This window comes from Triticum urartu, chromosome 5A (genome assembly GCF_056163025.1).
Source record: "Triticum urartu cultivar PI428250 chromosome 5A, HENAU_Tu73, whole genome shotgun sequence".
NCBI classification, from domain to species: domain Eukaryota; kingdom Viridiplantae; phylum Streptophyta; class Magnoliopsida; order Poales; family Poaceae; genus Triticum; species Triticum urartu.
Window position 1 is genome coordinate 340,212,383 of NC_141877.1, and position 72,089 is coordinate 340,284,471.

The 72,089-nt window shown below is 43.4% G+C and overlaps 3 protein-coding genes across 4 annotated transcripts; 1 reads left to right on the plus strand and 2 right to left on the minus strand.

Annotated features, from left to right (window-relative positions):
• Positions 1-11,440: 11,440 nt before the first annotated feature.
• LOC125508856 (protein ETHYLENE-INSENSITIVE 2) lies at positions 11,441-19,271 on the plus strand. 2 transcript variants are annotated; one of them, XM_048673652.2, is made up of 7 exons: positions 11,441-11,978; positions 12,582-12,668; positions 12,834-12,947; positions 13,032-13,244; positions 14,519-14,695; positions 14,857-17,445; positions 18,621-19,271. In XM_048673652.2, the coding sequence occupies exons 1-7, from the start codon at positions 11,721-11,723 to the stop codon at positions 18,900-18,902; spliced, it is 3,720 nt and encodes a 1,239-aa protein (XP_048529609.1). In that variant the 5' UTR covers positions 11,441-11,720; the 3' UTR covers positions 18,903-19,271. The 2 variants fall into 2 exon arrangements, with proteins under 2 accessions (XP_048529609.1, XP_087382139.1); XM_087526013.1 differs by lacking the exons at positions 11,441-11,978; positions 12,582-12,668; positions 12,834-12,947; positions 13,032-13,244 and adding an exon at positions 13,292-14,374.
• Positions 19,272-21,165: 1,894 nt separating this feature from the next.
• LOC147971317 (uncharacterized) lies at positions 21,166-22,175 on the minus strand (the record flags this gene model as incomplete). Its single annotated transcript, XM_087523915.1, has 1 exon — positions 21,166-22,175. A coding segment is annotated over one exon (558 nt), but the record flags the coding sequence as incomplete, so codon positions are not given.
• Positions 22,176-22,515: 340 nt separating this feature from the next.
• On the minus strand, positions 22,516-26,342 carry LOC125508857 (protein DCL homolog, chloroplastic). The gene is made up of 3 exons (XM_048673653.2): positions 26,003-26,342; positions 23,404-23,518; positions 22,516-23,003 (listed from the first exon to the last, which is right to left on the minus strand). The coding sequence occupies exons 1-3, from the start codon at positions 26,239-26,241 to the stop codon at positions 22,806-22,808; spliced, it is 552 nt and encodes a 183-aa protein (XP_048529610.1). The 5' UTR covers positions 26,242-26,342; the 3' UTR covers positions 22,516-22,805.
• Between the last annotated feature and the right edge of the window lie 45,747 nt (positions 26,343-72,089).

Below are 72,089 nucleotides of genomic sequence, written 5' to 3' on the forward strand. Positions count from 1 at the left end.
TTACGCTATGACGTTTGATACCACACAAGGTGTTCCTCTGGTATTCGGGAGTTGCATAATCTCATAGTCAAAGGAATTTGTATAAGTCACGAAGAAAGCAATAGAAATAAAACTTAACGACCATTATGCTAAGCTAACGGATGGGTCTTGTCCATCACATCATTCCCTAATGATGTGATCACATTAATCAAATGACAATACATGTCTATGGTTAGGAAACTTAACCATCTTTGATTAACAAGCTAGTCAAGTAGAGGCATACTAGGGACACTCTGTTTTGTCTATGTATTCACACATGTATCAAGTTTCCGGTTAATACAATTCTAGCATGAATAATAAACATTTATCATGATATAAGGAAACACAAATAACAACTTTATTATTGCCTCTAGGGCATATTTCCTTAAGTCTCCCACTTGCACTAGAGTCAATAATATAGATTACATTGTAATGATTCTAACACCCATGGAGTCTTAGTGTTGATCATGTTTTTCTCGTGGAAGACGCTTAGTCAATGAGTCCGCAACATTCAGATCCATATGTATTTTGCAAATCTCTATGTCTCCCTCCTTGACTTGATCGCGGATGGATTTGAAGCGTCTCTTGATGTGTTTGGTTCTCTTGTGAAATATGGATTCCTTCGCTAAGGCAATTGCTCCAGTATTGTCACAAAAGATTTTCATTGGATCCTATGCACTAGGTATTACACCTAGATTGGACATGAACTCCTTCATCCAGACTCCTTCATTTGCTGCTTCCGAAGCAACTATGTACTCCGCTTCACACGTAGATCCCGCCACGACGCTCTGCTTGGAACTGCACCAACTGACAGCTCCACCATTCAATATAAATATGTATCAGGTTTGCGACTTAGAGTCATCCGGATCAGTGTCAAAGCTGGCATCGACGTAACCATTTACGACAAGCTCTTTGTCACCTTCATAAATGAGAAACATATCCTTAGTCCTTTTCAGGTATTTCAGGATGTTCTTGACCGCTGTCCAGTGATCCACTCCAAGATTACTTTGGTACCTTGATACGTCTCCAACGTATCTATAACTTTTTATTGTTCCATGTTATATTATATTCTGTTTTGGACATTATTGGGCTTTATTATACACTTTTATATTATTTTTGGGACTAACCTATTAAGCGGAGGCCCAGCCCAGAATTGATGTTTTTTTGCCTATTTTAGGGCTTCGAAGAAAAGGAATATCAAACGGAGTCCAAATGGAATGAAACCTTCGGGAACGTGATTTTCGAAACGAACATGATCCAGAGGACTTGGACCCTATGTCAAGACATCAACCAGGAGGCCACGAGGTAGGGGGGGCGCGCCTACCCCCAGGCGCGCCCTCCGCCCTCGTGGGCCCCATGTTGCTCCACTGATGTACTCCTTCCTCCTATATATACCTACGTACCCCCAAACTACTAGATATGGAGCTAAAACCCTAATTCCACCGCTGTAACTTTCTGTATCCACGAGATCCCATCTTGGGGCCTGTTCCGGAGCTCCGCCGGAGGGGGCATCGATCACGGAGGGCTTCTACATCAACACCATAGCCTCTCCGATGAAGTGTGAGTAGTTTACTTCAGACCTATGGGTCCATAGTTATTAGCTAGATGGCTTCTTCTCTCTTTTTGGATCTCAATACAAAGTTCTCCCCCTCTCTTGTGGAGATCTATTCGATGTAATCTTCTTTTGCGGTGTGTTTGTTGAGACCGATGAATTGCGGGTTTATGATCAAGTTTATCTATGAACAATATTTGAATCTTCTCTGAATTATTTCATGTATGATTGGTTATCTTTGCAAGTCTCTTCGAATTATCAGTTTGGTTTGGCCTACTAGATTGATCTTTCTTGCAATGGGAGAAGTGCTTAGCTTTGGGTTCAATCTTGCGGTGTCCTTTCCCAGTGACAGTAGGTCAGCAAGGCACGTATTGTATTGTTGCCATCGAGGATAACAAGATGGGGTTTATTTCATATTGCATGAGTTTATCCCTCTACATCATGTCATCTTGCTTAAAGTGTTACTCTGTTCTCTTAAACTTAATACTCTAGATGCATGCTAGATAGCGGTCGATGTGTGGAGTAATAGTAGTAGATGCAGGTAGGAGTCGGTCTACTTGTCTCGGACGTGATGCCTATATACATGATCATACCTAGATATTCTCATAACTATGCTCAATTCTGTCAATTGCTCAACAGTAATTTGTTTACCCACAATGAATGCTTATGCTCTCGAGGGAAGCCACTAGTGAAACCTATGGCCCCCGGGTCTATCTTCCATCATATTAATCTTCCAACACTTAGTTATTTCCTTTGCCATTTATTTTACTTTGCATCTTTTATTTCTCTTTATCATAAAAATACCAAAAATATTATCTTATCATATCTATCAGATCTCACTCTCGTAAGTGACCGTGTAGGGATTGACAACCCCTTATCACGTTGGTTGCGAGGATTTATTTGTTTGTGTAGGTGTGAGGGACTCATGCGTGGCCTCCTACTGGATTGATACCTTGGTTCTCAAAAACTGAGGGAAATACTTACGCTACTTTGCTGCATCACCCTTTCCTCTTCAAGGGAAAACCAACGCAAGTGCTCAAGAGGTAGCATACTTCCCTGCTAAACTTATAGCAAGGCACACATTAGGTCTGGTACACAGCATTGCATACATGATAGAACCTATGGCTGAGGCATAGGGAATGACTTTCATTTTCTCTCTATCTTCTGCAGTGGCCGGGCATTAAGTCTGACTCAACTTCAACCTTGTAACGCAGGCAAGAACCCTTTCTTTGACCGATCCATTTTCAACTTCTTCAAAACTTTATCAAGGTATGTGCTTTGTGAAAGTCCAATTAAGCGTCTTGATCTATCTCTATAGATCTTGATGCCCAATATATAAGCAGCTTCACCGAGGTCTTTCATTGAAAATTTCTTATTCAAGTATCCTTTTATGCTATCCAGTAATTCTGTATTATTTCCAATCAACAATATGTCATCCACATATAATATTAGAAATGCTACAGAGCTCCCACTCACTTTCTTGTAAATACAGGCTTCTCCAAAAGTCTGTATAAAACCATATGGTTTGATCACACTATCAAAGCATATATTCCAACTCCGAGAGGCTTGCGCCAGTCCATAAATGGATAGCTGGAGCTTGCACAGTTTGTTAGCACCTCTAGGATCGACAAAACCTTCTGGTTGCATCATATACAACTCTTCTTTAAGAAATCCATTAAGGAATGCAGTTTTGACATACATTTGCCAAATTTCATAATCATAAAATGCGGCAATTGCTAACATGATTCAGACAGACTTAAGCATTGCTACGGGTGAGAAGGTCTCATCGTAGTCAACTCCTTGAACTTGTCGAATACCTTTCACAACAAGTCGAGCTTTGTAGACAGTAACATTACCATCGTCACTGCTCGTCCCCAGTGGCCTTTAATTGGGTATCAAGACCCACCCGGCGATAAACCGCCAGGGCACTTGTGACTTGTTTGTGTGCAGGAGAATAATCAAGTTTGATCTGCATAAATCAATATTGTCATAAGAGTAAAAGGATCATCTTTCAAATTGGCGGATCAGCAGTATTGCGCAAAACAGAAACGTGCACGATGGCATGATAGATTCAAGTTTTTTACTACCCTATTACATGACTCCATGAGCCAAATGGGATCAAGTGTTTTTGCAAGAATCAAATATATAAATCGCCTTGCGGTTCACTCTTCTTGGCCTTGCCGGCTTGAGGCTTCTGGGTCATCCTTTTCCGGTTCTTCGTCCTCTTCTGCCGTCTGAAAGTTTGGTGATGACCGATCGATGCCAGATAAAGCTTGAAATTCAGCCTCGTCATTTATAAGATCAGACGACTCAAATTCAAGGGCAAAAGTATGCTTATGGATTGGGGGGATTAAGTCCATCACTCGATAAGCCAGAGTCGGCATCTTCTGGTTCTCCTTGTCATAAACCAGATGGTGCCTTGAAAGGTCCGAGTCATTGGCAATCATAGTCGCCATTGGACGTATCTCTCTCACGCAAGCAGATAAGTCCTTCTGATCAAACGGTGTACCATCCTCTTTCAAGCTTGGGTAACCAGTGGCTACCTCAGACGGTTCAAGCTCTGGTACCCATGCCTTGGCCCGTCTCAAAGCCGCCACAGCACCGGCTCTCGCAGACGATCGCTTCATTTCCTCCATTCTAGCAGGAAGCATAGAAAGTTTTTTCAAGACATCTATCAAAAGAGTAGGTGCCTGATTCATTGGAGAAATTGCAGCCAGTGCATGTTGAGTTCTGGTGTACAGCTTTTCGACAAGTGTGTAGACAGCTTTGAGCTTCACAAGCATGTCCTGCTTAAGGTTGCTGCTCCTAGGACTTGAAAAAACACAGATTGGTTAATGGCGGTTTATATTAACATGACAAGGATTCACTTTTTGATGATTATCAAAGCGACTCGCCAAAGATAGCAGAAACCATCTGAGAGACACGGTGCTTTAAGCCGGAGAGTTCAGTGGTTACTTCTTGAAGAGCTGCCTCGGCTTTTTCAGCTCGCTGCGTTAAAACAATCTTTTCTTCAGCCCAAGTGTTTTTCTCCGTCTTAAAACTGGTCTTCAGCTTTTCTGATTCAGCTATGCTAAACCTCCGCCCACTCGGCCATGAAATCTGCCAGCACCTAAGATTTAATAACTCGGCACGGGCAAAACACAGTTTTGAAAGGGAGGAATTTAGTTTCCCATTTGGCTATATGTCCAGTTGCATCCCTGTTGTTAATGATGTCTCCAAGGGGGACCTCGGATGCCACGGTGATAGACCACTCTTGAAAATAGTGCCACAGTTTCCGAGATGCCATGAAGACTGCGTAAGCGATCTTCTGGTAGTGCAGATACCTTGTTTTACATAGGGTTAATACCTTGGAAACATAAAGTATACCGACTTGCAACTGGAATTTGTGACCCCCAGCATCGCGTTCGACCACGAGGACCACGTTGACGACTTGGTTGGTGGCCAAGATGTAAAGCAACATCGGCTCACCTACTCTAGGTCATGTAATTATAGGATTGGTAGCGAGGAGCTTTTTGATGTCTTATAGAGCATCGCTTGCCTCACTGATCCATTTGAAATTCTTTGTTTGCTTCAGGAGTTTGTATAGTGGCAGGGTCTTTTCCCCTAGTCGAGAGATGAATCGACTGAGGGCGGCTACGCAGCCTGTAAGTTTTTGGATGTGATTGAGCTTGGTAGGTATTGCTAACGCAACCAGGGCTCAGATTTTAGCTGGATTGGCCTTGATTACTCTATGGGAAACGATGAATCCAAGTAGTTTGCCTGCCGGTACCCCGAAGACGCACTTCTCCGGATGGAGCTTAATGTGATATATCCGGAGACGGGTGAATATTTCACCCAAACCCTTTACTAGCCGACGGACGTCCTTGGTTTTGACAACCACACCATCTATGTAGGCTTCCGTCGTCTTGCCGATATGATCCTTCAGGCACGTTTAAATCATGTGCTAGTATGTTGCGCCGACATTTTTTAATCCGAACGACATTGTGTTGAAGCAAAATGGCCCATAGGGCATTATGAACGACATTGCTTCCTGATCAGATTCCTTCATCTTGATTTGGTGGTATCCCGAGTATGCGTCCTAGAAACGTAAAGAGTCATGTCCTTTCGTGGCGTCAATGATTTGGTCGATGCGCAGTAAAGGAAAAGGATCTTTAGGGCAAGCTTTGTTGATGTCTTTGAAATCAAAGCAAAGCCCCCAAGATTTGTCCTTTTGGGGCACAATGACCAAGTTAGCCAACCATTCGGGGTGCTTGATATCGCAAATGAACCCGACTTCTAGTAATTTAGCCAATTCCTCACCCATAGCTTGACGCATGAGCTCGGGGAATCGTCGAAGTTCCTATTTAACTGGTTTTGAACCTTTGATCAGGTTATGCTCGGCTAGATCCCTGGCATATCTGAAGGATGCCAGGCAAAAATATCCCATTTTTCTTGAAGGAAAATTCGTAGTGCCTCATCGGTCTCTGGGTCCAACTCAGCACCAATGGACGCCATTTTATTTGGGTCCATAGGGTGTACTTGAAATTTGACAATCTCATTTGCTAGTTTGAACGAGGCCGATTTGTATCTTTTGTCAAAAATGACATCATCTGAGTTGACCGTGGCCCGAAGCGTTGTTAGTTCTTTGACTGTAAAGGCCTCTGCCAGTGACTCGAGGGCTAGTGAGGCCGTTTTATTTTTGGCTCGGAGTGCCTTGTCCGAGTTGCCAGTGACGGTTATTACTCCATTGGGGCCTGGCATTTTGAGCTTCATGTATCTGTAATGGAGTACGGCATGAAATTTTATGAATGCTTCTTGCCCGAGTAGGGCGTGGTAGCCACTTTGAAAGGGTACAACATGGAAGGTTAACTCCTCGGACCGATAGTTCTCAGGAGTACCGAAGACCACATCGAGAGTGATCTTTCCCTTACATCGTGCCTCCCTTATGGGAATAATACCCTTGACGTAATGAAGTTATGTTGGATGCGAGTTGTATCAAGTTGCATTTTTTCCAACGTGACCTCGTAGATGAGGTTTAAGCTTCTACCACTGTCCATTAGTACTTTATGTAGCCGGCATCCATCTACTATGTGGTCGAGGACCAGGGCGGCCGAGCATCAACTTAAGTCGATCGCTGGTTGGTCGTACAATTCGAATGTGACCGGGGTGTCCTACCACGCAGCCGGAGGTGTGCGTATCTGGGCATGGCCGAGCTCCTGTAAAGCCCGTTTTCTTTGGTTCCTGGACCTGTACGTTTGGTAGATCATCAGGACCTCGGCTTCGTCCGAGGATTTTGCCGAACGGTGAATAGTGCGCCTATCTGCGAGGATGGCCTCGCCACTCTTAGCCACTTGTTTCACAACCCAACATGCTCTAAGGCGGCGGGTTCTATTGGTGTTGAGAAGAACAGAGTGTATAGGGCATGGTTGGTCCAGTAGTCCGTCAAGGGCGGTCTAGGTTCCTGTTTTCGCTCTTTTCGTGATGATTCAACTAGTACGGGGTGCCCAGATGGTTCTCCTTGTTGTACGAGGTCAAGGTCTTTTAATTTTATTGACCGAATTGGTTTAGCATTTTCGGCTTGAGCCAACCACACGTCCTCAATGGCACAAAACTTCAATACCAGTTCGGAGAGCTTGAAGAAATTTTGAACTCGACGCCGAGCAAGGGCGTTTAACACACCCTCGTTGTCACAATTGTGACGAAAAGCGGCTAGCACCTCGTCGTCGGGGCAATTGGTTATTCTGTTCTTGATGAACAAGAATCTCGACCAGAATTGCCGGACGGATTCCCAAACTTGTTGTTTTATATACATTAGGTCCCAGACATCGGAGTCCCTGAATTACTTGGGCAATACTCGATGTGGGGGTGGGTGGGATAAAAAAATTCAATTCGACGGGAGGAGGGGGACTCCAGCGTGCTCCCGTGTTCCTTGCAGGGAAGGTGCACACACACACACACACAGAGAGAGAGAGAGAGAGAGAGAGATAGAGAGAGAGAGAGGTATCCGGGTCCAGTCTGACATCCGAAACGTCTGCCTCTTCCAGCTAATTGATCTCGTGCCTATCTCGCAGACGGGAGCTTGGATATGAGGTTTCCTCAAGTCAGATTCCATCGACCGAGCTAATCAAAGGAGCATAAAGTTCTGAGCAGAGTTCCCGATCACACCTTGTGGCCTCGAGGGGGGCGTGCGGCTTGGGACCTGTCGTGCCTCCAGACGACCCGTCAGTAAGAGTCATTGGTGCACTAGAGGTAGCGAGGGGACTCCGGTTGCTAAATGGTGAAACCATTGTCTCAAGCTGATCACACAGCAAGTTCTCAATGAAAGCACCAGTGTCGGTGTCAAAACTAGCAAACCTCTGGTAGGGGGGCCTGAGCTGTGAGATCATATCGATGGGTAACAAGAGATAGAGGACATGATGTTTTTACCTAGGTTCGGGCCCTCTTTAAGGAGGTAAAACCCTACGTCCCGGTCTTGCTTATATTATGGGAGTATCAAAGTATATAGTTGATCTATCTCGAGATTGTAAGTTGTGGTCTAAACCCCATGGGTATGATGATGATGATGATGATGATGAAGGAGTTGGCCTATATGGACTAAACTATCTGGTTTACATAAGCACCAGGGGTATCTAGGGTTATGCACGGTCGGTTACAATCTAGGGATTACATGACGAATCTAACAGATATACTTGAAGTACACGCCAAGTCTTCGGTCGAAGCAGACTAGAGACCTCCAAAGTCCCTCCTCCTTAACGGGTCGGTAGTCCGGCACATTGACTAGACCAGCTAGACCGGGACCCCCTAGTCTAGGACACCATCACCAAGGTTTGTTCCTCTGTCGATATTATTACAGAGGCATTGAATGACAAATATTTGGGATTGCCGGCTACAGTTGGGCTTGATAAAAGTGAGAGTTTCGAGTATGTGATTGACCGGTTAGTGCTGAGACTTAATGGTTGGAAGGAAAGATGTCTACCTTAAGGAGGCAGAGAGATCCTAATTAAATCAGTAGCACAAGTTATACCCACTTACGCGATGATCGTTTTTAAAATTCCCAAAAACTTGCAAAGGAATCACAGACGCGATATCTTGTTTTTGGTGGGGCGATGATGTAACTCACAAGAGGATGCACTGCTTTGCATGGTGGAAGATGTGCATACCAAATAAGAAAGGTGGCATGGGGTTTAGAGATATACGTTGCTTTAACCTTGCATTATTGGCTAAACAATCTTGTCATCTCATTGATAACCCAGATTCCCAATGTGCATAGATCTTGAAGGAGAAATATTACCGAGATGGTGATCTTATGTGTGCAACGTTGAAAAAGAAAGCTTCATATACTTGGCAAAGTATTATGGCTGGTGTTGAAACCTTGAAACTTGGGCATATATGGAGAGTAGGGGATGGGTAGAAAATCAATATTTGGGAGGATGATTGGATCCCACAATCTCCATCAAGGAAGGTGATTACAACTAGATTAACAACATGCTAACTCGTGTGAGTGATCTTATAGACCCTGCATTAGGCGATTGGGACGAACTACTGGTGAGGCAAATGTTTTGGGAGATGGATGTCCAACGGATCCTTGCAATACCCCTTCCCTTGCATGAAATGAGAGATTTCCTGGTGTGGAATTGTACAAAATCAGGGACTTTACAGTGCGCTCGGCCTATCATTTTTTATGGCAATCCCAGTTTGGCCACAAGTTATAGAATTCTAGGACTCGATTTGGAGCCTATAGTGTCCAACTAAGACTTTTTTATCTGGAGGGGGCTATATAGCGCGATCCCGTGCCGATCAGTACTAGCCAACAAGCATCTCAAAATCAATGTGTGTTGTCCTACTTGCAAACTAGGTCCTGATACGATCAAGCATCTGTTGTTCGAGAGTAAGCTTGCGTCGGACGTGTGGAAGTTGCTTGGCATCGAGGATATTATCAAAAGGGCGATATGTGTGGACAGGGTTGGTGAGGCTATAGTAGAGCATTTTTTGTGTATAATGGAGCATGATATTCATATATTAGGTCTGCCCAAGCTGAGAGAAACATTGGCAAACCCAGCTTGGTATTTTTGGTATGAACTTAGAAAATTGACCCATGGAGAAGAAACTCAAAGTGCAGTCCAAATAAATTTGGCGGTGAGAGGAGGCAAAATTCATTATCTCATGCAGTCTGAAACCAATGCGGAGAGTGGCTGGTTGGGTAAAGCCAAGATACGGTTATGTGAAACTAAACGTTGATGTTGGGTTGGATCTAGATACACTTGAGGGATCGATTGGCTCAGTGTTGCGGGATCACAACTGGAAGTTCATTGCTGTTGCAAATGCATAAATTGATATATGCTTTGATTCTTTCACATGAGAGGCTATCATGGTTACATTTGGCATGAATCTTGCGTTGGATGTTTGTAAGTGTTTTGCATCTAGGATATTATCAGAAAGGTGCTCGATGTGGATAAGACCGGTGAGGCTATAATAGAGCACTTGTTGTGTATGAAGGAGCATGAGTTCATATATTAGGTCTACCCAAGTTGAGAGAAACAGCGGCAACCGCAGCTTGGTATTTGTGATATGAGCGTCGAAAATTTACCCATGGAGAAGAACCTCAAAGTGCAACCCAAATAGATTTGATACTGAGAGGACTTGCGACAAATTTCATAATCTCATGGAAACCAATGCGGAGAGTTGGTGGTTGGGTGAATCCAAGATACGTTTATGTGAAACTAAATGTTGGTGCTGGGTTGGATATGAATACACTTGAGGGATCAATTGGCGCAGTGCTCCAGTATCATAATTAGAAGTTCATTGGTGTCGCAAATGCAGAAATTGATATATGCTTTTGATTCTTTCACGTGAGAGGCTATCATGGTTACATTTGGCATGAATCTTGCGTCGGATGTTTGTAAGTTGCTTGGCATCTAGGATATTATCAAAAAGGTGCTAGATGTGGACAAGACCGGTGAGGCTATAATAGAGCACTTGCTGTGTATGAAGGAGCATGAGTTCATATATTAGGTCTACCTAAGTTGAGAGAAACAGCGGCAACCACATCTTGGTATTTGTGATATAAACATCGAAAATTTACCAATGGAGAAGAACCTCAAAGTGCAACCCAAGTAGATTAGATAGTGAGAGGACTTGCGACAAATTTCATAATCTTATGCAGTCCGAAACCAATGCGGAGAGTTGGTGGTTGGGTGAATCCAAGTTACGATTATGTGAAACTAAATGTTGGTGCCGGGTTGGATATGAATACACTCGAGGGATCAATTGATGCAGTGCTCCAGTATCACAATTGGAAGTTCATTAGTGCTGCAAATGCAGAAATTGATATATGCTTTGATTCTTTCACGATAGAGGATACCGCCAGTTAGATTTGGCATGAATCTAACTCGTACAAGGGATGCAGTAAGACTGAGATCAATTCTGACAGCGTGGAGGGGTTTAAAAAAATTAGATGGCAGCTCTTCTTCAATTGCTAGTGTCATCTTTGATGATTGCTAGTTCATGTCCTTGAATTTTAATCATGTAATCTATAATCACTGTATCAAAGAGAGTAACTAGGCAGCTCACGGGTTAGCTAGGATAGCTGAGTTTTCTCTTTCTAAATTAGGGATAGATTCTACCTCTAGTGCAATCATCCCAATACTTGTAAGCGATATTACTCTTCTAACACATGAATAAAGGAGGAGATGATGGTAAAAACAACAACAGCAGCAGTAGCAACAGCCACACGAGATCCCTCACCTGACACCAGCAGACACAGCTGAGCCACAGAGAATCCCCTCCAATCTCTCCCCCATCTTCCCCGACCCCAAGAACCCATCTCCCATCAGTCCACCATCACTCTTCTTCCTCCCCCTTCTCCATCCATGCCCCTGCCCCTCCCCTACCTCTCCGCCCTCCTCACCCCGCCCCCCTCCCCTCTCATGCTCCTGCGTCTGCCCCCCTGCCTCCTCTCCTCCTCGTCCTGCTCCGCTCCTCTCCTCCTCCCCGCCATTCCTCACGATCCCAGCCCGCACCCCTAGGCAACCAAGCCCGCGACCCCCGATCCGATCCGTCCTCCCCGTCACGCAGATCGCTGGCTGTGCTAGTCTAGTGCCAGCCGGGATCCCGCCTGCTCGCCGCCGTCTCTGGGTTCGTTGCTAGCGCGCTTCTTCTCGCTCCGCCCGCCATGGACGGCGTCCGGAGCTTAGCACAGTCCCTGGGAGCCGAAGATGGCGGCCGGAGCAACCTTTTCCGCACGCTTGGCCCGGCGCTCTTCATCTCGATTGGGTACATCGACCTCGGCAAGTGGGTCACCACCGTGGACGCCGGCTCTCGCTTCGGCTATGATCTCGTGCTGCTCGTGCTGCTCTTCAACTTCTCCGCCGTCCTCTGCCAGTACCTCTCCATATGCATCGGCATGGTCACTACCAAGAATCTTGCCCAGGTAACCACCACTCTCCTCGCTTCCTTCTTCGTCTTGCTTTGCAGAGTTATTCAAACAGCTCTAGCGAGTCGCCATGGATGACCTAGATACGATTGACGGTGATCTCCAATGATACAATAGCTCCCATGTAATCAAAGTTCCTCTTTGTTTTTTAAGACAAAAGGTAAATTTTCGTTACCCGGCCATTCGAAAACACAAAGTTTCTTACAAACTGAAAGGTAAAGCTGGGTAGTGTACATGAATAATCAGTGCCCCCAAAACCAGAGGAACACTATCCAGAACTGCACGCAGGTAGCAAACTTGAGCAGAATCACGCCCCCAAAGCCAAAAGGCATTCCCCACAGCCGCACGCAGGCAGCAACCAGCAATCACCCACCCAAAGTTCCTCTTTTTTTTGGCTCCCTTTACCTTTAGAGAATTCAGCTCTTTCTAAATGTTGTCCATTTCCTTTCAAATAAATAAATAAAATGCTGTCCTTTTCCTTTCAAATAAATAAATAAATGTTGTCCTTTATTGTTCTGTATCATTCAGCTGTATGCATCGAATTCGTTCTACGGGAATTTGATTTTTGTTTTGTTGCAATACTTGTACATGAACATGAAGATATGCGTCCAGGAGTACAGTCAGCCAATATGTGTTGGCCTTGGTGTTCAGGCATTGCTGTCCTTGTTAACTGCAGAGATTACCATGGTATGTCTAGGCACTTTTCACAAATCTATATGTTCTGTCAGTGCTTCATTCTGGAAATTTTCTTTTCCTATGTGATACATGCATTAACTTGCCAAAGCATGTGATGTTACTGGTTCCCAAGTTCCAAAATTTTGATGGTCTGACGGTGATGTTTGGTTATTTCAGATATCAGGCATTGCAATGGGGTTTAACCTTGTATTCGAGTACGATGACCTTGTCACAGGCATATGGTTCGCAAGCTTTGCAGTTAATCTACTACCATATGCGATCTCCCATCTGGTAATTTTAATAAAAACTGCATCTCGTACAAGGAACCTTCTCAAATTCTTACGTGCGCTTGGCTCCTGCTTCTGCCCATTACAGGACAAGAAGATGGCTGGAATATTCAATGCCTGCATAGCAGGTCTCGCACTTGTTTGTTTCGTGCTTGGTTTATTGGTTAGTCAACCAAGAGTTCCTCTCGATATGGATGTGATGTTCCCCAAGTTGAGTGGTGAAAGTGCCTACTCGCTCATGGCACTTCTGGGTGGAAATGTAATAGCGCACAACTTCTATGTTCATTCATCATTTGTACAGGTAAGTACTTTCCGTGTTTCTTGTTCATGGTCACTTGAAAGATATTCAGGTAGTGTGGTGCATTAGTTACATTTGGGGCCCTTAATTTTTTTTAAACTTGTCTTCAGTTCCATATCAAGTTTGTGTGGCTGTGTTTAAACTTATATAATTCGGAATGTGCCGTGTATGGTGTTTACGACATTCCATATTTTGTCAATCAAGTTATGCCACCTTTTTCTTGAGATGTATCAACTTATACCACTGACAGTACTAAATACATCATAGACGATACAAAGCTGTTTTTTTCATCACCAGAAAAAGTACAAACTGTTGGAATTCTTGTTGTGCTGGTTTCACATCAATAGCACCTTATCTTCCATTGGAAGTTTTTAAGTGCAGATGTCTGTAGGCCCGTTTGGCCCAATGTAAGGCTTTCCCTTCAGTAATTTGATATGGCGCCTTCATGCGTTCTCACTCTTAGCAGTCAACGATCTTCAGTATTTGCTGTTTGACCTTCAAGACTTTTAAGTTACAGATTTCTCACCGGCTCACCGCTCATAATGGATACCAACATAGCTTTCATACTTTTGTACCCTAAAACTAGGTGGCTCAGATCCACCTTGAGTTTGTACCACATGTGTATAGGTCTGTTAGTCTAGGTTGGCTCATGCAAGGCTTGTATATACCCCTTTTCCGGTAATGGGTAGGCATATACTCCGTACTTGTGAACAGCACAATTCTCTCCCTCTCAGCAGAGTTATCACACAATCTTAACTAATCAGTATCCATGTTGCATTTTGTTAGACAAGATCAATCTTAGTCTGTAAACACCCCACTAAGCCATATAAGTTTAGATCCCGAGTCCTTGTTATCAGTGATGACTTTGTGGTATGATATACTGATGTGGTTTGTTAATCCCTAAAAGAATTGTGTGCGTCTGTGCGCAGGCATGATAGAAGATATGTAATTTATGTTCTTGTTTTCTCACAAAAGGAAAAGGCAAACCTGTTCATGCTACCTTACATGAAGTGTGATGAAAAACTCAACTTGATTTATGGATAATCAGTTGGACTTCTCAGTAAACAAAATGATAGCTAAAACACCAGCATTCTGCAGCCTGTCCCTATGTGGTTATGACTTTGACTTACGAGGTCTGGAAATTCAAACAGTTATATAACACATCAAGTACATCTTCATTTGTTGATTCGAGAAACAAGTTTATTTTGCTTAATTTGTACTCTGCATATTGTACCCCCTTTACCTTGTTTATGTTAATTTGAATATCATATGTGCAGGCTCAAAGAAGATCCCCTGTTACACTTGGGGCCTTATTTCATGACCACCTTGTTTCGATCTTATTTATTTTTTCTGGGGTTTTTCTTGTGAACTATGTTCTGATAAGCTCAGCAGCAGTTGGATCCGGTGATACACTGCTCCTGACCTTTCAAGATGTTGTAGAGCTAATGAACCAGGTCCGTGTCTTCCTTTCTGTACTTCCTACTTACCTTTTAAGTTTTGTATCTGACATGTCCCCCCTATCCCACATATTGAATTATTTGCGATATTGCCTTTTTTTATTTCAGTCCTGCATTGAAGTTATATTCTGAGTTTTTCTGAATCTTGTCTTCTGCAGATATTCATGAATCCTGCAGCGCCGCTTGTGTTCTTACTGGTTCTTCTCCTTTCGAGCCACATCGTCTCACTGTCATCTATTATTGGTAGCCATGCAATTGTAGAGAATTTCTTTGGTATAAACCTTTCTCTTTCGGCACATCATCTGCTACTCAAGGTTTTTGCCATGATTCCTACAATCTACTATGCAAAGGTTGCGGGCTCAGAAGCGATATATCAGTTAATTATCATCTGTCCAGTCATCCAGGCTATGCTCCTTCCTGCGTCTGTTATACCTGTTTTCCGGGTTGCTTCCTCAAGATCAATAATGGGCAACTACAGAATATCTTCATCTGTTGAAATATTGGCCTTTCTCGCATTTCTTCTCATGCTATTTACGAACATCATTTTCAAGGCAGAAATCCTGTTTGGTGATAGCACCTGGACAAACAGCATGAAAGGGAACACCGGGAGCCCTGTTGTACTTCCATATACTCTTATCGTCCTAATTTCATGTTCATGTCTTCTGTTTACACTGTTTCTGGCTGTTACTCCACTGAAGTCTGCAAGTAATGAAGCTGAAACTCTGGAGTTCTCTATGCACTCTCAGAGAGAACCATTGGGCAGTACTCACCATAGAGAAGATGTTTTTCTGGAAGATGTTGCCCATGAAGAAGTTCAAAGGCCTTCTACTGATGCTATTCTCAGGGATCCAATGGAAAGTCATCAAAGTCATCAGAAATCAGCTTTGGAGCATACTGAAAGTTCTGACACCACTGTAGAGTCTGATCCTGACAGTCAACAATCAACTGCTTATGCAGTGAGTACTCCTAAAGCTCAACCCTCACCACCTGTCTACCATGAAGAGCCAAAACCAGTTTGTGTGGCTGACTGGACAGAGTCGGTACCAAAGGTTTCTACAGCCAGTGAAGTAGAACATATTCATGCAGAGAACATCAAACGGAAGAGCGCAACTGAAAAAGATGTTGAAGTAGTAGCAGAAGTTTGCAGGGACAAGGATAGTGTTGCCTCACATAATTTGGAACATGAGAAGTCTGCTGGAGGCAGAGCACCTTCCAATCCTGATGGTCCACCATCTCTTACTTTCAGCAGGGGAAAAGACTCTGATGCTGGCAGTGGCAGCCTCTCGACACAGTCTGGTTTGGGCCGTGCTGCAAGGAAGCAGTTAGCAGCACATCTTGACGAGTTCTGGGGGCATCTTTTTGATTATCATGGTAAGCTTACACAAGATGCTAATGAAAAAAGGTATAACTTTTTGCTCGGACTGGACTTGAGAGCAGCTAATTCTGCTGTGAGGGCTGATAACCAAACCATTGAAGCTTCAAAGAGCCCCTTGATGAGAGATGCGCTGCGAGCATCAGCTACCTCACTGAACTCGTGGGACTCGATGTCCCGTGATAAGGATATCCGTAGTCTAGACTGGAGTTCTGGGCATCAGATGGGTCCAATGGGTTCATCCAACTGGTCTCAGAACATGAATTCACCATATACAGACATTTTGAGTTCAAGCAGCAGCTTACTTGAGCAAAATCCAAAATACTATTCAAATTTCAATATGCCATCTTACTCTGATAATCAGTTCTATCAGCCTGCTACTATTCATGGATATCAGCTGGCATATTTGAGAGGGATGAATGCAAGTAGAAATCAGCACTCTAACATCCCCCTGGACCCAAGACGGGTTCCTAGGTTATCTGAACATTCTTTTCCTAACTATGCTGATCCTGTTATGCATGCCCGCAACCAAAATTTACGGGGTTCATTGGGAGCTAACTCTCCACAAAGCCCAGCAATGAATCGCTTCAATGCAACGGTCGAGAGACCTTATTATGATTCTACCTCTGTTGATGAAAGTGAAAGTGTTGGCTCACCTGGATACTCAAAGAAGTATCACAGTTCACCTGACATATCTGCAGTAATTGCTGCAAGCAGAAAGGCTGCGTTGAACGAAGCAAATTTTGGTGGTGCTGCCGGAAATCAAGCATACCCAAGTAAGCTGGCATCTGAGAGATCACAATATGTGGAGTCGGCAGCCAGGTCCAAAGCCCAAATTGCATTTAATGAGCGCTCACAACATAATCTCCAAAGAGATGTCCTTTCTATGCAGTTGGGTATGAACCCCAACAATAAATCCCTTTGGGCCCAACAACCGTTTGAACAGCTGTTTGGTATGTCAAGTGCAGAATTGAATAAGAGCGAGGTGAACACTGGCCAGAGATCAAGTGGCATGACAAAGGATGATTCCTCTTACACAGAGTGTGAGGCAGAGCTTCTTCAATCTCTTAGGCTCTGCATCATGAATATCTTGAAACTGGAAGGATCAGGAGGGCTCTTTAGGCAAAATGGTGGTTGTGATGAAAATTTAATTGATCAAGTTGCAGCAGCTGAGAGACTTTCACAAGAAACAACTGAGAATCTGTTGTCGGCTGATCTTCTGCGCATGCGCGGTTGTGGTGAAACCTGCGTTTGGCAGGCTACCCTGGTTGTTAGTTTTGGTGTCTGGTGTATCCGCCGGGTACTGGATCTTTCCCTTGTGGAAAGTAGACCGGAACTTTGGGGGAAGTACACATATGTTCTGAACCGTCTTCAGGTGATTCCTTCGTCTTATGTACTTTTACCATTAAAATGTTTTTTTAGGGCAAATGACAGCGGGAAAGGCCCCCACTGATTTTTATTATTATTATAGTAAGTTAGGGATCAACTATACAAGCTATTTACATAGGTCAGGGGAAGGAAAGCAGGGGGGTTGAGGTGAGAGCAGCTAACAAAAATACAAGGAGAGCAGGGGGAGATTATAGAGAATGTACAAAAGAGATTATAAAAGGGAAGAGGATTTGTAGCACCTGGGTGCTCCACACCTATATGAACATTAAGTTCAAAAAAATACCAGGAAAATTTCAAAAAAAATCTGGGATTTTGGGATATGAAACCTGGGTGCCCAATCTACATTCATGTGAAATTTCGTGAAAAAATACCAGAAAACATATCCGTGGCAAAAAAGACAAAGAAATCCTATGTACCGAAAAAAAAACGGTTTGGATGGATTTTAGTTTGGACTGTATTTTCTTCGCTGCGGATACATTTCCTGGTATTTTTCTATGAAACTTCATACGGGAGTAGATTGGGCACCCAAGTTTGATATCCCAAAATTTCAGTTTTTTTTTTAATTTTCCTGGTATTTTTTAATTTAATTTTTGTATAGGGGGTGGAGCACCCATGTGCTCCTGTGTATTTCCCGTATAAAAGGGGCTAGTTTCTGTTTGGATCTGTGGACTAGGAGTGCAAAATGTGGCTACCCCTGAAAGAAGGATCCAGGCATTGGTTGACTCATCCATGTAGCAAAGGTTATATAAGCATCCTGACTGCATTACTTTGAAAATTAACCTCACCTTCCATTAAGTTACTTTAAATGCATATTTATTTGAGCATAGCAAGTTGGGCACATATCAACTTGCTATGCTGTTGGGAGTACTTGACGATGCAAATAAACTGACCCACTACTATATATGGCATTTGCATAGATTGGAGTTTGACTTATAGTTGTATATAATCCACAAGTGGAACAAACTTACCTTAATTCTCAACTTGGCATCTCTCTTGCGATTTCTCCTTGAGAAAAAGACAAACATAAATAATGGGCTTTGTTTGCTCAGTTGTATTGGATTGTTAGATTGTGCTGCTGTGAGAATGCAGAGGCAAAACACCTACTCTTACTGGGTTCATTTTGCTTGGTTTTTGCTGATGTTATATATCTACCTTACGCAGGGAATCATTGAACCCGCCTTTTCCAAGCCCCGGAAACCTCTCACCGGGTGCGCATGCCTTCAGATAACAGGCCCGGGTGCCAGGCCCATTTCTGGCACCTTCACCACTTCAGCTGCCATCTTGGAGACGATCAGGGACGTGGAAGTAGCTATCTGTGGACGCAAGGGTCGAAGCGGAACAGCCGCAGGAGACGTAGCTTTTCCTAAAGGGAAGGAGAACCTGGCTTCAGTTCTCAAGCGGTACAAGCGTAGGCTGTCGAGCAAGCCGTCTGCTGGGCAGTAGCGGCATGTTTTTACTTGTTTTGTAGGGTTTCTGGCGCCGTCCTAGGGGCGGGTCGCCCTTTCCTGCTTCTCAAGTCCTAGTGGTTTTTTCGTTGCACAACGTTTCTAAGGGGGGGCCTGGGAGCTCCTTGACCTTTTTGGGCCCTTCGGTTTTTGCATGTGATGCTTGACAGGGGCCAAGGATGATGCAGGGTAAACCATGTTTTACCGCCTGAGCGCGGTGTGTTGGAGAAAGTGCGATCTGCTGAATCAGTGGTGTCAAGTCCACCACTGCAGCTCAACCGGACTGTTTTTTGGGCCTTCTGTGCCTGTGCCCCATGTGACTTTGTAGAGAGGTTACAAGTGATGTTAATGTGATGTTCGTTTGACATGTGCATGGTTAATGTGATGCTTCTGGACATGAATGAGATGCAATGTGCTAGTCCTGGCAGGAATATTTGATCCTGGGGTTCTCTCTTTATTTCATGTGACCGCCCTGTGCTATACTATCATTCGGCTGGTTTGGCCATGAATTGGTTTGGCCATGAATTTGCTTCGTGGAGGCCAAAATCAGCAGAAATGCCAGGGAGTAGAACCAGGCGCTCGCGTTAGACTTGCCGTGCGTGGCTGTGCTATGCTAGTTGTTGCCTTGTTCGTGCTTGAGTGGAAGCCGCCATCAACGTAGTTCCTTTGGTGCATCATTACGTCGAAAGCTCCCGTGTATCCGTGCGTTGGTGCATCCAGGTGAAGGTACCACAAGTCCACAACCCATGTGTGCTTGCTCGGACGTCTAGATCGGTTGCAACGCGCCTGTGCTTAGATATCCTCTATCTTGATTTGCTTTTCGATGTGAATGGATTTATTTGCCTAGTGCTTCTGATTAATCATTCTTTCTTGATTTGTACCATATGCATGCTCCTAATGTAGAGGTTTAATGTAGCGCACAACAATGTTAGGCATACCTTAAACTTGTGCACCTAAATCTTGTCCGGCGATCTAAAATAAAATTTCTATGCGTCTAGTGCATGAGAGTAGGGGTGCAGCGTGGCGCCCGATCTGCCTCGCTTCGTATACAGACAGTTTAGTTCTAGTAATTGAGTTTGGGTGGATTAGCTTAAATTGTATTGCCATTCGACTTATGCGGGTCTAAGCGGGACGCCGTCCTGCACCCCTACATGAGAGCATCAAATAGTTGCTTTGTGTTAGGCATGCTTCCTACTTTGATTTCTTGTAGCATATGTTTCTATGGTAATTATTCTTGCTACGACCATTGAAGCTATGTACTTTTAGTAACTAATAGTGAAGTTTTGCGTCACCCGTTACCTGCGTGTGCTTCAATTGCTGCTGGCGTTGCTTCATTGACCCAATTTTTGTCTCAACTATTGCTAGTATGTGCTTCATTGTTTCTCCCTGATGCTTTTACTATACAGACTTTGTGCTACAACCCGGCATGAAATAAAGATGCCAAGTGTGCTAGGGCCAAAAGCCCAAAACGCAGTTAGGTTGTTGACGATGGCGAGCTCGCGGTGCATGTGGGACGGTTCATCCAATTACACAGTGGCAACCATGGTTCATTGGTTCTCTATGCCTCCTCAAAATGGCCTCATGGCATGACGTTGTCGGCGTAAAAGATGGACGTGCTGAGGTGGAGGAAATAGTTGCATGGGTCCTTTCAATGGATGCACATGAAGTCACCGTAGACGCCTCGTCATCGACGGGAACGTCTTCTCCCACTGAAAGCGCATCGCCGGAAATCCTGAAATAAATTCAGGAATAATGCGAGCACCAGAATTTGAACCCTGGTGGGTTGGGGATATCACTGTCCACCTAACTATCTCAACCACAGGTTGGTTCGCAAACAATTTTCTACTTGATGGAAACAAAATCCATAATTCTATGGAAGCATTTTTGGTAGTTGATTAAATATAGCATCATCATGATTTGGAAGCAAAATATATACTAAATCAAAGCAAATTCTCCATTTAACAGAAGCAATGATTCATAGCTGCGAAAGCATACCGCCTTGTCATTCGAAATAAACAATTTTTTATTTGATGGGAACAAAATCCATAATTCTATGAAAGCATTTTGGTAGTTGATTGAATATAGCATCGTCATGATTTGGAAGCAAAATTATATACTAAATCGAAGCAAACTTTCCAACACCAAAGCAAACTAGTCATTGGACGGGACCCTAACTTTTCTACTGTACGTTGAAAACAAGTTGCTTTGTTTGAAAAGAAATCTTTTAGATTCGAAGCAAGTTTAAGTTGTGTCGGAAAGAAAATGTGAAAATAAACAGCATCAGGTGAAAACTTATTTCACCAGGCTTCTGTAAAAATGCAACGTTAGGGATCAGCAGTCTGATCATCCCTAGCACTGCCCTAATATTTATTGGGGTGTTTGGGTTCATATGTGTGAGGTTCAGGGCGAGTGCTGTGATGATGCTCAAAACTGAGGTTTTGAACAATCGATTAATTAAGAAAAAAAGAATTGCCCAATTAATTATGAAAAATCATGCGAAAACTATTACAAACGTACCACAAACGAACTACTCACATGACGTGAAACCCCACAACGACACATACGCCCCTTCAAACTAACAACAACCAACCTCGACATTGCTACCACGCCAAATGACCCAAGAAGAACACCTCGACACAGGACATCATGCTCCTCCCAAACCACAAAGGCAACCCAGTCCAAGAGGACGAGCCAAGAGATCGAAGATCATCCATCAAGCAAGCACATTCGTCTTGCCTATGGCACCACTCTTGCCTTTGCCGACCTTCTTTGATTTGCCCCTTATTGGCGTCCTAGTTAGGAGGCAAGCAATTGACCTACCCAAACCAGGTTTAGCAACCTCCACGCTGGCAAGCAAGTCACAAAGCTCCTTTGCGAAGAGAGCATTAGAATTTGGAGCAGGTGCCGACACACTTGACTCGATGGTCATGCCACTCACAGGCACCACTTGCTTGATGGTCACAGGCGAGGGAAGGGCAGCAACATCCGAAACTCCATGCTCCACGACGCTGAGTGATAGGCTGTCTGACACTTGACAAGGCTCCACGGGGGGTGGTGAGGGCACCAGGGCCACCTCTGAAGCCTGGAAGGATCCCAACTTGAGCTGCTCCGTCGGCAGAGGCGAAGCAGGTTCCCCACACAATATCTGTAGCTTGGGCATGATCTGTAGCACCGGAGACACAAACTCGGCACATGCCTCGCCCTCAAAGCCCGTCAACACGAAGGGCGTCGAACTGGACCCAGCATGAGGCGAGAAGCTACCGAAGATATTTCAATATGGATTACATATAGATCGAAATGAGTGAACAAACACACTAAAACATTCCTTGAGGGAGATAGGACCTGTTTGTGATCCAGTATGGAGCAAAAAAATTCCTCGAGGAAAACTGCCCAGGTCAGTTATAAACAGAAAAGGCACCTATAGGCATCTTATAACTGAATAGTATCAAGGGAAATAAACAGTATAACTGAAAGATAAGAAGGCACGAAACCATTGGAAAGGAAACTACATAAAATATTATATTGGCCATCTTCCTTTGATTGGTGGGCCGCAGGCCAGAGCTTGAAATTTGGCCGTAATACGAAATGTCAAAATCTGAGTCAAGACTCACTTTTAACAGTTAACCCCACATGAAACATTGATACGAATAACACATACGCGTGAATATAGCCGTTTAAGGATTTAGTGCCAGATGATTTAGCAACAAAGTGGATATTGCACATTGCTTTCAAAGAGAGCCTGGACAGTGACCTCATTCACTTGACATACCAAACATAGGCTAAAGGAGACGGTGCGACCAGCTCTACACGCAAAATGCACCATGAGGGTCGATAGTAAGCAGGACCAAAACAGATTTTTGGTGCCAGCCACCTGAAAATGGCAACATTATATAGGTAGTTTCTACTTTGGAGGAAGTAGACCAAGATGTGACCGCCTCTGAACTAGATGATGTTTATTTATAAACTTATCCGCATGGGATGGATAGGCCCCTTTGATGTACGCCCGGAGACACTTGCGGTATGAGAAATCCGCCCAATCGCCATTTGTTCTAACCACATACAGGCATCTGGACATCTTGAAATCAGGATGTTTGTTAACCTACAAACATGATGGGCATGCCACAGATTAGGAGATGTCCACAAAATTTACATATGCTTAGGTTCAAAGTGAAAAGATTACTCTCACAAGGTGAACTTGCACATTATCAAGATTGAGCCTCAACAGAAATAATAAAATTTCTGGACAAATAAACAGGAGAATGGTTGAGACTCGAGACTGCAGTTCTATTCTTATGCTCATGGAGGTCCTCCTAAGAAATCAAAAGTACTGCACACACTAAGGTTCTGAGATATTCTAACAAGCACATGATAAATTTCTGAAGATAATATATTTAATAATACAAGCATGGCAATGAAGAAACAAAGCAAAAATAAATAAATAGATTTGTTCTAGGGTCTCATGTCTATCTTAGTAAAGAGAACCGATCATGCTAACTCACCATAATAGCATCAAGTCCACAACCAATCTTGTCTTCGAAACGGGGGTGGTGAGCAAGAACCTTTTCTACCACAACCTTTTCATCTTCCGGACTTAAAAACGCACCATCTCCATATCTGTTATAACAGAACACTATCAGAAATGTGATATATGATCGTAGGTACACAAAAGCACATATCATTACATAAGTGCGCTTTTCATCAGCTGCACCATTTTTGAAAGATTTCCTGCATTTGATTAAAACAAGGTGGGGCGCAAGGACTTCACAGCTATATAGCACACCCCATCGGATGAACATTACACGGAGCTGGGAATTACAACATTCACGCCCCAAGGCAAACTCATGGACATACAACAACACACCCCACAAGGCAAACTCATGAACATCCAACAACACAAGGCACACGCAACTCATGGACACACTCAACACACGCCCAAGAATTACGAGTGGAGCCGAGGTTGAGACTCATAGACTAATCGTAACTAGTCTAGACTACTGCTGAACTAGTCGACATGGTACCGTAGTACTCAATTTACAGTAATCAACTACTAATAGCTAGTATGTAATGTAGTACATAGTACATACTATATATTATACAATAAAAATTGAGTTGATCCAGAGGAGGATCACATCAGCATAGGAGAGCAGCAAGGGGAGGAGCTCAACAGCAGAGGGGTGGATCCAGGGGAGGAGCAGAACCAACAATGAAGGGAGAGCATTGTAATGCTCCTGGCCGCTGACGCCGTCGGTGGTGGTGGGTAGCAGCGGCAGTGGAGGGCAATGGGCAGTGGTAGCGGCCTAGTGCCGGGTGAGGCGGCTCATTGTGGAGCGAGCCTGGAAAGTTAGGGTTGCAATTTTTTTCCCCTCCCGCGGGCTGAGCTCTGCTCACTTATCCCTCCCAAATTGGGTTGATGGACTCAAACAACCAGACAAGTCTAGACTAGTCGATGACCAGTCGCTCCACCGCTCGACTCAACGAGCTAGTCTACATGAAGAAGCTAGTCGTGCCCTACTCCTTCGTCAGGTTCAGGTAACCAATAGTTGATCTGAGAGGTAATTTGTTGGTCAACGCTGTTTGATTGATCTACACAACCTTGAGATGTGCGACGGGCGGGACGAATTCGAGCGGCCGCCGACGGCGGACACAGACTCAAGCCAATATAGGTTCATGGCGAAGCAGCTCACCTGCTGGTCTCCACTTCGTAGGCGGCAGCAGCTGCCTCACCAATTGATGCGCACCTTTTATTCCTTTCAGATCCATTTTTTCCACATAGGCCTCAAAAAAAATTGGGGACCGGGAAATTGATCGCTTCAAAGTACTGAGCATGTGTATAATCAGATTGAGACTACTAGATCAGTTGCACGACTAGTCAAGACTAGTCGTTAGATTGATAATCATTGCACACACCACAAGGCAAACTCAACCCACAAGACGCGCATCTATCCACGGGAGGACAAAGCCGCACGCTGCTGAATGCAGAGCCACCACTAGCTGTCTCAGGGCGTGTGATTGTCAAACAAAAATCGAACAAGCAACTCAACCCAGCCATATGGTCATATCACCTTATGCAATCAACCATATCAACCTTCTTGGACACTCCAATCCCAATCGAATCCCCTTCCTTAATAAAGAGAGCTGAACTATCAAAGAGTCATTCCAGTATTCTAGTTATTTAATTGAACTAGGTATGTGCCTGTGCGTTGCCACGGGACCAAATATGTTTTTAACACAATAAGAGGACCATACAGGACAAATTTTGATGCAAAACAAAATAATATTATGGTCTAGTTATAAAGCATATATTTTCTGATATTTCTTAAACTGACAAAATAGGTATGTGTGTTTTTGATTGATCTTTATTGGGTTACCAAAGATAAGGATGATACTTATGTGCTTACGAACCATGAATTTATTGCTATTTATTGGATTACCAAAGATGTCTGACGGAGGATGAAGGTACGAGCGAAACGCAGGTTCGACGGGAGAGGAAACCTTACGCATTTTTTAAAGTAAGTAGAGATAGTGATGATCCAACAATACATTTTTCATCACAGAATGCTTCGATGGTCCTACATATTCCAGTTGTTTAAACATAACCACAGCAATATAGGAAATGGAAAATTGCGAGGCTAATTGGTTTGGTGCCAACATTTGGCATGGCCAATGCTTGGCAAGCCAACAATTGGCAATATCAAAAGTTGCCAAAAATTGGCAACTTCTTGTGAGGCTGTCAAGTAAAATTCGTAACCAATCAAGCACAAGCCAATATTTGGCATTTGCCAAATGTTGGCATGCCAATTTTTGACATCAAACCAATCATGCTTTGCATCTTACAGAAATATTCACATACAGTTATCTTCCTTGTACTCCTTGCTGCAAATGATATCCATGTGTATTTCTCTTTATAAAACTTTCCAGTTTGACGATTTCTCAGGAAATCCTGATTACCTAGCTCACATTCTTTTACAATGTTTCTTTTTCTCGAACCATTATGGCATGAAAACCTTACGAGTCAAATGTGCACAGCACTGAGAAATCCGTGAGTCTGCGACTTGAGCTTCCTATTCATTGCAACGAGAGGAGAAACGAACAACTGACCTCCTGGAATGGAGGATGTTTTTGACAAGTTCCACGACGGGCCCAACTTCGCGGAGGATCTCCGCCTCAGCCGCCTCCCACTGCTCCTCCTTGGCCCCCGGAGCGGAGGGCTCGTTGCCGGCGGGGAGGTCGCAGAACAGGCGGCTGCGGGTGTAGAGTGCAGCAGAAGTGGCGTGCGGCGGGAAGCCGCCGTGGAGGATGCGCGTTGCCGCTCGAGCGAGGGCGGCGGCCAAGGCCATGACTTCTTCAGCTACGGCGAGAAAGGGTTTCCTGTTTGGGGTTTCAACAGATCGGCAGTATGGGCCTGGGCTTTTTCTCTCGAGACTCAGGCCATCTTAAACCACCAGCAAGCATCTGTTCGAATATGTCAATGACCGTCCATTGAGATAGCAGGCACTTGGCCGCTCGAGCGAGGGAGGAGGGGTTAGCAGGCACTTGGGAATAACATCGCCAACAGGCATCGTTGACAACAACATCGCCAAACCCGCCGACATCGCCACGGTGGCCACTGGCGTGGGTGGTCTCACGGTCTCCGATAAAGGGGCCAGCTCTTCCGACAAGATGTCCATCGGCCAGGAGGGCCGGGGTCGAGGGGTCTTACAGCCTGCACCGGCAGGCGCGGCACTTGATCAAGAGGACCAGGAGGGCGCAATGGCTGCTCTTGCCGGGCGGGACAATGAGGTCCAAGGCCAAGTAGCCCTGGAGGACTTGCGCCAGGAAGTGATGCAAAACCAGCAGCTGCAGACTAACGTTGACTCGGTCCAAGCCATTCAGGCGGGTCAGGTGGCCATTTGCACTCATTCTCAGGGGATGCCCAGCCAGGTCCCAGCGCCTGGGGGTGTTAATGGCAGCGTCCTCTTCCAGCCGGGTGTGCTAGAGGCGCTGTCCAGTGCGGTTGCTGCAAGGATCACTACAGGTGGTGGTGTGAAAAATAATGCTGTACGCTTTACATTCAGTGCAGCTAAAAACTCTATGCAGGGCAACTCAAAGAAGAAAGACAAAAAAAAGGGGCAGCCAAACAGAGCTGAGGATGCCCGCAAACAAGTACTAGGGAAAAAAAGGAGGCATTCTTTTGGAATTCAACCGACGGGGAGTGACTTAGAGTTTTCCTTTGAAAAAGAGATGGATAGCTATGAACGCATGTTATATGGTGATGTAACCGTCTCATCCAAACGGGTGTGTATGGGTAGAGTTGTAGCGGTCTAGGACGAGGAGGGCGGAGTTACACACGTCGCAAAGGAGACCGACGAGAAGGAAGAAGAGTACGTTCCGCAGGGAGTGGAATCGGTTGGCGAAGAGAAAGACGAGATTGGCACATCGGCGGCCTCCGAGGAGGACCGCCAAGCCAAATGAAAATCCTAGGATGGAACTGCCGTGGTATGCTCTCCAGCACGGCAGTTCGTGAGCTCCTGGACCTACAGGAGCGTACAAGGGCAGATTTTTTTTTTCTGAATCTCATTTGAATAATTGTAAAGCCGATGAGCTTCGTCGTAATTTAGGTTTTGATTCTATGTTTGTAGTGGAAAGCGATGGTAAGGCCGGTGGCCTAGTTTTGTTTTATCAGGAGTCGAATAAAATCAAGTTGAACTATATCTCGCCCCACTTTATTGATATTGTTTTTATGAATGAGGAAGCGGTTCAGTGGCGGTTCACGGGTTTCTATGGTCGTCCAAAATGGAATGAGCGCCATCTTTCTTGGGACGATATTCGCAACCTATATAGTAAGGGCAATCACCCCTGGGTTGTTTTGGGGGCCTTTAATGAAATTTTATACCCATCAGAAAAAGAGGGTGGTATTGCTAGACCACTTGGTATGATGAGAGAATTTCGTGAATGCCTAATGGATTGCGGGCTGGATGACCTTGGCTATACGGGTGACCTGTTCACTTGGAGGAGAGGCGAAATTCGTGAACGTCTTGATCGAGGGGTCTGCAATATAGCATGGGCAAACAAATTTCCACGAGCGGCAGTTATCAATGAAGAACATGTTCATTCTGACCACCGCCCAATCGTACTGGATACAGATTACTTGGATGAAAAAAATCTTTAAACGACCAGAAGGACGGGTTAAATAGTTTGAGGCGAGGTGGTTGAAGGAAGAGACAGTTACTGAAATTGTTAAGGCATCTTGGGAGAAAGCAAGACTTGCCGGGATTGGACCATCACTTGCTGATCGTACGAGAGCAGTACATGCCGATCTACATACATGGGACCGGGAAACTCTAAAGGGACCAAAGGTGAGAATTAGAAAATTAAAAAAAGAATTGGAGAGATTAAGGCGGGGGCCATTAAATATGGAGTCTCAAGGTCGTCAGAAGGAAATTATTGTGCTAATTGAAAATATCTTGGATCAAGAGGAAATTTTCTGGTTACAAAGAGGACAGGCAAACTGGTTGATACATGGGGATCGTAATACGTCTTTTTTCCATAATGCTGCCACGGCTAGGAAAAAAGAAATAATATAAAGAAACTATTAGATGAGTCTGAAAAATGGTTAACAGAAAAGGAATTGACGAATCACATAACTGAATATTTCACAAAGCTTTTACATCGGAAGTTCAGCATCCGAATCAAGAAGTTTTATCAATTGTGCGTAAGAGAGTGTCAAACGAAATGAATAATGCTCTACTTGCTCCTTATACCGCAGAAGATGTCCGCAAGGCTTTATTTGATATTGGGGACTTGAAAGCTCCAGGACCAGATGGACTCCACGCTATCTTCTATAAAAGGTTCTGGCCCATGCTAGGGGAAGACCTAATTGAGGAGGTTCTGAAAGCAATCAACACATGTACTATCCCGGATGGTTGGAATGATACTGCAATCGTGATGATTCCCAAGATTAACACACCAGAAAAGGTATCCCAATTTAGGCCGATCAGCTTATGTAATGTGGTATACAAAATAATTGCAAAAATGATGGCCTCTCGATTGAAGATCCTTCTACCAGAAATTATTAGTCAAACACAAAGTGCTTTTGTACCAGGAAGATTGATAACCGATAATATTTTAGTGGCCTACGAATGTTTTCACACAATCAAGAACAAAAGAGAGGGTAGAGAGGGCTTGTGTGCTATAAAACTTGACATGCACAAAGCCTACGATAGAGTCGAGTGGGCTTTTCTGAAGGAGATTATGCTGAAATTGGGTTTCCGTCGAGAGTGGGTTAATTTGATTATGCAATGCGTCACAACAGTAGAATACAAAGTAAGGATAAATGCAGAGAAAAGTGAGAGTTTTAAGCCTACTAGAGGGTTGAGACAGGGGGACCCGCTATCACCTTACCTATTCCTGCTGTGCACAGAAGGGTTGAATGCCTTGCTCTCGCATGCTGAGGAGAATGGGAACATTTCAGGAGTTAAAGTCTGTAGAGATGCCCCACCAGTAACTAATCTCCTCTTTGCGGATGACTCGTTGATCTTGATGAAAGCCAACCAACATAATGCGGCGGCCCTGAAATCAGCACTAGATTTATATTGTGCGGCATCGGGACAGCTGGTAAGCGTGGAAAAGTCTAGTATTTTCTTTAGCCCCAATACAAAGGTAGAGGTCAGAGAACACTTGTGTACAATGCTCAATATAATGATGGAGGCCCTGAATGACAAATACTTGGGCTTGCCAGCAAATGTGGGCGTTGATAAAACAGACTGCTTTAAATTTCCGATTTAACGTATTGTTAAGAAAATTAGTGGTTGGAAAGAAAAACTACTATCTGCCGGGGGAAAGGAGATCCTGCTCAAGGCTGTGATCCAAGCCATACCTACCTATGCAATGTCGGTCTTTAAAATTCCTAAAAAAAATTTGTAAAGGAATCATTGACGCGATAACGCATTTCTGGTGGGGAGACGAGGAGAACCAGAGGAGGATGCACTGGATGGCCTGGTGGAAAATATGTGTACCAAAAACCCAAGGAGGAATGGGATTCCGTGATATCCACTGTTTCAACCTGACTCTGCTGGCCAAACAGGCATGGCGTCTCCTTGATAATCCTGATTCCTTGTGTGCCACTATTCTAAGGGCCAAGTACTACCCTGATGGCGATTTGCTGAATTCCAAGCCAAAACATGGTGCTTCCTTCACCTGGCAAAGCATTATGGCAGGCATTACTACTCTGAAACGCGGCTATATTTGGCGAGTGGGAAACGGACATAACATCAATATTTGGGAAGATACATGGATCCCAAATTGTGCCACTAGGAAGATTGTGACTCCTAGGAGGGGACAATTATTATCAAGAGTGGTTGATCTGATTGACCCTGTTTCCAATATTTGGGATGAGGACCTGATTAGACAAACTATGTGGCCCATTGACGCTGAACGGATTCTTAAAATCCCTCTTTCGCAACATAACATGTCAGATTTCATTGCTTGGAGTTATACGAAAAATGGTATGTTCTCGGTACGGTCTGCTTATTCCGTGGAGTGGAATGATCAGTACGGCAGTAAAATAAAACACTCTAACGGGATGGGGCGAACCACAACTAACCCTATTTGGTGTCAGATATGGAAAATATCCTGTCCGGCAAAAGTCAAAAATTTTATATGGCGTACGTTACATGGCACTCTCCCATGTCGGGCAACACTTGCTAATAGACACATGAAGGTCTCGCCCCTTTGCCCTACTTGCTCTCAGGGTGTAGAAGACACGAAGCATATGCTTTTCCTATGTAATAAAGCAAAGGAGGTTTGGAAGAGGCTAGGAATAGATGAGATTATTGATAGAGCTTGTGAGGTTGATCGTGCTGGAGAGGCGATACTGGAATACCTTTTAGTTCTTCCAGATCAAGATTTGCGTATTATGGGGTACCAAAATATACGAGAAATGATAGCTATTTCAGCTTGGTATCTATGGTGGGAGAGAAGGAAATTAGTGCACAAGGAAACAACTTAGAATGCAACTCAGATATCAATGGGGATCATAGCCCTCACATACAATTTTTTAAATGCATCATCTTCAAAGGCGTCCATGAAAAAAGGGGGTTGGCATTGTCCCCCAAGGGGTTTCGTGAAACTCAATGTTGACGCCTCTTTTGACCATGACATGCTGAAGGGTACGATGGGGGCGATTTTGCGAGACGACAAAGGTAGGTTTATTGCAGGAGGAAATGAAAAGATTGACCATTGTGCGGATATTCTGATGGCAGAAGCTTTAGCCCTCAAATTTGGACTAACACTAGCGCAAAGGGCAGGGTGCAATCGCCTAACCATCAACTCAGATAATCTGGAGGTGATTGAGACCATGCAGGATGGAGGACAGTCAACGGGTGCGGCAGCGGCAATTTTCGATGACTGCTTCCACTACGCATGTGATTTTATCGTGACTAGATTCGAACATTGTAATAGAGAGGCAAATAGAGTAGCACATGAACTTGCTAAGTTAGCTAGATTTTCTTCAACTTCAGATTGGTTCGAGGAGCCTATCAATGAAATTGTACTCTTCCTCACAAACGATGTATTGGTTATTTCTAATGAATAAAGTTTCATTTTATTTCAAAAAAAAGAAAAAGCAGGCACTTGGGAACCACCGCCCGCGGACATAACTTCACGGGCAAGAGATCTAAGAGCATCTCCAGCCGTTCGGCTCCCGAAAACGCTTAAAAAGAGCGGCCTAAGGACGAACCGACGCTAGATCGGTCCCTGGGGGCGACCTAGCTCCCAGTCACGCCCCCAGGCGCCTTCCCCAGGATGCGGCAATTTCAAACTTGGGAACTTCCCGCTCATCACAAAACATGCCACAAGTCCGGTGATCATATGCCACAGTCTAACACAGTTCGCGTGATCGTAGGTCATAGTTCGGCATACAAAAAAAAGAGCGCCACAAATCTGGATGCGTGCATCACTCGGCAGGGTCGGCCTCCGGCGTCGACGGAGTCAGCGTGCGCGGGCTTGGCTGTGTCGGAGCTGCTTCTGTGCTGCGTGGCGTCGGCGCGGCTTCGGTGCTGCCGGGCGTCGTGGAGGCATCATCACTCGGGCTTGGCAGCGGCGTGGGCGTGGGCACGGGAGTTGGCGTCGCCGTCGTCGGCAGCTGGTTCAGGATGAGGCCGCGCTCCGCCATGTACCACGCCTTGAGCTTCTCATCGTTGCGCTGGAGCATGTCCGCCCCGCCCATCAAAAAAGCTAGGTCGGTGTTCCTCTTCTTCACGGCGACGTTGGTCCGGAGCAGGTCGAGCTTGACGGCGCTGTTCGTCATCAATGCCGACCACCGTGCCTCGGTATTCTCTTCACGCAGGGCCGCTCGGGCCTGTGCATCGGCGAGGCAACGCTCAATGAACTCTTGCACTCGCGCGGCAGCCGCGTCGGCGTGTTTCCCCTTCTTGGCCCCTTTGTTGCCGTCCGGCCGCCCTTCTGACGCGCCCGGCGTCGGCGCGTCCGGCTTGTAGGTCTCCTTGGCCTTGTCGAAGGTGCGCCGGACTTCCGCCCACTTCTCGCATTTGTTGATCCGCTTGTAGACGTGGAGGTACTTGAATTCTTGGTCGCTATTGCCCTAGCGATACATGGCGAACATGTGCACCAGCTGTGCCTAGGAACAAACAGTTGGTGGGCGCACACGACGAAGAAAAGCGGGAGACCGGCGTGCCATACCTGATTCTCAACGTTTGCGCCGCTCTCCGGGCGAGCCGCGATCTCTTCGACGATCCCATGCCATTTGTTGCACGCCACCTGGATGAGCCCCCAATGGTTCGCCATTTCCTTCGACCCGCATTGCATGTAGACGCCTTTGAAGTAGGGGTCAATGAGTTTGCGCTCGTCGAACTCGGCCTTGATTCTCCATTGCCTTGATCACGTACTTCTTCGGCGGCATGGCGGCCGTGGGGAGGCGAGCGGGAGGGAGATTGGCGGGAGAAAAGGAGAGAATGAGAGGGAAGTGGGGGGCGAGGGCGGGAAGAAACGGCGGGAAGAGGTCGACTCGCCGACAGAGTGGCCCCACGCCCCTTTTCGCTTGTGACGGCGCCCCCAGCGCGCCGGGTTCGGCTCGGGTCCGCCGGCGCCAGTTTCGGCCCAAGCCGGCGAAAAAGGGCTACTGGGGCGCGACTGGGCCGACTTTTGGGCGCCGGCGCGGCAAAAACGCCTGAAGAGGGCCTGTTGGGGGCGCGGCTGGAGATGCTCTAATGGCGTCAAAAGCTTCGGGCTCGGGAACTGTTACTGATGAGGACATCAATACCATTGTTACACCCACATCCCCTACTACTACCTATACTAGACCAATTACTAGAGCTCGCGCACGCCAATTAAATTATCAGGTACTTCCGTTTCTTGGTAATGATTTTAATGTTCATGAGAATATGATGCTGCCTAAATTGGATACATTTGTTTTGCTTACAAATGAAGGGCCTGGCATGGATAAGAGTGATGAACATTGAAGCAAGAACAAGCATGGAGTTGATGGCATGCGCAAGGGGAACAAAAACGGAGTTACAAGTGACGATTTCAGGACATTGAAGCCACCATAATGAGTGCATGAAGCCTTGGACGAAATATACAAGATGCCACTTCATAAACTTCGTCCAGAGGCTATTCTAGGTGCTGCGTCACCTTATTATTGGGCCAGGCCCATGTAATTTCGAAATACATAAGTATAGGCTGCTTTTAGAGTCCATATGTGTGGGGAAACAAGAGATAGGGTTGGTTTCAGACCCCTTCCACAAGGGCCACGAAATCCCCCCCCCTCTTCCTCCATATATACAGCCCTTAGGGCACCGTTTAGACTTTGGGTTTTGTTTAGATCAAAAGTTCGCCATAGTTGCAACTTCGCGTACTTCGTTTGTGTTCAACGGCCAGACCAAGGGTCACAGAACCCCACCTTGATCAATAAAGCTTTCCTCTTATATTTGCAATATCCAGATTGCAATCTTAGTTTCTTGCTTGTTCTTTGTTTGCCTGCAGGAAACAGACCTTCGTGGTTAGGTTGATCGTGCTCCGGCGTGGTCAATAACCTCTCGGAGTTGGTTTAGCGATTGCTAAGGCGCGACGTCCTCGCACGTTCGTAGTCGGATCGTCAAAGTCGATTTCCTCCAAAACGATAGCCACCATCTCATCGAAAGAGGGGACGCCTTTGCCTCTATCATGTGGTATCAGATTTCCAGGTTGCTCGGTGAGATTTTACAGTTTTTCGTAGTTTAGATCGAGTCTGTTCTTCATACCTATAGTCCACGAAAAAGCCAAAAAAATTAGGGTTAGTTCATCCCATCCGAACCAATCTGAGCCTTTGCATAATATTTTCTGTATTTGCTTTGTTGAATTTGCGGTTGCATTGTCGTGTCAAGTTGCTGGTTTTAGCGTCTAGTCCTTTAGAGTTTCGAGTTCTGTTCACAGGTTGTCACGTCGCCGCTGCCATATATCACCACCGCATCATCATCATCGCTACTTCCATATACCACATATTCACCGCCAATCCGAGTCCATATACGCCACCACATATCCGCCGCCATCACACCAATCCGAGTCCACCTGCAACATATATCCGCCACCAGTCCGAGTTCCACCGGATTCATCTCCGCCACCAGTCCTATTCCGAGTCCAGTATTTTGTTACTCTGTTTTGGATTTCCAGATCACGCCATACTCCAAGTCATGACAGAGAAGGACTCCCCAACTTCCGAGCCATCCGCAGAAGAAAAATAGTTCCAGTTTAAAAAAAACTAAGTCTGGAAAATTCTGGCTAGGCAGTTTTTAGGACATTTGTAGACTTTTTCGAAAAACAATTGTTGCGGAGCAAAAAAAGAGGGAAAAAAGTAAAAAAAAGAGAGGAAAAAAGTGAAAAAAAGAAAAAAAAATTCAGAGTGTGCTCCTCCCTTGTTTACGTGCAGCGACGTGATTTTGTTAGTGTTCTAGGCTCGCGTCTCTAGTACGGTCTAGCCTAGGACCAGCACAGTACCATCGTTGAGCATTTATTCAACTTTGCATCTCTAAATTGATTATTGCCGACCCTTTTTGCTACCATATTATAAGCCTTCCCAACTCCACATACATCTACATCGTGCGTTTGACTCTCCCTGATAATCGCTCTATCCAAGCTTTGAGAGTTTTGACTACATCGGTTGCCGATCACCGCCTGCTGCTGGGTAAGAACTGGTAAGAATTTGAGATTTGCTTGACGGATTTGTGACACCCACCACCACCACCACTTGTTAGTAGTCTGTAGGATCATATTCTTGTGTGTTTCTATTGCTGCTAACCATGCCAGGATCACAAGCCGACGAGACTGACTGGGAGAACTTGATGAACAAGGAGCTTCATGATAAGTTTCAGCAAATGATGAGTGGACAGGTGCAAGATGTGCTAAATAGATTTGATGAGGCCATGGAGAAGATAGATGGCATGGAGAAGACGTTTGAAACAAAGCTCGATAACAAGTTTGCTGAATTGCTTTTGCGTTTTCCACCACCACCACCGGCTGCACCTGCCGCACCTCTGCAACAACAACAACAACAACGACTACCTCCACGTCGGGAAACAGCCCTCCGTCGAGCGAGCCGTGTCCCTCTTCAGCCTGGCCAAACTGCTGGTGTTGCTGTTGATACTTCTGTGGCTCCTGCTGCTGATGTGGAGGAGGATGATTATGTGGGAGATTACGAGGATGAGGTTGATCAAAATCAGAACTATGTGCAACCACCAGCACCACAACCACCAGGTCGTCCACATGCAAATAATGGCAATGTTAGGGCTCCCCCTCAGGTACGAGATCATGACCATCTCCCTAAACTGAAATTGAATATTCCACCATTTGAGGGTAGATATGTTCCTGATATATATCTTACTTGGGAGTTAGAAACTGAACAACGATTTACATGTTTACAATATCCTGAGGAGAGACGTGTTCCTGCTGCTGTTTGTGCTTTCACTAGCTTTGCATGTGTTTGGTGGTCTGAACATTGTCGATTATATCCTGTTCCAGCTACTTGGGCTGCTTAGAAAACTGCTATGCGTACTCGTTGGGTTCCACCATATTATCAACGTGAATTACGTCAAAAATTGCAGCGCTTAAGACAAGGAAAAAATTCGGTAGAAGAATATTATCAGGAATTACAAACTGGCTTGATTAGATGTGGTATTGTTGAGGAGAATGAAGCTATGCCTGCATGTTTTCTGGGTGGATTAAATAGAGAGATTCATACCATTCTAGACTATAAGGATTATAATAATATCACTCGTTTATTCCATCTTGCTTGTAAAGCTGAACGTGAAGTGCAGGATCGACAGGCATTGGCGCGGGCTAACTTTTCTGCAGGTCGACCTTCATCATGGACACCACGTGCATCATCTACTTCCACACGTTCTGCTACACCGGCACCTCCGTCGGCTACCACCTCCAACCATGATACAATAAAGCAGGCACAATCACCACTATCTGCCAAGAGCACACCTTCTGGGCCTGCAAAGAGTTCTTCTTCATCCATGGCATCAACAGGGCAAACACATGATATTATTTGTCGACGTCGCAAGGGTGGAGGTCATTATGCGAGAGAATGCCCATCTAAGCGTGTGATGATTGTTACTGAGGATGGTGGGTATGAGTCCGCTGGTGACTATGATGAGGAGACTTTGGCTCTTATTACACATGAAGAACGTGGTGGAGATGATTCTGATCATGAGACGTAATACATGGCTGCTGAAGATGCTCACAGGTATGAATGTTTAGTTGCTCAACGTGTTTTGAGTGTGCAGGTTACACAAGCTGAGCAAAATCAGAGGCATAATTTGTTCCATACAAAAGGGAGTTGTGAAGGAACGTTCTATTCGCGTCATCATAGATGGAGGGAGCTGCAACAACTTGGCTAGCATGGAGATGGTGGAGAAGCTATCTCTCACCACAAGACCACATCCACATCCTTACTACATCCAATGGTTCAACAACAGCGGCAAGGTTAAGGTAACACGTACTGTTCGTGTGCATTTTAGTATCTCTACATATGCTGATTATGTTGATTGTGATGTGGTACCTATGCAAGCATGTTCCTTATTACTTGGTAGACCATGGCAATTTGATAAAAATTCTGTACACCATGGTAGAAACAATCAGTATACTCTTGTTCATAAGGATAAAAATATTACTTTGCTTCCTATGACTCCTGATTCCATTTTGAGAGATGATATTAATAGAGCTAATAAAGCAAAACAGGAGAAAAATAAGAGTGAAAATCAGATTGTGGCAAAAGAATTTGAGCAACAAATGAAGCCTAATAATAAACCATCTACTGTTGCTTCAGAAATTAAATTGAAAAGTGCATGTTTACTTGCCACCAAATCTGATATTGATGAGCTAGATTCTAGCAAATCTATTTGCTATGCTTTTGTGTGCAAAGAGGCATTATTTTCATTCGAGGACGTGCCTTCCTCTTTGCCCCCTGCTGTCACTAACATTTTGCAGGAGTTCGCTGACGTCTTCCCACAAGACGTGCCACCGGGATTACCACCTATTCGAGGGATTGAGCATCAAATTGACTTAATTCCCGGTGCATCGCTACCCAACCGTGCACCATACCGCACCAATCCAGAGGAGACAAAGGAGATTATGCGTCAAGTACAGGAGCTGCTCGACAAAGGTTATATATGCAATCTCTTAGTCCTTGTGCTGTTCCTATTATACTAGTGCCTAAAAAGGATGGTGCGTCGCGTATGTGTGTTGATTGTAGAGGCATTAATAATATTACTATTCGTTATCGTCATCCTATTCCTAGGCTAGATGATATGCTTGATGAATTGAGTGGCTCTACAATATTCTCCAAAGTTGATTTGCATAGTGGATACCATCAAATTCGTATGAAATTGGGAGATGAATGGAAAACATCATTTAAAACTAAATTTGGTTTATATGAGTGGTTAGTCATGCCCTTTGGGTTAACTAATGCACCTAGTACTTTCATGAGACTAATGAACGAAGTTTTACGTGCTTTCATTGGACGATTTGTGGTAGTCTATTTTGATGATATACTGATTTATAGCAAATCTTTGGAAGAACATTTGGAACATTTACATGCTATTTTTAATGCTCTACGTGATGCACGTTTGTTTGGTAACCTTGGGAAGTGCACCTTTTGCACCGACCGAGTATCTTTTCTTGGCTATGTTGTTACTCCACAGGGAATTGAAGTTGATAAAGCCAAGATTGAAGCTATTGAGAGTTGGCCACAACCCAAAACGGTCACACAAGTGAGGAGTTTTCTTGGACTCGCTGGTTTCTATAGGCGTTTTGTGAGAGATTTTAGCACCATTGCTGCACCTCTCAATGAGCTTACAAAGAAGGATGTGCCTTTTGTTTGGGGTACCGCACAGGAAGAAGCCTTATTGGTATTGAAAGATAAGTTGACACATGCTCCTTTACTCCAACTTCCCAACTTTAATAAGACTTTTGAGCTTGAATGTGATGCTAGTGGAATTGGATTAGGAGGTGTGTTATTACAAGATGGCAAACCTGTTGCATACTTTTCTGAAAAATTGAGTGGGCCTAGTCTGAACTATTCTACTTATGATAAAGAATTATATGCTCTTGTTCGGACTTTAGAGACATGGCAACATTATTTATGGCCCAAAGAATTTGTTATACATTCTGATCATGAATCTTTGAAACATATTAAAAGTCAAGCTAAACTGAATCATATACATGCTAAATGGGTTGAATTCATTGAGACTTTCCCTTATGTCATTAAACACAAGAAGGGTAAAGAAAATGTTATTGCTGATGCTTTGTCTCGTCGCTATACTATGCTTTCACAACTTGACTTCAAAATTTTTGGTTTGGAGACCATCAAAGATCAATATGTGCATGATGCTGATTTTAAAGATGTAATGCAGAATTGTAAATAAGGAAGAACATGGAACAAGTTCGTTATTAATGATGGATTTGTGTTCCGTGCTAACAAGCTATGCATTCCTGCTAGCTCTGTTCGTCTTTTGTTGTTGCAGGAGGCGCATGGAGGAGGATTAATGGGACACTTTGGCGTGAAGAAGACGGAGGACGTACTTGCTACACATTTCTTTTGGCCAAAGATGAGACGGGATGTTGAGCGTTTTGTTGCTTGCTGCACTACATGTCAAAAAGCTAAGTCACGACTCAATCCTCATGGGTTATATATGCCTTTGCCTGTGCCTAGTGTTCCTTGGGAGGATATATCTATGGACTTTGTTTTAGGTTTACCTCGAACAAAGAAGGGGAGGGATAGCATATTTGTTGTCGTGGATAGATTCTTGAAAATGGCACACTTTATACCATGTCATAAAAGCGATGATGCTGTTAATGTTGCTGATTTGTTCTTTCGTGAAATTATTCGCTTGCATGGTGTGCCAAATACTATTGTTTCAGATCATGATACTAAATTTCTTAGCCACTTTTGGAGATGTTTATGGGCTAAGTTGGAGACTAAACTGCTTTTTAGTACTACTTGTCACCCCCAAATGTATGGTCAAACTGAAGTAGTCAATAGAACATTCTCTACTATGCTTAGGGCTGTTTTGAAGAATAATAAGAAAATGTGGGAAGAATGCTTGCCTCATATTGAATTTGCTTATAATCGTTCGTTGCATTCTACTACTAAGATGTGCCCTTTTGAAATTGTGTATGGTTTCCTACCTCATGCACCCATTGATTTGTTGCCTCTTCCATCTTCGGAGAAGGTTAATTTTGATGCTAAACAATGGGCTGAATTGATCTTAAAAATGCATGAGTTAACTAAGGACAACATTGAGCGTATGAATGCTAAATATAAACTTGCTGGAGATAAGGGTAGAAAACATGTTGTCTTTGCACCTGGAGATCTTGTCTGGTTACATTTGCGTAAGGATAGGTTTCCTAATTTGCGCAAATCAAAGCTAATGCCACGTGTTGATGGTCCTTTTAAGGTGTTGGAGAAAATAAATGATAATGCATATAAACTTGAGCTGCCTGCAGATTTTGGGGTTAGTCCCACTTTTAACATTGCAGATTTGAAGCCTTATTTGGGTGAGGAAGATGAGCTTCCGTCGAGGACGACTTCATTTCAAGAAGGGGAGGATGATGAGGATATCAATACCATTGTTACACCCACAGCCCCTACTACTACCTATACTGGACCAATTACTAGAGCTCGCGCACGCCAATTAAATTATCAGGTACTTTCGTTTCTTGGTAATGATTCTAATGTTCATGAGAATATGATGCTGCCTAAATTGGATACATTTGTTTTGCTTACAAATGAAGGGCCTGGCATGGATAAGAGTGATGAACATTGGAGCAAGAACAAGCATGGAGTTGATGGCATGCGCAAGGGGAACAAGAACGGAGTTACAAGTGATGATTTCAGGACATTGAAGCCACCATAATGAGTGCATGAAGCCTTGGACGAAATATACAAGATGCCACTTCATAAACTTCGTCCAGAGGCTATTCTAGGTGCTGCGTCACCTTATTATTGGGCCAGGCCCATGTAATTTCTAAATACATAAGTATAGGCTGTTTTTAGAGTCCGTATGTGTGGGGAAACAAGAGATAGGGTTGGTTTTGTACCCCTTCCCCAAGGGCCACGAAATTCCCCCCTCTTCCTCCATATATACAGCCCTTAGGGCACCGTTTAGACTTTGGTTTTTGTTTAGATCAAAAGTTCGCCATAGTTGCAACTTCGCGTACTTCGTTTGTGTTCAACGACCAGACCAAGGCGTCACAGAACCCCACCTTGATCAATAAAGCTTTCCTCTTATATTCGCAATATCCAAATTGCAATCTTAGTTTCTTGCTTGTTCTTAGTTTGCCTACAGGAAACAGACCTTCGTGGTCAGGTTGATCGTGCTCTGGCGTGGTCAATAACCTCTCGGAGTTGGTTTAGCGATTGCTAAGGCACGACGTCCTCGCACGTTCGTAGTCGTATCGTCAAAGTCGATTTCCTCCAAAACAATAGCCACCATCTCATCGAAAGACGGGATGCCTTTTCCTCTATCAGTTACCGAGCTAGAGGCTATGATGGAAGAGCTGGGGTTGAACGAGGATAACCTCCAAGATGTGGTGGTAGAAGATGATGATCTACCAGAGGAAACCATTAGGTGGATGGCAATCGCTCGAGTTCATATGAAAAAGACCTATAGCCAGTACTGGTTTTATTGGACCATGAAGGCAGGCTGGGACCTCGCGCAGCAAGTCAAGATCCGTCCTCTAGAGGACAATCTTTACACCATGCAGTTCATGTGTCTTGGTGATTGGGAGAGAGTAATGGGGGACGACCCATGGAATTTCAAAGGTAAAGCAGTTGTGATAGCGCCCTACGATGGATTTACTCGACCATCGGCGATCGCACTGGACAAGATGGAAATATGGGCTCAAATCCATGACTTCCCTGATGGCTACTTCCCATTGATTAAGTCTTTGTCAGCAACCATTGGTGAGCACATCTACCATGAACCGAAGTCCCAAGACTTCGAGGGAAATTTTGTGCGAGTTCACGTTAAAATAGACGTCGCCGCTCAGTCTCAATTGTGAATAAGAAGAAGAAGAAGAGAGAGATATTCAGAGTTAAATATGAGAGATTGGCAGATTGGTGCGCCGTCTGTGGCCATCTAGGTCATCTGCATAAAGAATGTGGCAACGATATTCACCCATCAAAGTCCCTAGTTTTTAAAGACCCGCGAGCTACTTGGTTCCATGGTCTGGTGCGAGGACCGGGAGAAGGAAATGGTGATCGTGGAGGCAGAGGATCTAGTGGGAGAGGTAATGGAAGAGGAGGACAAGGTGCCCGGGGTCAGGGCCAAAGCAGTTAGAGCAAAGAAGAGGAAGAGCTTGAGGATCCAGAAACACTCCCATATGCCGATACGGAGGATTTGACATCCAACAGGAAGTGGGGAGTCACCAATGCTCCACTACTCATTAGTACAAAGCCAAAACACAACCAAGGGGATCAACTCGCCCTGCCGGCTGCCACTGTACCAGCGAGCCCTTCGTCTAAAAAGGACCCGAAGAGAACAAGGATGACCACCAATCCATCTGACAAGAGCAATGGGAAAACTAAAGCTGTGAACACACAAAATGATGCGCGTTTGGCGGGCCCCAATGGTGGGTCGCGCCTAGCGCAATGAGTTGCTCAGTATGGAACTATCGTGGGGCTGGCAAACCTACGACAGTTCATGAACTTCGAGACCTCTCGAAGCAATATGCCCCCTCTATATTGTGTATTCTTGAAACTTAAATCGAGGGCTCACGAGTTGAGAATCTGGTAGGAACCTTAGGGTATGATAAAAGTTTTGATGTAAGCAGCTCCGAAAGGAGCGGTGGATTAGGTATCTTTTGGAAGGAAGAAATAAAACTTGAAGTTATTGGTTAATTTGAATATCATATTGATGTTTGCGCTCATGAGATGGCTGAAACCAAGACGAGAATCACCTTTGTCTATGGTGAAGCCCAGGCACAAGAGTGGTACAAAACATGGGATACACTACGTGGCATCGCTGGTACAAGTAGTCAACCATGGGTAGCGATAGGAGATTTCAATGAGGTCCTTCATGCACATGAACACGATGGTATTGGAACAAGGAGCCAAGCATAGATGGATGCTTTTTGTGATGCTCTGTATACATGCGGCCTCGCTGATATTGGCTCAAGGGGCAAGATAGGACATTTGAGAAGAAAGTGGTGGGAGGAACGTACACTAGGGTGAGGCTAGATCGTGGAGTGGCAAACCCGGAGTGGTTGCTAGCCTTCCCGACGGCCACTCTCGAGCATTTAACAACAACTAGCTCAGACCATGTCCCATTAATGTTGCGGCTGCATGGTTCGCATGCATGTAGGAAGGGCCCAAAACCTTTTAAGTATGAGGTTGCATGGGAGCGGGACCCATCGCTCCTGGAGGTGGTGAGCACCGGTTGGACACAGTCATCTGTGGATTCGGTCAAATAGATACACATAAAACTGGGGTCGCTGTCGGATAACCTGACAACATGGGATCGTGTGCAGTTTGGTAATGTTCGTCAATAAATTTGTGCACTAAAGAAAGAACTCTAGGTACTGCGATGTGTCCCAGGTAGATCTGGTCCGTCAAGTCTCGAGATTAAGATAAATGACCGGCTGGTGGAATTGTTTCATCGAGAAGAAATTCTCTAGAGACAGTGAGCCAGAGTTGAGTGGCTAATACATGGTGACAAATACACTTACTTTTTCCATCTACGTGCCAGGGAGGCGTAGGAAAAACCAGATAAAGGCTTTGCAGCGATTGGACGGACAGATGACAGATGAGGTGGCTGAGATGGAGACAATGACAACAACTTTTTATGGAAACCTATACACCTCTGAGGGGGTGACCGATATGGAACAAGTCCTTGATACTATTCCATGCAAAGTTACACTGGAGATGAATGAGGCCTTGAACGCTCCATACAATGGTGAGGAGGTAAAAATGCACTTTTTCAGATGTTCCCAACAAAGGCACCAGGGCCTGATGGCTTCCCAACCCACTTTTTCTAGCACCATTGGGAAGTGTGTGGGGAGGAGGTTATGAGGTTACAAAGGTGGTGATCAAAATTGTGGAGGGCAGGGAATCAGCCACATGCATTAATAATATAGTGTTGGTTTTAATACCTAAGGTAAAAAACCCTACTCTGTTGTCACAATTCCAATCCCATCAGTTTATGTAATGTGCTTTATAAGATTGCATCGAAGGTGATCTCTAACTGTTTCAAGCTGGTCCTCCTTGACATAATCTCTGAAGAGCAATCCGCCTTTGTCTCAGGTAGATTAATCACTAACAATATTATCACAGCTTATGAATGCCTCCACTTTATGAAGAGAAATAGGGCAAAGAAGCATTAGTCATTTCCATTGAAACTTGATATGATGAAGGCCTATGATAGAATTGAGTGGCCTTACCTCAGAGCAATCATGGTCAAACTGGCTTTTACTGAAGGATGGGTAAATATAGTAATGTCACTGGTCACCACTGTCAAATTTCCAGTTATATTCAATGGGAAGAAGTTGTAGAAGTTTGAGCCATCCCATGGAATCACACAAGTGGACCCCTTATCTCCGTACTTGTTCTTGCTAGCAGTAGAGGGCCTATCGTGCTTGTTAAAATCCAAAAGTGAGTCATCAAACTTAAGTTGTCTCACTACAAAAAAAATATACTTCCATGATGATGCGTGTTTGTCACAGTAGGTCACGTTTTCTGTCATGCATGTACATCCATGAAGATTTTATGACAGAATCAAGATAGTCATACCTGTGCTGTCGTAGAAGTGTTCCATGATATTACCAAAATTATCATCACGGAAGTGTCCACTTCCATGACGATAAATCGCGCGTCATAGAATTGCTTTCGTCAAGGGTAACCGACACGTGGCATCCACCATAACGGGTCGCCGTTAAGCTATCGGGTTCCAGTTTGGATCCGATAACCCGTTAACAGCCCAGACCAATGGGGATTTTCCACATGTAAAATTCTCAATGGCCATAGGAACCACGTGTCGGCTCACCATTGGACAGATGTCACCCACTCATTGGACCAAAGGCGCCTATGACACGTCGACACATGGCACGGCCCAACAGAGGCCTCATATCTCACAAACGTTCGCCAAAAGCCGTTTCCTGACGAATGCCGTATGAACCGTTAGATCGGCATCCGACAGTGTCAGTTTTGCCATGTCATTTAATAGAACATCCACTCCTCCAACACACAAATCTTCCATGTGAGTGTTAGCAACTTCCGTATGCTCCTCCCTCCTTTCCAAAATGTAATGCATATAGCTTTATTGAAAATTCGAACCTGGCAAACTTCTACCGAGTTTTCGTATACCAAAATGCACATATAGAATACCCAGTATATATCATTTCACTCATCTTCGAGAGGTAACTATAAAGATGGGGGAGGAGTGTGCAAAGAAAGACCGTTGTATCACCTGCAGCAATTTCAACCATCCTTTGGTGTGGAGGAATATCATAGGAACTCTATATTGTTGGGAAACGTAACATGTAATTTCAAAAAAATTCCTACGCTCACGCAAGATCTATCGAGGAGATGCATAGCAACGAGAGGGGGAGAGTGTGTCCATGTACCCTCGTAGACCGAAAGCAGAAGCGTTTGACAACGTGGTTGATGTAGTCGAACTTCTTCTAGATCCGGCCGATCAAGCACTGAATGTACGACACCTCCGAGTTCTGCACACGTTCAGCTCGATGACGTCCCTCGTCCTCTTGATACAACAAAGGTGTCGAGGAAGAAGATGAGTTCCGTCAGCACGACGGCATGGTGATGATGATGGTGAAGTGATCCATGCAGGGCTTCGCCTAAGCGCTGCGAAGATATGACCGGAGGCGTAAACAGTGGAGGGGTGCGCCGCACACGGTAACAATTGTTGGTGTCTTTTCTAGGCACCCCCTCCCCATGTATATATAGGTGGGAGGGGGAGGGGAGCAGCCATGGGGTGCCCCAAGTAGGAGGAGTCCTACTTGGGGGGCCTATCCCAATTCGGCCTCCCCCCTTCCTTATTTCCGGAGGGGGGGGGGAAGGGAAGAGGAGGGAGAGAAGGAAAGGGGGGCGAACCCCATCTTTCCCTTCTCCTATTTGGCCTCCTTCCTTGGGGCGTGACGCGCCACCACTTGTGGGCTGGTGTGCTCCCCTCCTATGGCCCATATGGCCCATATCTTTCCCCCGGATTTCCAGTAACCCCCCGGTACTCCGATAAATACCCGATACGATCCGGAACACTTCCAGTGTCCGAATACTATCATCCTATATATCAATCTTTACCTCTCGACCATTTCGAGACTCCTCGTCATGTCCGTGATCTCATCCAGAACTTCGAACAACATTCGGTCAACAAATCACATAACTCATATAATACTAAATCGTCATCGAACGCTAAGCGTGCGGACCCTACGGGTTTGAGAACTATGTAGACATGACCGAGACACCTCTCCAGTCAATAACCAATAGTGGAACCTGGATGCTCATATTGTGTAACTCCCATGATGCGGCTATATCTCCCACGTGTCGAGGCACGACTTAGAGGCATAACCACATGGTGGTTTTGTGTCGCAAGAGGGGTAATCTTCACACATTCCCATGTATTGAATAAGAAAGGGATAAAGAGTTGGCTTACAATCGCCACTTCACACAAATAACAAGTTAAACATACATCATCCAGGGTACAATCAAGGTCCGACTACGGAACCAAAATGAAGGAAGACAACCCCAAATGCTAGATCCTCGATCGTCCCAACTGTGCACCACTACTGATCATCCGGAAAAGACACGTAACAACGACCAAGATCTTCATCGAGCACCCATTTGAGCTCGGCTGCGTCACCTGCATTGGTATCATCGGCACCTGCAACTGTTTGGAAGTATCCGTGAGTCACAAGGACTCAGCAATCTCACACCCGCGAGATCAAGACTATTTAAGCTTATGTGTAGGATAAGGTAATGAGGTGGAGCTGCAGCAAGTGCTAAGAGAATATGGTGGCTAACATACGCAAATAAGAGTAAGATGAGAAGCTATGCAACAGTCATGAAGCTAGAAGTGATCCTGAAACTACTTACGTTCAAGCATAACACAAGACCGTGTTCACTTCCCGGACTCCACCGAAAAGAGACCATCACGGCTACACACACGGTTGATGCATTTTAATTAAGTCAAGTGTCAAGTTCTCTACAACCGGATATTAACAAATTCTCATCTGCCACATAACTGCGGGCATGGCTCTCGAAAGTTTATACCCTGCAGGGGTGTCCCAACTTAGCCCATCACAAGCTCTCACGATCAACGAAGGATATTCCTTCTCCCAGAACAACCCGATCAGACTCGGAATCCCGGTTACAAGACATTTCGACAATGGTAACACAAGACCAGCAAGACCACCCGACTGTGCCGACAAATCCCGATAGGAGCTACACATATCTCGTTCTCAGGGCACTCCGGATGAGCAATCCGTACAACTAAAACCAGCCCTCAAGTTTCCCCGAGGTGGTGCTGCAAAGGCCTCTAGTTTGGACCAACACTCAGAGGAGCACTAGCTCGGGGAGGGGGGGGGGTTAAAATAAAGATGACCCTCAGGCTCACGAAAACCCAAGGGAAAGTTATAGGTTGTTAGGCCAAATGTAAAACCAAGGTTGGGCCTTGCCGGAGGAGTTTTATTCAAAGCGAACTGTCAAGGGGGTCCCATAACCCCAACCGCGTAAGGAACGCAAAATCAAGGAACATAACACCGGTATGACGGAAACTAGGGCGGCAAGAGTGGAACAAAACACCAGGCAAAAGGCCGAGCCTTCCACCCTTTACCAAGTATATAGATGCATTAATTAAATAAGAGATAATGTGATATCCCAACATATCCATGTTCCACATGGAGCAATCTTCAACTTCACCTGCAACTAACAACGCTATAAGAGGGGCTGAGCAAAGCGGTAACATAGCCAAACAACGATTTGCTAGGAAGGTGGGTTAGAGGCTTGACATGGCAATAAGGGAGGCATGATAAACAAGTGGTAGGTAGCGCGACATAGCGATAGAACGAACAACTAGCAAGCAAAGATAGAAGTGATATCGAGGGTATGGTCATCTTGCCTGAGATCCCGCAAGGAAGAAGAACGAGTCCATGAAGAAGACGAACCAACGTAGTCGAACGGATCCTCGCAAATGCGAAGTTACCAGAACTAACAAGAAGAAGCAACACCATAAAGGAGCAAACAACATGGTAAACCAACAAGCATGAACATGGCATGATGCACAACCAAGTATGATGCATGTCCGGTTTAAAGAGGCATGGCATGGCAAAGTGCAACAAACAATACTACAAGTTAAGTGGAGCTTACTATGCAACAAGTTGCATATTGACGAAACACCACATTCAATTATTTAGTTCGCTCTTGTTTATGAACAAGACAAGATTAAATGTTGGTTAACATGGCAAGAGGTGAAGCATAAGTAAACTACACATTTTAGGCAATTTTAAGTGAGGCCGGAAACAACAAATAACCATTCCGGTAAATCCCCACATGTCATTTAGCAATTGAAGCAAACAACTATTTAAACATTCTTGATGTTGTTATCATGATGCGGATGCCATTTGCAAGTTTTATGCAATATTTATTAAAATGTTGATAAGAGCATGTTATGAAGCATTTGTCATCGTGGCGGAAATGAAAGGGGTGCCACGGCAACGAATCCGAAAATGATGCCACGGCAACATATCGGTTCCGGTAGCTCATGGAGATACCGGTGCAAAAGGAAATGTGACAGGAGCATGTCATGCAAGGATGGTGGGGTGATCCCGGATACCAGGTTCCCACAGATTGACGGTGTGGCAACGAGGAGGAACAACTAACGTTCATGGGCGGATACAACATCCAAACATGCATCTCATACAACTCATGCATTCGTCCACGTGTTATCGTCTCGGCGACTATACCTTCGAAGTGAGCGTTTTCGGGGCGATTCGAGTTCGAAGTGGAGGTAGTGGTTCACGTTTCGAAGAGGAACTTGACGGATTAGAATCCCTTTGGGGTTGTCATGGTACTTGGGGTCTTCGGACTTGCCGGTCTCGTTCTTGCGACGGTAGTGTAACTTGGCGTATCCGAAGGGTACTTGGTGAAATCATGTAGTCGTACACGGTTCGTAGAGGTACTTGACGTCCACGGGGTCGACGATAGGTGTTCTAGGCATCGGGCGTCCAGGTACTTGCCGGGTGATACGTCTCCAACGTATCTATAATTTTTGATTGCTCCATGCTATATTATCTATTGTTTTGGACATTATTGGGCTTTATTATCCACTTTTATATTATTTTTGGGACTAACCTATTAACCAGAGGCCCAGCACAGAATTGCTGTTTTTTGCCTATTTCAGGGTTTCGAAGAAAAGGAATATCAAACGGAGTCCAAACGGAATAAAACCTTCGAGAACGTGATTTTCTCACCGAACATGATCCAGGAGACTTCGACCCTACATCAAGACACAAAAGAGGAGGCCACGAGGTAGGGGGCGCGCCCTCCACCCTTGTGGCCCCCCTGTTGCTCCAGCGACGCACTCCTTCCTCCTATATATACCTACGTACCCCCAAACGATCAGAGACAGAGCCAAAACCCTAATTCCACCGCCGCAACTTTCTGTATCCACGAGATCCCATCTTGGGGCTTGTTCCAGAGCTCCGCCGGAGGGGGTATCCATCACGGAGGGCTTCTACATCATCACCATAGCCCCTCTGATGAAGTGTGAGTAGTTCACCTCAGACCTACGGGTCCATAGTTATTAGCTAGATGGCTTCTTCTCTCTTTTTGGATCTCAATACAATGTTCTCCCCCTCTCTTGTGGAGATCTATTCAATGTAATCTTCTTTTTGCGGTGTGTTTGTTGAGATCGATGAGTTGTGGGTTTATGATCAAGTCTATCTATGAACAATATTTGAATCTTCTCTGAATTCTTTTATGTATGATTGGTTATCTTTGTAAGTCTCTTCGAATTATCAGTTTGGTTTGGCCTACTAGATTGATCTTTCTTGCAATGGGAGAAGTGCTTAGCTTTGGGTTCAATCTTGCGGTGTCCTTTCCCAGTGACAGTAGGGGCAGCAAGGCACATATTGTATTGTTGCCATCGAGGATAACAAGATGGGGTTTTCATCATATTGCATGAGTTTATCCCTCTACATCATGTCATCTTGCTTAAGGCGTTACTCTGTTTTCATTAACTTAATAATCTAGATGCATGCTGGATAGCGGTCGATGAGTGGAGTAATAGTAGTAGATGCAGGCGGGAGTCGGTCTACTTGTCTCGGACGTGATGCCTATATACATGATCATGCCTAGATATTCTCATAACTATTCTCAATTCTGTCAATTGCTCAACAGTAATTTGTTCATCCACCGTAGAATACTTATGCTCTTGAGAGAAGCCACTAGTGAAACCTATGGCCCCCGGGTCTATCTTCATCATATTAATCTTCCAATACTTAGTTATTTACTTTGCTTTTTTACTTTGCTTTTATTTTACTTTGCATCTTTATCAAAAATACCAAAAATATTATCTTATCATATCTATCAGATCTCACTCTCGTAAGTGGTCGTGTAGGGATTGACAACCCCTTATCGCGTTGGTTGCGAGGATTTATTTGTTTTGTGCAGGTACGAGGGACTCGCGCGTAGCCTCCTACTGGATTGATACCTTTGTTCTCAAAAACTGAGGGAAATACTTACGCTACTTTGCTGCATCATCCCTTCCTCTTCGAGGAAAAACCAACGCAGTGCTCAAGAGGTAGCAAGAAGGATTTCTGGCGCCGTTGTCGGGGAGTCTACGCAAAAGTCAAGATACCAATTACCCATCACAATACTTATCTCCCGCATTACATTATTTGCCATTTGCCTCTCATTTTCCTCTCCCCCACTTCATCCTTGCTGTTTTATTCGCCCTCTTTCTCTATCCTCCCTCTCTTTCTCTATTTGCCTCTTTTTGACCGCTTGCTTTTTTTTGTTTGCTTGTGTGTTGGATTGCTTGCTTGTCACGATGGCTCAAGATAACACTAAATTGTGTGACTTTACCAATACCAACAACAATGATTTTATTAGCACTCCGATTGCTCCTCTTACCGATGCTGAATCTTGTGAAATTAATACTGCTTTGCCGAATCTTGTCATGAAAGATCCGTTTTCCGGCCTTCCTAGTGAAGATGCCGCTACCCATCTAAATAGCTTCGTTGATTTGTGTGATATGCAAAAGAAGAAAGATGTGGATAATGATATTGTTAAATTGAAGCTATTTCCTTTTTCGCTTAGAGATCGTGCTAAAGCTTGGTTCTCTTCTTTGCCTGAAAATAGTATTGATTCATGGAATAAGTGCAAAGATGCTTTTATCTCTAAGTATTTTCCTCCCGCTAAGATCATCTCCCTTAGAAACGATATTATGAATTTTAAGCAACTTGATCATGAACATGTTGCACAAGCTTGGGAGAGGATGAAATTAATGATACGTAATTGCCCTACTCATGGTTTGAATTTGTGGATAATTATAGAAAACTTTTATGCTGGATTGAATTTTGCTTCTAGAAATCTTTTAGATTCGGCCGCGGGAGGCACTTTTATGGAAATCACTTTAGGGGAAGCTACTAAACTCCTAGATAATATTATGGTTAATTATTCTCAATGGCATACTGAAAGATCTACTAATAAAAAGGTGCATGCGATAGAAGAAATTAATGTTTTGAGTGGAAAGATGGATGAACTTATGAAATTATTTGCTAGTAAAAGTGTTTCTTCTGATCCTAATGATATGCCCCTGTCTACTTTGATTGAGAATAATAATGAATCTATGGATGTGAATTTTGTTGGTAGGAACAATTTTGGTAACAACCCGTATAGAGGAAATTTTAATCCTAGGCTTTATCCTAGTAATCCCTCTAATAATTATGGTAATTCCTACAACAATTCTTATGGAAATTATAATAATATGCCCTCCAATTTTGAATCTAATATTAAAGAATTTATTACTTTGCAAAATAATTTCAATGCTTTGATTGAAGAAAAATTGCTTAAGATTGATGAGTTGGCTAGGAACGTTGATAGAATTTCTCTTGATGTTGATTCTTTGAAACTTAGATCTATTCCACCTAAGCATGATATCAATGAGTCTCTCAAAGCCATGAGAATTTCCATTGATGAGTGCAAAGAAAGAACCGCTAGAATGCGTGCTAAGAAAGATGCCTTTGTAAGAGCGTGTTCCGCTAGTTCCTATGAAAATAAAGATGAAGATCTAAAAGTTATTGATGTGTCCCCTATTAAATCTTTGTTTTGCAATATGAATCTTAATAATGATGGGACTGAATATGATCCACCTTTACCTAGAAGGCGTTCCAAGAATTCGGAGTTTTTAGATCTTGATGCTAAAATTGATGAAAGTGGGATCGAAGAAATTAAAACCCTAGATGTTGCTAAACCCACTATTTTGGATTTCAAGGAATTTAATTATGAAAATTGCTCTTTGATTGATTGTATTTCTTTGTTGCAATCCGTGCTAAATTCTCCTCACGCTTATAGTCAAAATAAAGCGTTCACTAAACATATCGTTGATGCCTTGATGCAATCTTATGAAGAAAAACTTGAATTGGAAGTTTCTATCCCTAGAAAACTTTATGATGAGTGGGAACCAACTTTTAAAATTAAAATTAAAGATCATGAGTTCTATGCTTTATGTGATTTGGGTGCTAGTGTTTCCACGATTCCAAAGACTTTGTGTGATTTGTTAGGTTTCCATGCTTTTGATGATTGCTCTCTAAACTTGCACCTTGCGGATTCCACTATTTAGAAACCTATGGGAAGAATTAATGATGTTATTATTGTTGCAAATATGAATTATGTGCCCGTAGATTTTATTGTTCTTGACATAGATTGCAATCCTTCATGTCCTATTATTCTTGGTAGACCTTTCCTTAGAACGATTGGTGCAATTATTGATATGAAGGAAGGAAATATTAGATTCCAATTTCCATTAAGGAAAGGCATGGAACACTTTCCTAGAAAGAAAATTAAATTACCTTATGAATATATTATGAGAGCCACTTATGGATTGCCTACCAAAGATGGCAATACCTAGATCTATCCTTGCTTTTTATGCCTAGCTAGGGGCGTTAAACGATAGCGCTTGTTGGGAGGCAACCCAATTTTATTTTTATTCCTTGCTTTTTGCTCCTGTTTAGTAATAAATAATTTATCTAGCCTCTGTTTAGGTTGTGTTTTTTGTGTTTAATTAGTGTTTGTGCCAAGTAGAACCGTTGAGAAGACTTGGGGAAAGCCTTGATATCTTGCTGTAAAAAACAGAAACTTTAGCGCTCACGAGAACTGCTGCCATATTTATTTGGAAAGTGATATTTAGTTAATTATTTTTTCAGATGATTAATAGATAAATTCCTCGTGTCCAGCAATTTATTTTATAATTTTTGGGGTTCCAGATCTTGCGCTAGGTACAGATTACTACAGACTGTTCCGTTTTTGACAGATTCTGTTTTTCGTGTGTTGTTTGCTTATTTTGATGAATCTATGGCTAGTAAAATAGCTTATAAACCATAGAGAAGTTGAAATACAGTAGGTTTAACACCAATATAAATAAATAATGAGTTCATTACAGTACCTTGAAGTGGTCTTTTGTTTTCTTTCGCTAACGGAGCTCACGAGATTTTCTACTTTAAGTTTTGTGTTGTGAAGTTTTCAAGTTTTGGGTAAAGATTTGATGGATTATGGAACAAGGAGTTGCAAGAGCCTAAGCTTGGGGATTCCCATGGCACCCCCAAGATAATTTAAGGACACCTAAAAGCCAAAGCTTGGGGATTCCCCGGAAGGCATCCCCTCTTTCGTCTACTTCTATCGGTAACTTTACTTGGAGCCGTATTTTTATTCACCACATGATATGTGTTTTGCTTGGAGCGTCTTGTATTATTTGAGTCTTTATTTGTTAGTTTACCACAATCATCCTTGCTGTACACACCTTTTTAGAGAGCCATACATGATTTGGAATTTGTTAGAATACTCTATGTGCTTCGCTTATATCATTTGAGTTATATAGTTTTGCTCTAGTACTTCACATATATCTTTTAGAGCACGGTGGTGGTTTTGTTTTATAGAAGATATTGATCTCTCATGCTTCACTTAGATTATTTTGAGAGTCTTAAATAGCAAGGTAATTTTCTTAAATAATCCTAATATGCTAGGTGTTCAAGATGAATAAATTTTTTCTTATGAGTGTTTTGAATACTAAGAGAGGTTTGATGCTTGATGATTGTTTTGAGATATGGAGGTAATAATATCAAAGTCGTGCTAGTTGAGTAGTTGTGAATTTGAGAAATGCTTGTGTTGAAGTTTTCAAGTCCCGTAGCATGCACGTATGGTAAACATTGTGTAACAAATTTGAAACATGAGGTGTTATTTGATTGTCTTCCTTATGAGTGGCGGTCGGGGACGAGCGATGGTCTTTTCCTACCAATCTATCCCCCTAGGAGCATGCACGTAGTGCTTTGGTTTTTTATGACTTGTAGATTTTTGCAATAAGTATGTGAGTTCTTTATGACTAATGTTGAGTCCATGGATTATACGCACTCTCACCCTTCCATCATTGCTAGCCTCTTCGGTACCGTGCATTGCCCTTTCTCACATTGAGAGTTGGTGCAAACTTTGCCGGCGCATCCAAACCCCGTGATATGATACTCTCTTTCACACATAAACCTCCTTATATCTTCCTCAAAACAGCCACCATACCTACCTATTATGGCATTTCCATAGCCATTCCGAGATATATTGCCATGCAACTTTCCACCATTCCGTTCATCATGCCACATTCATCATTGTCATATTGCTTAGCATGATCATGTAGTTGACATAGTATTTGTGGAAAAGCCACCGTTCATAATTCTTTCATACATGTCACTCTTGGTTCATTGCATATCCCGGTAAACCGCCGGAGGCATTCACATAGAGTCATATCTTGTTCTAAGTATCGAGTTGTAATCATTGAGTTGTAAATAAATAGAAGTGTGATGATCATCATTCATAGAGCATTGTCCCAAATAAATAAATAAAAGAAAGGCCAAATAAAAAAGGGGAAAGCCAAAAAAAAGAAGGGACAATGCTACTACCCTTTTTCCACACTTGTGCTTCAAAATAGCACCATAATCTTCATGATAGAGAGTCTTTTGTTTTGTCACTTTCATATACTAGTGGGAATTTTTCATTATAGAACTTGGCTTGTATATTCCAACAATGGGCCTCCTCAAGTGCCCTAGGTCTTCGTGAGCAAGCAAGTTGGATGCACACCCACTTAGTTTCTTTTGTTGAGCTTTCATACATTTATAGCTCTAGTGCATCCATTGCATGGCAATCCCTACTCCTTGCATTAACATCAATCGATGGGCATCTTCATATCCCATTGATTAGCCTCGTTGATGTGAGACTTTCTCCTTTTTTGTCTTCTCCATATAACCCCCATCATCATATTCTATTCCACCCATAGTGCTATATCCATGGCTCACGCTCATGTATTGCATGAAAGTTTATATGTTTGAGATTACTAAAAGTATGAAACAATTGCTTGGCTTGTCATCGGGGTTGTGCATGATGAGAGCATTCTTGTGTGACGAAAATGGAGCATGACTAAACTATATGATTTTGTAGGGATGAACTTTCTTTGTCATGTTATTTTGAGAGGACATAATTGCTTAGTTAGTATGCTTGAAGTATTATTATTTTTATGTCAATATGAACTTTTATCTTGAATCTTCCGGATCTAAATATTCATACCACAATTGAGAGGACGAGCAGGAATTAAGCTTGGGGATTCTTGATACGTCTTCAACGTATCTATAATTTTTGATTGCTCCATGCTATATTATCTACTGTTTTGGACATTATTGGGCTTTATTATTCACTTTTATATTATTTTTGGGACTAACCTATTAACCGGAGGCCCAACCCAGAATTGCTGTTTTTTTGCCTATTTCAGGGTTTCGAAGAAAAGGAATATCAAACGAAGTCCAAACGGAATAAAACCTTCGGGAACGTGATTTTCTCACCGAACATGATCCAGGAGACTTGGACCCTACGACAAGACACAAAAGAGGAGGCCACGAGGTAGGGGCGCGCCCTCCACCCTCGTGGGGCCCCTGTTGCTCCACCGACGTACTCCTTCCTCCTATATATACCTACGTACCCCCAAACGATCAGAGACAGAGCCAAAACCCTAATTCCTCCGCCGTAACTTTCTGTATCCACGAGATCCCATCTTGGGGCCTGTTCCGGAGCTCCGCCGGAGGGGGTATCCATCACGGAGGGCTTCTACATCATCACCATAGCCCCTCCGATGAAGTGTGAGTAGTTCACCTCAGACCTACGGGTCCATAGTTATTAGCTAGATGGCTTCTTCTCTCTTTTTGGATCTCAATACAATGTTCTCCCCCTCTCTTGTGGAGATCTATTCGATGTAATCTTCTTTTTGCGGTGTGTTTGTTGAGACCGATGAATTGTGGGTTTATGATCAAGTCTATCTATGAACAATATTTGAATCTTCTCTGAATTCTTTTATGTATGATTGATTATCTTTGCAAGTCTCTTTGAATTATCAGTTTGGTTTGGCCTACTAGATTGATCTTTCTTGCAATGGGAGAAGTGCTTAGCTTTGGGTTCAATCTTGCGGTGTCCTTTCCTAGTGACAGTAGGGGCAGCAAGGCACGTATTGTATTGTTGCCATCGAGGATAACAAGATGGGGTTTTCATCATATTGCATGAGTTTATCCCTCTACATCATGTCATCTTGATTAAGGCGTTACTCTATTTTCATTAACTTAATACTCTAGATGCATGCTGGATAGCGGTCGATGAGTGGAGTAATAGTAGTAGATGCAGGCAGGAGTCGGTCTACTTGTCTCGGACGTGATGCCTAAATACATGATCATGCCTAGATATTCTCATAACTATGCTCAATTCTATCAATTGCTCAACAGTAATTTGTTCACCCACCGTAGAATACTTATGCTCTTGAGAGAAGCCACTAGTGAAACCTATGGCCCCTGGGTCTATCTTCATCATATTAATCTTCCAATACTTAGTTATTTACTTTGCTTTTTTACTTTGCTTTTATTTTACTTTGCTTTTATTTTACTTTGCATCTTTATCATAAAAATACCAAAAATATTATCTTATCATATCTATCAGATCTCACTCTCGTAAGTGGCCGTGTAGGGATTGACAACCCCTTATCATGTTGGTTGCGAGGATTTATTTGTTTTGTGCAGGTACGAGGGACTCGCGCGCAGCCTCCTACTGGATTGATTCCTTGGTTCTCAAAAACTGAGGGAAATACTTACGCTACTCTGCTACATCATCCCTTCCTCTTCGGGGAAAAACCAACGCAGTGCTCAAGAGGTAGCACCGGGCTTGAAGAAGCGAAGGGGTAGTTGTGGTGTCGATCTTGGCGACGGAAGTGGTACACATTGTGGGGTACTTGTCGGTCCAGTCTTGGCAACAAAATATAGTCAAACTTGAGATGGTCTTGGCGATCGTGAAAGCGCTCCTGTTCGGGAGCTCTCGGTCTTGGTCTTTGCCGGTCATGGTACTTGTCGAAAGGAATCCACCGAGGCGGTCTTGTGTCCCTGTATTCGGAGGTCTTGGCAAAGACAAAAGGGCAGCGGGGCAGCATCACACAGCATGCTTGGCGAGGGGCTACAAGTGAGAGGCCATGGCAGTGGCAAGGTTTGGCCGGGAAGATCCGAAGCAGGTGACAGCAGCACGACGATGCAGGTAACAGGGAGCTCGGGTAAGAGGCGTCACTGTGACCACTGCAGCCGTTGTGGTTGTGGAGGCCTCGAGAAGTCCCTGGAGGAGGTGCTCGGCGGCGCGACAGAGGAGATCTCGTACGGAGGCAGGGGATGGCTGCTTGCAGTGCTGCACGTGGCAAGAAGAGGAGGCAAGACAGCGTTGGTGGAGAGGAGTTCAGCAGCAGGGTGATGCGCTGGCCGACCGAGAGGAGGGGAGGCACATGAGGTCGAGGCCGCCAGAGGTGTGCGGCACGGCTACTCTGGTCCATGGCAGGAGGCCATGGCGAACAGGAGGCATCCATGGTCGGCGGACCAGTGACGGCGCAGCACGGCGGCGAGTCCGCACCAGGCTGCCGCAACCACCGGAGAGGGTGAGGCAAAGCGTGGTACATCACAATGGATAGGGCAAGGAGGTCCATCGAGAGCTACTCCTGATCGGGATGAGGATGGAGGGGACCGGGGCTCCTCATCCCTGTGCGTTGCGTGCGTGGCGGCGGCGCAGGAGTATGAGAGGGAGAGGGTGAGGATCAAACGGGGAGAAGGTTAGGGTTAGATAGGCGCGACTGGGCCTTGGGTCAAATGGGCCGGCTGGGAAGGGCTTAGGTAGTGGGTTCTGACTGCCGAGAGGCCCAGCAGGGCTCTTATCTCTCTCTCTCTCTCTCTTATTTTATTTAGCAGAAAAGAATTCAAGAGAAGAAAAAAGAAAGAGGGGGTTAAGGGAAGAAGTTGGACACGCGGATAAATTTCCCGGACTCACAAAAATGAGCTCAATCCCGGAAAAATAGAAGTGGGCACGTGGTTGAAGTTGAATTCAAACTCATTTGAAATTAATTCCAAATGATTTGAATAGGAAGTGAGGTTAGGGAAGGTCCAGAAAATACTGAGACTTTTGGAGGAGCCTAAAAAATGGAGAAAGAATTATCGGCAAGGTTTGGAGATGAGGAATTGAGAAAGAAAAGGCATGGGGTTATCTTGGCACGTGTGTTAATGGGTGATTCCGAAAAATGGGATATTTTATAATAGCCCCCTAAATATTGTGAGTGTATGTTTTAAAGAGAAACCACCATGTGAGTTCCCTTAATTTAAATGGATTAGAAATCCATGCAATTTATTTAAGTGAGTTTTAATTAGCTTTAAGAAAATGATGGCATGATGACATGATGCAATCCAAAAGGTGCAAAGATGAATGCAACAAGCAAAACAAATCACATGACGAATCTCAGAAACCATGGAAGGCATCTGGAGCACCGGTCTTGGGGCGTCACATATTGGCTCCTACATATTCTACGAAGATCTTTATCGGTCGAACCGTAATGACAACATACGTTATTCCCTTTGTCATCGCTATGTTACTTGCTCGAGATTTGATCGTCGGTATCTTCATACCTAGTTCAATCTTGTTACTAGCAAGTCTCTTTACTTGTTCCGTAATACATCATCCCACAACTAACTCATTAGTCACTTTTCTTGCAAGGCTTCCTATGATGTGTATTACTAAGAGGGCCCAGAGATACCTCTCCGATACTCGGAGTGACAAATCCTAATCTCGATCTATGCCAACCCAACAAACACCTTTGGAGATACCTATAGAGCATCTTTATAATCACGCAGTTAAGTTGTGACGTTTGATAGCACACAAGGTATTCCTCTGGTATTCGGGAATTGCATAATCTCATAGTTAAAGGAATATGTATATGACATGAAGAAAGCAATAGCAATAAAACTGAACGATCAATATGCTAAGCTAACGGATGGTTCTTGTCCATCACATCATGCTCCTAATGATGTGATCTTGTTCATCAAATGATAACACATGTCTATGGTTAGGAAACTTAAACATCTTTGATAAATGAGCTAGTATAGTAGAGGCTTACTAGGGACACAGTGTTTTGTCTATATATCCACATATGTATCAAGTTTCTAGTTAATAAAATTCTAGCATGAATAATAAACATTTACCATGATATAATGAAATATAAAATAACAACTTTATTATTGCCTCTAGGGCATATTTCCTTCAGTCTCCCACTTGCACTAGAGTCAATAATCTAGATTACATTGTAATGATTCTAACACCCATGGAGTCTTGGTGCTGATCATGTTTTGCTCGTGGAAGAGGCTTAGTCAAAGGGTCTACCACATTTAGATCCGTATGTATTTTGCAAATCTCTATGTCTCCCTCCTTGACATGATCATGGATGGAGTTGAAGCTTCTCTTGATGTGTTTGGTTCTTTTGTGAAATCCGGATTCCTTCGCTAAGGCAATTGCTCCAGTATTGTCACAAAACATTTTCATTGGACCTGATTGTAGCCTTTTCGATTAGTAAGAGTGTTGAACCCAACGAGGAGCAGAAGGAAATGACAAGTGGTTTTCAGCAAGGTAATGTCTGCAAGTGCTGAAATTATAAGTAACATAGTAGTTTGATAGCAATATAATCTGTAACGAGCAAGTAACGCTAATAGTAACTAAAGTGCAGCAAGGTAGCCCAATCCTTTTAAGGCAAAGGACAGGCCAAAACGGTTTCTTATAATAAGCAAGCGTTCTTGAGGGTACACGGGAATTTCATCTGGTCACTTTCATCATGTTGATTCGATTCGTGTTCGCTACTTTGATAATTTGATATGTGGGTGGACCAGTGCTTAGGTGTTTTTCTTACTTGAACAAACCTCCTACTTATGATTAACCCCCTCGAAAGCATCCACAACTATGAGAAAAGTATTAAGAATAAATTCTAACCATAGCATTAAACTTTTGGATCCAATCTGTCCCTTACGGAATAGCACATAAACTAGGGTTTAAGCTTCTGTCACTCTCGCAACCCATCATCTAATAACTACTCCACAATGCATTCCCTTAGGCCCAAATATGGTGAAGTGTCATGTAGTCGGCGTTCACATGACACCACTAAGGGAATCAAAACATACTTACTATCAAAATATCGAACACATATGAAGTTCACATGATTACTTGCCACATTATTTCTCCCGTGACCTCAAGAACAAAAGTAACTACTCACGAGTGATAAACATGCTCAAGATCAGAGGGGTATTAAATAGCATATTGGATCTGAACATATAATCTTCCACCAAATAAACCATATAGTAATCAACACTACTAGTCACCCACAAGCACTAATCTATAGTTCCGGTACAAAGATTGAACACAAGAGATGAACTAGGGTTTGAGAGGAGATGGTGCTGTTGAAATGTTGATGGAGATTGCCCTCCCCAAGATGGGAGAGTTGTTGGTGGTGATGATGACGATGATTCCCCCCCTCTGGGAGGGAAGTTCCCCCGGCGGAATCGCTCAACTAGAGGGCAAAAGTTATCTTTCCCAAGTTCCGCCTCGAGACGGTGGTGCTCCATCCCGAAAGTCCTCTCCTTATTTTTTCTAGGTCAAAATGACTTATATACCAGAAGATGGGCACCGGAGGTGGGCCAAGGGGAGCACAACCCACCATGGCGTGCCTGGGCTCCTTGGCGTGCCTAGGTGAGCTGTGCCCACCTGATGGGCCCCCTCTGGTACTTATTGTCTCCAATATTCCTCATGTATTCCATAAAAAAATCCCCGTAAAGTTTTAGCTCATTTGGAGTTGTGCAGAATAGGTGGCCTGACATAGTTTTTCCAGGTCCAGATTTCCAACTGCCGGAATTCTCCCTCTTTGTGTGTACCTTGCATATTATGAGAGAAAATGCATTAGAATTAATCCAAAAAACATTAGTATGCATAAAAACATCAGAAATAACAGTAGGAAAACATATCAACTCCTCCAAGATTAGACCTCGCTTGTCCTCAAGCGAAAACCGAAATTGAAAAATATGCCTACATGCTTAGAGAGAGAGGTGTCGATAAAAACAAAATACGGACATAGAAGCATTATGTAGATTATTATAACAACAACAAACATTAACAAAAAACTTTTATCATAAAATTCTCATGAATAAGTAACAATTTATCACACTATCAAAGTACAAAGCATAAACTCTATTAGAAACCAACAAACTATGTTCTAGGTCAACTTTGCAACTACAATTCATCATCTTTTCAGGAAGGGTCACGTATCGGAGCCTGATATGTTTCCGTCGTATCTACTTTTCCAAACACTTTTGCCCTTGTTTTGGACTCTAACTTGCATGATTTGAATGGAACTAACCCGGACTAACGCTGTTTTCAGTAGAATTGCCATGGTGTTATTTTTGTGCAGAAATAAAAGTTCTCGGAATGACCTAAAAATCAACAGAGATTATTTTTGGAATATATAAAAAATACTGGAAGAAGAATCCACGTCATGGGCCCCACACCCTGTCCACGAGGGTGGGGGCGCGCCTACCCCCCTGGGCGCGCCCCCTGCCTCGTGGGCCCCCTGACGCTCCACCGACCTCAACTCCAACTCCATATATTCGTGTTCGGGGAGAAAAAAATCAAGGAGAAGGATTCATCACGTTTTACGATACGGAGCCGCCGCCAAGCCCTAATCTCTCTCGGGAGGGTTGATCTGGAGTCCGTTCGGGGCTCCGGAGAGGAGAATCCGTCGCCATCATCATCATCAACCTTCCTCCATCACCAATTCCATGATGCTCACTGCCATGCGTGAGTAATTCCATCCCAGGCTTGCTGAACGGTGATGGGTTGGATGAGATTTATCATGTAATTGAGTTAGTTTTGTTAGGGTTTGATCCCTAGTATCCACTATGTTCTGAGATTGATGTCGCTATGACTTTGCTATGCTTAATGCTTGTCACTAGGGCCCGAGTGCCATGATTTCAGATTTGAACCTATTATGTTTTCATGAATATGTGTGAGTTCTTGATCCTATCTTGCAAGTCTACAGTCACCTACTATGTGTTATGATCCGGCAACCCCGAAGTGACAATAATCGGGACCACTCCCGGTGATGACCGTAGTTTGAGGAGTTCATGTATTCACTATGTGTCAATGCTTTGGTCCGGTACTCTATTAAAAGGAGGCCTTAATATCCCTTAGTTTCCAATAGGACCCCGCTGCCACAGGAGGGTAGGACAAAAGATGTCATGCAAGTTCTTTTCCGTATGAGACTATATTCAGAATACATGCCTACATTACATTGATGAATTGGAGCTAGTTCTGTGTCACCCTATGTTATAACTGTTGCATGAATAATCGCATCCGACATAATTCTCGATCACCGATCCATTGCCTACGAGCTTTTCATATATTATTCTTCGCTTATTTACTTTTCCGCTGCTACTGTTACAATCACTATAAAACCAAAAATATTACTCTTGCTACCGTTACCACTACTATCATATTACTTTGCTACTAAATACTTTGCTGCAAATATTAAGTTTCCAGGTGTGGTTGAATTGACAACTCAGCTGCTAATACTTGAGAATATTCTTTGGCTCCCATTGTGTCGAATCAATAAATTTGGGTTGAATACTCTACCCTTGAAAACTGTTGCGACCCCCTATACTTGTGGGTTATCAAGACCATTTTCTGGCGCCGTTGCCGGGGAGTATAGCTCTATTCTTTGAGTCACTTGGGATTTATATCTGCTGGTCACTATGAGGAACTTGAAAGACGAGAGAACTAACATTTTTCCCTCAACTACGAGGGGAGGTAAGGAACTGCCATCTAGCTCTGCACTTGATTCACCTTCTATTTTGAGTAAGCTTGCGACACCTAAACCTCCTTCTGCTATTAATTCTGATATGTCGCATGTTATTGATGATGCCACTTCTGCTATGCATGATACTTATGATTAAACTACTTCTATGCTTGATACTACTATGCCACTTGGTGAATTTCTTGATGAACAACTTGCTAGGGCTAGAGAGAATGAAATTATTGAAACTGATAATATTGATGAAAGTGATGATGAAGATTCTCCCCCTAGATATGAATTGCCTGTTGTGCCTGAGGGTTATGTTATGGATGGAGAAACTGCTAGAGACTTTCTTGACTGCAATGATAGAAGTGATATTAAGAATCTATTAGCTAAGCTAAAAGAAAAATCTCTGAATGTTAGAATGTAATATGATCCTGCTTATGCTACTTCACCTATCTTTATTACTGATAAGGATTATGATTTCTCAGTTGATCCTGATATAATTACTTTGGTTGAATCTGATCCTTTCTATGGCTATGAATCTGAAACTGTTGTGGCACATCTTACTAAATTAAATGATATAGCTACCCTATTCACTAATGATGAGAAAACTCGCTACTATTATATCCTTAAATTATTTCCGTTCTCATTAAAGGGTGATGCTAAGATATGGTTTAATTCTCTTCATCCTGGTTGTGTGCGTAGTCCCCAGGATATGATTTACTACTTCTGTGCTAAATATTTCCCCGCTTATAAGAAACAAGCTGCCTTAAGGGAAATATATAATTTTGTGGAAATTTAAGAAGAGAGTCTCCCACAAGCTTGGGGGAGGCTTCTCCAATTACTTAATGCTTTGCCTGACCATCCTCTCAAGAAAAATGAAATACTTGATATCTTTTATAATGGACTAACCGATGCTTCTAGAGACCACCTGGATAGTTGTGCTGGTTGTGTTTTCAGGGAAAGAACAGTTGATCAAGCTGAAATTCTATTGAATAATATGTTGACCAATGAAAATAATTGGACACTTCCTGAACCAACTCCTAAGCCAACTCCGAAGAAAAGGGGTATTCTATTTCTCAGTCCCGAAGATATGCAAGAGGCAAAGAAATCTATGAAAGAAAAAGGTATAAAAGCTGAAGATGTTAAGAATTTACCTCCTGTTGAAGAAATACATGGTCTTAATTCATCACCTATTGAAGAAACACACGGTCTGGATAGCCCGACACAGGTAGTAAAGGTAAACTCTCTCTATAGATATGATAAAGTTGAAATCCCTCCTGCTAGGTTTTCTAGCCAATGTTTGGATGAATTTGATAACTTTATGGTTAAGCAAGAAGATTTTAATGCTTATTTTGGAAGACAAATGAAACGCGATGCTTATATGATTGAACACTTGGGTGATTATATGTCTAGAGTTAAAGGTGAACTTAAACTCATTAATAAACATGCTTCTATGGTTACCACTCAAGTAGAACAAGTACTTAAAGCTCAGAATGATTTGCTCAATGAATTGAATAGTAAGAATAATGACTTTGTTGTTAGAGTTGCAACTAGAGGAGGTAAAGTGACTCAGGAACCTTTGTATCCCGAGGGACACCCTAAGAGAATTGAGCAGGATTCTCAGAGAAATAACGTTGATGCACCTAGTCCTTCTAAGAGGAAGAAAAATAAAAATGATAAGACTTTGCATGCTTCTAGTGAACCTGCTGTTGATCTTGATAACCCACAATCAAAGAATCAACGTTATGATAAGAGAGACTTTGTTGCTAGGAAGCACGGTAAAGAAAGAGAACCATGGGTTCAGAAACCCATGCCTTTTTCTCCTAAACCATCCAAGAAAAAGGATGTTGAGGATTTTGAGCGCTTTGCTGAAATGATTAGACCTATCTTTTTGTGTATGCGTTTGACCGATATGCTCAAAATGAATCCTTATGCTAAATATATGAAAGATATAGTTACTAATAAAAGAAAGATACCGGAAGCTGAAATTTCCACCATGCTTGCTAATTATACTTTTAAGGGTGGAATACCAAGGAAACTTGGAGATCCAGGAGTACCAACTATACCATGCTCCATTAAAAGAAACTATGTTAAAACTGCTTATGTGATCTTGGAGCCGGTGTTAGTGTTATGCCTCTCTCTTTATATCATAGACTTGATTTGAATAAGTTGACACGTACTGAAATATCTTTGCAAATGACCGATATATCAACTGCTATACCTGTCGGCATTTGTGAGGATGTGCCTGTTGTAGTTGCAAACGTTACTATTTTAACGAACTTTGTTATTCTTGATATTCCCGAGGACGATAGTATGTCTATTATTCTTGGAAGACCCTTTTTGAATACTGCAGGGGCTGTTATTGATTGCAACAAAGGCAATGTCACTTTTCATGTCAATGGTAATGAGCATACAATACACTTTCCGAGGAAACAACCTCAAGTCCACAATATCAATTCTATTGGAAAAATTCCATCGAATACTATTGGAGGTTTTGAATTTCCTCTTCCTACCGTTACAAAGATATATGATATTCTTATTGTTGGGGATGTGCATATCCCCGTTGAGGTAACATAGTGTTATTCGAAATTTCTCCGGTTCCATGTTATTCGGAATGAGTTTGTTAACAAGACTTGATCAACCTTGTTAGTGGATTCCTTTTGATGACATGAGATGGACGAAGTTAGAAGGCACAACCTTCTGTACCCTCTTTTTACTTTCTGTTATTTATATTAAATAATGCAAAAATAGTAATTTCTGTCAGTTTTCTGGATTATCCGTGCAATAAAAAAATACCTCGAAAATAAAAGTTCTCCAAATGCCCTGAAAATTTAATATGATTTTTTCTGGAATATTTGAGAATATCTGGCACTGAGAACACACCAGGGGGAGCCAGCACCTGGCCATGAGGGTCCAGGGCGCGCCCTACCCCCCTGGGCGCGCCCCCTGCCTCGTGGGCCCCTGGTGGCTCCCCTCCACTTATTTCAGCCACCACACACTCCTTCTTCCTCCCAAAAAGTAACCAACCAGCTCAAGCATGAGTTCTAGCTCATCTTGTTGCCATTTTTGATCTCCTAGCTCAAAGCTCCATTCACAAAACTGCTTTCGGGGATTGTTCTTTGGTATGTGACTCCTCCAATGGTCCAATTAGTTTTTGTTCTATGCTTTATTTATTGCAAAAAAATTCTGCTTAGGTGACCCTGTTCTTGAGCTTGAATGTCAAATTTATATGGTCCCAAGTAGTTTTAATGCATGATATTGCCTCTAGGCACTTGTAGGAGTAGTTGCTATCAATATTGTTGAGTTTGGTTCACTTTTATTTTGAGTTACTAAAAATTTCAGAAATTTTCAGAAAATGATGAAGAGATTTTTGAGGTGTTCTTCGAGCCAAACCTCGAAGGATAAGCAAAGTGAAGAAGACGAGAGGCCCAAATATAATCTCCCTCGCACCGTGGAGGTTCGGCCTTGTGAATGGTCTTGTGATGATTTCTTGAGAGCAGCCGGGATTTATGATGATTTCTATGAGTTGGCTGAGAATGCAGGCCTCACCGACTTCCTCCACGACCAACGCGAATAGACTAATACTTTTGTGCAAAATTTTCATTTTCATGCTAGGAGATCACCACCTTCGGTGGATTTCTATTTATATGATGAGTATAAGGAGATGTCCCTCTATGAATGTTGTGAGGTATGCAAGTTGCCCTTTTCAGGCAGCATAGAGGAACTACATCGTAATGATGTGGAGGGGTTTATTGATACAATTGCTATAGGGGAAACGAGGAAGGTTTCTGATGCAAGAATTACTAGCATACATTTTCCTGTTCTACGTTACTTTGCAATATTTGCTAGTAGATGCTTAATTGGTCGCGGAAACTGTGGCAACCTTAGTGCCCCTGATATTGTTATTTTGTGCCATGCCTTGTTCCGTGATGACACATTTAGTCTGGGCGCTATTGTTGCAAAGCGGTTAAATCTTAACCGTACGAAGGGCCCCATCTTGGGAGGTATCTTTGCCTCGCGCCTCGCTGCACATTTTAACATACCTATTAGGCATTATGAGAAAGAAGAAAAGTTGCTGCCTCCTGTTTTTCTAGACTATAAGAGTATGGTTGCACATGATTTTATCGTTAAGAATAAGGAAAAGATGCTTAAGTACAAGCTGATATTTGATAAAAATCACCCTGAGACTATTACTTTGCCTGCTCCTTCCCTGTTTGACTTATCTGCAGGCAAGTACCTTGTTCCGCCGAAGGCCATTCACACCTACCGAAACCCCACACCAGCTACAGAGCCAGAGCCGGAACCACAATTTGATCCTCACCGGCAGTCTGTTTATCAGTGGAATCCGGAAGAGATCGCCAACCAGTGGCACCAGGAGGATCCTTCTCAGTACGACCCAAACTATAATTTTGGATATCCGCCAGGCCAGCCGTGGCCATAGACCAACTTAGGCCAAAAGCCTAAGCTTGGGGGAGTACATATTTCTCACCGACATTATATTCATGTTCACACACTCATGCTAGTTATCGGTGCTCATACTTTTTCATGGTATCATCCATGATAGTTTATTTCCTTTTTAGCTTTCTTCTTGTGTGCCTTAATAAACCTTAAGAAAAACAAAACAAAATTAGTTGTAGCTTTTAGTTAGTATACTTTCCATGCCTGTAGTAGTAGTAATTAAAAAGAAAACCCCAAAAGATTTCTCATTCTTCTTTTGCTTATTGGGAGCTTTCCCGTGTAAATAGTTTTGTTTCTTTTCTTTGGGGGTCGAGAGGAGAAGACCATAATGAAAATGTTGAGTGGCTCTCATATGCATTATTGTTGATCTAACAAAGAGCCCATATTACCTTGTCTTCTCTCTTGAATTGAATGCTTGCAGATTCCAGCTTAGTCCAATGCACGTGCACTATTATTATTATTATCCACATCGTTCAGTCGTGCAAGTGAAAGGCAATAATGACGATATATGATGGACTGATTGAGATGAGAGAAGCTGGTATGAACTCGACCTCTCTTGTTTTTGTAAATATGATTAGTTCATCGTTCCTGATTCAACCTATTATGAAAGAAACATATTTGCAATGACAATTAGAGATTGTAGTTGCTTATGCCATGCTTAATTAGCTAGGAGCTTATAATGGTTTACCTTGCGTGCCAACATGCTATTAAAATGGTTGTGATGTGGTATGATAGGGTGGTATCCTCCTTTGAACGATTCGAGTGGCTTGACTTGGCACATGTTCACGCATGTAGTTGAAACAAAATCAATATAGCCTCTACGATATTTATGTTCATGGTGAATTATATCCTACTCATGCTTGCATTCGGTGTTGATTAATTTTAATGCATGTTCATGACTGTTGTCGCTCCCTAGCTGGTCGCTTCCCAGTCTTTTTCTAGCCTTCACTTGTACTAAGCGGGAATACTGCTTGTGCATCCAACTCCATAAACCCCAAAGTTGTTCCATATGAGTCCACCGTACCTACCTACATACGATATCTACCTGCCATTCCAAGTAAATTTGTATGTGCCAAACTCTAAACCTTCAAATAAACATTCTGTTTTGTATGCTCGAATAGCTCATGTATCAGCTAGGGCTGTCTGTATCCTCCATGCTAGGCGGGTTATTCTCAAGAGGAGTGGACTCCGCTCCTCACTCACGAGAAAATGGCTGGTCACCGGGATGCCCAATCCCATGCTTTAATAAAATCAAATCAAAATAATTGCAAACAAAACTCCCCCGGGATTGTTGTTAGTTGGAGGCACCCGTTGTTTCGGGCAAGCCATGGATTGATGCTTGTTGGTGGTGGGGGAGTATAAACTTTACCATTCTGCTTGGGAACCACCTATAATGTGTGTAGCATGGAGGATATCGAGATCTCTCGATTGTTATGTTGACAATGAAAGTATACCGCTTAAAATATTATTCATATCTATCTCAAAATCAATCTCTGGCACCTCTACAAATCCCCGCTTCCCTCTGCAAAGGGCCTATCCATTTACTTTTATGTTGAGTCATCATCCTCTTATTAAAAAGCACCAGTTGGAGAGCACCGCTGTCATTTGCATCCATTACTGTTAGTTTACATTGAGCATGACTTGACTGGATTTCTTTTACCATGAATTACAATGTCTAGTCAGTTCTTGATTTAAAGGTGCTCTGCATTTATGTTTTGCGGTCTCGGAAAGGGCTAGCGAGATACCATCTTGTTACATCATATCATGATTGTTTTGAGAAAGTGTTGTCATCCGAGATTTGTTATTATTGCTCGCTAGTTGATTATGCCATTGATATGAGTAAACATGAGACCTAAGTGTTATTGTGAATATGGTTAGTTCATAATCTTTGTTGAAAACTTGAATGCTGGCTTTACATATTTTTTCTAGGTCAATATGGTTAGTTCATAATCTTAGTCACCCACAAGCACCAATCTATAGTTCCGGTACAAAGATTGAACACAAGAGATGAACTAGGGTTTGAGAGGAGATGGTGTTGTTGAAATGTTGATGGAGATTGCCCTCCCCAATATGGGAGAGTTGTTGGTGATGATGATGATGAAGATTCCCCCCCTCCGGGAGGGAAGTTCCCTCGGCGAAATCGCTCCACCGGAGGGCAAAAGTGAACCTGCCCAAGTTCCGCCTCGAGACGGTGGCGCTCCATCCCTAAAGTCCTCTCCTTATTTTTTCTAGGTCAAAATGACTTATATACCAGAAGATGGGCACCAGAGGTGGGCCGAGGGGAGCACAAACCACCATGGCACGCCTGGGCTCCCTGGCGCGCCTAGGTGGGTTGTGCCCACCTTATGGGCCTCCTCTGGTACTTATTGTCTCCAATATTCCTCATGTATTCCATAAAAAATCCCCGTAAAGTTTTAGCTCATTTAGAGTTGTGCAGAATAGGTGGCCTGACATAGTTTTTCCAGGTCTAGATTTCCAGCTGCCGGAATTCTCCCTCTTTGTGTGTACCTTGCATATCATGAGAGAAAAGGCATTAGAATTACTCCAAAAACATTATTATGCATAAAAACACCATAAATAACAATAGGAAAACATGATGCAAAATGGACATATCAACTCCTCCAAGCTTAGACCTCGCTTGTCCTCAAGCAAAAACCGAAATTGAAAAATATGTCCACATGCTTAGAGAGAGAGAGGTGTCGGTAAAAACAAAATACGGACACAGAAGCATCATGTAGATTATTATAACAACAACAAACTTTTATCATAAACTTCTCATGAATAAGTAACAATTCATCACACTATCAAAGTATAAATCATAAACTCTACTAGAAACCAACAAACTATGTTCTAAGTCAACTTTGCAACTACAATTCATCATCTTTTCAGGAAGGGTCACGTATCGGAGCCTGATACGTCTCCGTCGTATCTACTTTTCCAAACACTTTTGCCCTTGTTTTGGAATCTAACTTGCATGATTTGAATGGAACTAACCCAGACTAACGCTGTTTTCAGCAGAATTGCCATGGTGATATTTTTGTGCAGAAATAAAAGTTCTCGGAATGACCTGAAAATCAACGGAGATTATTTTTGGAACATATAAAAAATACCGGAAGAAGAATCCATGCCAGGGGGCCCACACCCTATCCATGAGGGTGGGGGCGCGCCTAACCCCCCAGGCGCGCCCCTGCCTCGTGGGCCCCCTGACGCTCCACCGACCTCAACTCCAACTCCATATATTCGTGTTCGGGGAGAAAAAAAATCAAGGAGAAGGATTCATCGTGTTTCACGATACGGAGCCGCCGCCAAGCCCTAATCTCTCTTAGGAGGGCTGATCTGGAGTCCGTTCGGGGCTCCGGAGAGGGGAATCCGTCGCCAGCGTCATCATCAACCTTCCTCCATCATCAATTCCATGATGCTCACCACCGTGGGTGAGTAATTCCATCGTAGGCTTGCTGGACGGTGATGGGTTGGATGAGATTTATCATGTAATCGAGTTAGTTTTGTTAGGATTTGATCCCTATTATCCACTATGTTCTGAGATTGATGTTGCTATGACTTTGCTATGCTTAATGCTTGTCACTAGGGCCCGAGTTCCATGATTTCAGATCTGAACCTATTATGTTTTCATGAATATATGTGAGTTCTTGATCCTATCTTGCAAGTCTATAGTCATCTACTATGTGTTATGATCCGGCAACCCCGAAGTGACAATAATCGGGACCACTCCCGGTTTCACTATGTGTTAATGCTTTGGTCTGGTACTCTATTAAAAGGAGGCCTTAATATCCCTTAGTTTCCAATAGGACCCCGCTGCCACAGGAGGGTAGGACAAAAGATGTCATGCAAGTTCTTTTCCATAAGCGACTATATTCGGAATACATGCCTACATTACATTGATGAATTGGAGCTAGTTCTGTGTCACCCTATGTTATAACTATTGCATGAATAATCGCATCCGACATAATTCTCCATCACCGATCCATTGCCTACGAGCTTTTCATATATTGTTCTTCACTTATTTACTTTTCCGCTGCTACTGTTACAATCACTATAAAACCAAAAATATTACTTTTGCTACCGTTACTACTACTATCATATTACTTTGCTACTAAATACTTTGTTGCAGATATTAAGTTTCCAGGTGTGGTTGAATTGACAACTCAGCTGCTAATACTTGAGAATATTCTTTGGCTCCCCTTGTGTCGAATCAATAAATTTGGGTTGAATAGTCTACCCTCGAAAACTGTTGCGATCCCCTATACTTGTGGGTTATCAGAGCCTTTAGGCGAGTCCACATACTCAACCATCATACAGTCTTCTATGATTGCTAACACTCACCGCATACACATGTGCAAAACGTTTCAACCGGATACACAGAAAGATAGGGGCTTATAGTTTAACCTCCCAACGTATTCACTAATGTCGCTTGAAGCTACGTCGGTATTTCCCCAAAGAGGAAGGGATGATGCAGCACATCGGCGTAGGTATTTCCCTCAATATGAAACCGACGTTATCAAACCAGTAGGAGAACCAAGCAACACAACGTAAACAACCCCTGCACACAGATAACAAATTCTCGCAACCCGACGTGTTAAAGGGGTTGTCAATCCCTTTTGGGTAACGGTGCCAGAAATTGGTGCATGAGAGGAAAAAGTTGTAATAGATTGAATAAATAGATCACAAATAAAATAAAGTGCAGCAAAGTATTTTTTGGTTTTTGGATTTATAGATCTGAAAATAAAAGCAAATAAAAGTAGATCACAAAGGCAAATAATATGAGAAAGAGACCCGAGGGCCATAGATTTCACTAG

What these genes read in the sequence shown, in the direction of transcription:
- LOC125508856 (XM_048673652.2), top strand. Translation starts at nt 11,721, where the DNA reads ATGGACGGCGTCCGGAGCTTAGCACAGTCCCTGGGAGCCGAAGATGGC. An exon ending in TTCATTCATCATTTGTACAG is followed by an intron (nt 13,245 to 14,518) that starts GTAAGTACTTTC and finishes TCATATGTGCAG; the next exon opens with GCTCAAAGAAGATCCCCTGT. An exon ending in ATGTTCTGAACCGTCTTCAG is followed by an intron (nt 17,446 to 18,620) that starts GTGATTCCTTCG and finishes TACCTTACGCAG; the next exon opens with GGAATCATTGAACCCGCCTT.
- LOC125508857 (XM_048673653.2), bottom strand. Translation starts at nt 26,241, where the DNA reads ATGGCCTTGGCCGCCGCCCTCGCTCGAGCGGCAACGCGCATCCTCCAC. An exon ending in AACATCCTCCATTCCAGGAG is followed by an intron (nt 23,519 to 26,002) that starts GTCAGTTGTTCG and finishes CTGTTATAACAG; the next exon opens with ATATGGAGATGGTGCGTTTT. An exon ending in GTGGACTTGATGCTATTATG is followed by an intron (nt 23,004 to 23,403) that starts GTGAGTTAGCAT and finishes TCATGTTTGTAG; the next exon opens with GTTAACAAACATCCTGATTT.